Below are 61,162 nucleotides of genomic sequence, written 5' to 3'. Positions count from 1 at the left end.
CCTCGACACCTCAATCGGAGAGAAGCAATGGGGTCAATCATGGGCTCACACCCTCGACACCTCAATCGGAGAGAAGCAATGGAGTCAATCATGGGCTCGTGTCCTCAACACCTCAATCGGAGAGAAGCAATGGGGTCAATCATGGGCTCACACCCTCGACACCTCAATCGGAGAGAAGCAATGGAGTCAATCATGGGCTCGTGTCCTCAACACCTCAATCGGAGAGAAGCAATGGCGTCGATCACGGGCTCACCCCCTCAACACCTCAATTGGAGAGAAGCAATGGAGTCAATCATGGGCTCGTGTCCTCAACACCTCAATTGGAGAGAAGCAATGGAGTCAATCATGGGCTCGTGTCCTCAACATCTCAATCGGAGAGAAGCAATGGCGTCGATCACGGGCTCACCCCCTCAACACCTCACTCAGAGAGAAGCAATGGAGTCGATCACAGACTCACACCCTCGACACCTCAATCGGAGAGAAGCAATGGAGTCGATCATGGGCTCCCACCCTCAACACCTCAATCGGAGAGAAGCAATGGAGTCGATCACAGACTCACCCCCTCGACACCTCAATCGGAGAGAAGCAATGGAGTCGATCACGGGCTCACACCATCAACACCTCAATCGGAGAGAAGCAATGGAGTCGATCATGGGCTCACACCCTCAACACCTCAATCGGAGAGAAGCAATGGAGTCGATCACAGACTCACACCCTCGACACCTCAATCGGAGAGAAGCAATGGAGTCGATCATGGGCTCCCACCCTCAACACCTCAATCGGAGAGAAGCAATGGAGTCGATCACAGACTCACCCCCTCGACACCTCAATCGGAGAGAAGCAATGGAGTCGATCACGGGCTCACACCATCAACACCTCAATCGGAGAGAAGCAATGGAGTCGATCATGGGCTCACACCCTCAACACCTCAATCGGAGAGAAGCAATGGAGTCGATCACAGACTCACACCCTCGACACCTCAATCGGAGAGAAGCAATGGAGTCGATCATGGACTCACACCCTCAAAACCTCAATCAGAGAGAAGCAATGGAGTTGATCGTGGGCTCACCCCCTCGACACCTCAATCGGAGAGAAGAAATGGAGTCGATCATGGGCTCACACCCTCAACACCTCAATCGGAGAGAAGCAATGGAGTCGATCACGGGCTCACACCCTCGACACCTCAATCGGAGAGAAGCAATGGAGTCGATCTCGGGCTCACACCCTCAACACCTCAATCGGAGAGAAGCAATGGAGTCGATCATGGGCTCACACCCTCAACACCTCAATCGGAGAGAAGCAATGGAGTCGATCATGGGCTCACACCCTCAACACCTCAATCGGAGAGAAGCAATGGAGTCGATCATGGGCTCACACCCTCAACACCTCAATCGGAGAGAAGCAATGGAGTCGATCACGGGCTCACACCCTCAACACCTCAATCGGAGAGAAGCAATGGAGTCGATCACAGACTCACACCCTCGACACCTCAATCGGAGAGAAGCAATGGAGTCGATCATGGGCTCCCACCCTCAACACCTCAATCGGAGAGAAGCAATGGAGTCGATCACAGACTCACCCCCTCGACACCTCAATCGGAGAGAAGCAATGGAGTCGATCACGGGCTCACACCATCAACACCTCAATCGGAGAGAAGCAATGGAGTCGATCATGGGCTCACACCCTCAACACCTCAATCGGAGAGAAGCAATGGAGTCGATCACAGACTCACACCCTCGACACCTCAATCGGAGAGAAGCAATGGAGTCGATCATGGGCTCCCACCCTCAACACCTCAATCGGAGAGAAGCAATGGAGTCGATCACAGACTCACCCCCTCGACACCTCAATCGGAGAGAAGCAATGGAGTCGATCACGGGCTCACACCATCAACACCTCAATCGGAGAGAAGCAATGGAGTCGATCATGGGCTCACACCCTCAACACCTCAATCGGAGAGAAGCAATGGAGTCGATCACAGACTCACCCCCTCGACACCTCAATCGGAGAGAAGCAATGGAGTCGATCACGGGCTCACACCATCAACACCTCAATCGGAGAGAAGCAATGGAGTCGATCATGGGCTCACACCCTCAACACCTCAATCGGAGAGAAGCAATGGAGTCGATCACAGACTCACACCCTCGACACCTCAATCGGAGAGAAGCAATGGAGTCGATCATGGGCTCCCACCCTCAACACCTCAATCGGAGAGAAGCAATGGAGTCGATCACAGACTCACCCCCTCGACACCTCAATCGGAGAGAAGCAATGGAGTCGATCACGGGCTCACACCATCAACACCTCAATCGGAGAGAAGCAATGGAGTCGATCATGGGCTCACACCCTCAAAACCTCACTCAGAGAGAAGCAATGGAGTCGATCACAGACTCACCCCCTCGACACCTCAATCGGAGAGAAGCAATGGAGTCGATCACGGGCTCACACCATCAACACCTCAATCGGAGAGAAGCAATGGAGTCGATCATGGGCTCACACCCTCAACACCTCACTCAGAGAGAAGCAATGGAGTCGATCACAGACTCACACCCTCGACACCTCAATCGGAGAGAAGCAATGGAGTCGATCATGGGCTCCCACCCTCAACACCTCAATCGGAGAGAAGCAATGGAGTCGATCACAGACTCACCCCCTCGACACCTCAATCGGAGAGAAGCAATGGAGTCGATCACGGGCTCACACCATCAACACCTCAATCGGAGAGAAGCAATGGAGTCGATCATGGGCTCACACCCTCAACACCTCAATCGGAGAGAAGCAATGGAGTCGATCACAGACTCACACCCTCGACACCTCAATCGGAGAGAAGCAATGGAGTCGATCATGGGCTCCCACCCTCAACACCTCAATCGGAGAGAAGCAATGGAGTCGATCACAGACTCACCCCCTCGACACCTCAATCGGAGAGAAGCAATGGAGTCGATCACGGGCTCACACCATCAACACCTCAATCGGAGAGAAGCAATGGAGTCGATCATGGGCTCACACCCTCAACACCTCAATCGGAGAGAAGCAATGGAGTCGATCACAGACTCACACCCTCGACACCTCAATCGGAGAGAAGCAATGGAGTCGATCATGGACTCACACCCTCAACACCTCAATCAGAGAGAAGCAATGGAGTTGATCGTGGGCTCACCCCCTCGACACCTCAATCGGAGAGAAGAAATGGAGTCGATCATGGGCTCACACCCTCGACACCTCAATCGGAGAGAAGCAATGGAGTCGATCTCGGGCTCACACCCTCGACACCTCAATCGGAGAGAAGCAATGGAGTCGATCTCGGGCTCACACCCTCAACACCTCAATCGGAGAGAAGCAATGGAGTCGATCATGGGCTCACACCCTCAACACCTCAATCGGAGAGAAGCAATGGAGTCGATCATGGGCTCACACCCTCAACACCTCAATCGGAGAGAAGCAATGGAGTCGATCATGGGCTCACACCCTCAACACCTCAATCGGAGAGAAGCAATGGAGTCGATCACGGGCTCACACCCTCAACACCTCAATCGGAGAGAAGCAATGGAGTCGATCACAGACTCACACCCTCGACACCTCAATCGGAGAGAAGCAATGGAGTCGATCATGGGCTCCCACCCTCAACACCTCAATCGGAGAGAAGCAATGGAGTCGATCACAGACTCACCCCCTCGACACCTCAATCGGAGAGAAGCAATGGAGTCGATCACGGGCTCACACCATCAACACCTCAATCGGAGAGAAGCAATGGAGTCGATCATGGGCTCACACCCTCAACACCTCAATCGGAGAGAAGCAATGGAGTCGATCACAGACTCACACCCTCGACACCTCAATCGGAGAGAAGCAATGGAGTCGATCATGGGCTCCCACCCTCAACACCTCAATCGGAGAGAAGCAATGGAGTCGATCACAGACTCACCCCCTCGACACCTCAATCGGAGAGAAGCAATGGAGTCGATCACGGGCTCACACCATCAACACCTCAATCGGAGAGAAGCAATGGAGTCGATCATGGGCTCACACCCTCAACACCTCAATCGGAGAGAAGCAATGGAGTCGATCACAGACTCACACCCTCGACACCTCAATCGGAGAGAAGCAATGGAGTCGATCATGGACTCACACCCTCAACACCTCAATCAGAGAGAAGCAATGGAGTTGATCGTGGGCTCACCCCCTCGACACCTCAATCGGAGAGAAGAAATGGAGTCGATCATGGGCTCACACCCTCAACACCTCAATCGGAGAGAAGCAATGGAGTCGATCACGGGCTCACACCCTCGACACCTCAATCGGAGAGAAGCAATGGAGTCGATCTCGGGCTCACACCCTCAACACCTCAATCGGAGAGAAGCAATGGAGTCGATCATGGGCTCACACCCTCAACACCTCAATCGGAGAGAAGCAATGGAGTCGATCATGGGCTCACACCCTCAACACCTCAATCGGAGAGAAGCAATGGAGTCGATCATGGGCTCACACCCTCAACACCTCAATCGGAGAGAAGCAATGGAGTCGATCACGGGCTCACACCCTCAACACCTCAATCGGAGAGAAGCAATGGAGTCGATCATGGACTCACCCCCTCGACACCTCAATCGGAGAGAAGCAATGGAGTCGATCATGGACTCACCCCCTCGACACCTCAATCGGAGAGAAGCAATGGAGTCGATCACAGACTCACACCCTTGACACCTCAATCGGAGAGAAGCAATGGAGTCGATCATGGGCTCACTCCCTCGACACCTCAATCGGAGAGAAGCAATGGAGTCGATCACAGACTCACACCCTTGACACCTCAATCGGAGAGAAGCAATGGAGTCGATCATGGGCTCACACCCTCAAAACCTCAATCGGAGAGAAGCAATGGAGTCGATCATGGGCTCACACCCTCAACACCTCAATCGGAGAGAAGCAATGGAGTCGATCATGGGCTCACACCCTCAAAACCTCAATCGGAGAGAAGCAATGGAGTCGATCATGGGCTCACACCCTCAACACCTCAATCGAAGAGAAGCAATGGAGTCGATCATGGGCTCACACCCTCAACACCTCAATCGGAGAGAAGCAATGGAGTCGATCATGGGCTCACACCCTCAAAACCTCAATCGGAGAGAAGGAATGGAGTCGATCACGGGCTCATACCCTCAAAACCTCAATCGGAGAGAAGCAATGGAGTCGATCACGGGCTCGTGTCCTCAACACCTCAATCGAAGAGAAGCAATGGAGTCGATCATGGGCTCACACCCTCAACACCTCAATCGGAGAGAAGCAATGGAGTCGATCATGGGCTCACACCCTCAAAACCTCAATCGGAGAGAAGCAATGGAGTCGATCACGGGCTCGTGTCCTCAACACCTCAATCGAAGAGAAGCAATGGAGTCGATCATGGGCTCACACCCTCGACACCTCAATCGGAGAGAAGCAATGGAGTCGATCACGGTCTTGCACCCTCGACACCTCAATTGGAGAGAAGCAATGGAGTCGATCACAGACTCACACCCTCAACACCTCAATCAGAGAGAAGCAATGGAGTCGATCACAGACTCACCCCCTCGACACCTCAATCGGAGAGAAGCAATGGGGTCAATCATGGGCTCACACCCTCGACACCTCAATCGGAGAGAAGCAATGGAGTCAATCATGGGCTCGTGTCCTCAACACCTCAATCGGAGAGAAGCAATGGGGTCAATCATGGGCTCACACCCTCGACACCTCAATCGGAGAGAAGCAATGGAGTCAATCATGGGCTCGTGTCCTCAACACCTCAATCGGAGAGAAGCAATGGCGTCGATCACGGGCTCACCCCCTCAACACCTCAATTGGAGAGAAGCAATGGAGTCAATCATGGGCTCGTGTCCTCAACATCTCAATCGGAGAGAAGCAATGGAGTCAATCATGGGCTCACACCCTCGACACCTCAATTGGAGAGAAGCAATGGAGTCAATCACGGGCTCACCCCCTCAACACCTCAATTGGAGAGAAGCAATGGAGTCAATCATGGGCTCGTGTCCTCAACATCTCAATCGGAGAGAAGCAATGGCGTCGATCACGGGCTCACCCCCTCAACACCTCACTCAGAGAGAAGCAATGGAGTCGATCACAGACTCACACCCTCGACACCTCAATCGGAGAGAAGCAATGGAGTCGATCATGGGCTCCCACCCTCAACACCTCAATCGGAGAGAAGCAATGGAGTCGATCACAGACTCACACCCTCGACACCTCAATCGGAGAGAAGCAATGGAGTCGATCACGGGCTCACACCCTCGACACCTCAATCGGAGAGAAGCAATGGAGTCGATCACAGACTCACCCCCTCGACACCTCAATCGGAGAGAAGCAATGGAGTCGATCACGGGCTCATACCCTCGACACCTCAATCGGAGAGAAGCAATGGAGTCGATCATGGACTCACACCCTCAACACCTCAATCAGAGAGAAGCAATGGAGTTGATCGTGGGCTCACCCCCTCGACACCTCAATCGGAGAGAAGCAATGGAGTCGATCATGGGCTCACACCCTCAACACCTCAATCGGAGAGAAGCAATGGAGTCGATCATGGGCTCACACCCTCAACACCTCAATCGGAGAGAAGCAATGGAGTCGATCACAGACTCACACCCTTGACACCTCAATCGGAGAGAAGCAATGGAGTCGATCATGGGCTCACACCCTCAACACCTCAATCAGAGAGAAGCAATGGAGTCGATCATGGGCTCACACCCTCGACACCTCAATCGGAGAGAAGCAATGGAGTCGATCATGGACTCACACCCTCAACACCTCAATCAGAGAGAAGCAATGGAGTTGATCGTGGGCTCACACCCTCAACACCTCAATCGGAGAGAAGCAATGGAGTCGATCATGGGCTCACACCCTCAAGACCTCAATCGAAGAGAAGCAATGGAGTCGATCACGGGCTCACACCCTCAAAACCTCAATCGGAGTGAAGCAATGGAGTCGATCATGGGCTCACACCCTCAAGACCTCAATCGAAGAGAAGCAATGGAGTCGATCACGGGCTCACACCCTCGACACCTCAATCGGAGAGAAGCAATGGAGTCGATCTCGGGCTCACACCCTCAACACCTCAATCGGAGAGAAGCAATGGAGTCGATCATGGGCTCACACCCTCAACACCTCAATCGGAGAGAAGCAATGGAGTCGATCATGGGCTCACACCCTCAACAGCTCAATCGGAGAGAAGCAATGGAGTCGATCACGGGCTCACACCCTCAACACCTCAATCGGAGAGAAGCAATGGAGTCGATCATGGACTCACCCCCTCGACACCTCAATCGGAGAGAAGCAATGGAGTCGATCATGGACTCACCCCCTCGACACCTCAATCGGAGAGAAGCAATGGAGTCGATCACAGACTCACACCCTTGACACCTCAATCGGAGAGAAGCAATGGAGTCGATCATGGGCTCACTCCCTCGACACCTCAATCGGAGAGAAGCAATGGAGTCGATCACAGACTCACACCCTCAAAACCTCAATCGGAGAGAAGCAATGGAGTCGATCATGGGCTCACACCCTCAACACCTCAATCGGAGAGAAGCAATGGAGTCGATCATGGGCTCACACCCTCAACACCTCAATCGGAGAGAAGCAATGGAGTCGATCATGGGCTCACACCCTCAAAACCTCAATCGGAGAGAAGCAATGGAGTCGATCACGGGCTCACACCCTCAAAACCTCAATCGGAGAGAAGCAATGGAGTCGATCACGGACTCGTGTCCTCAACACCTCAATCGAAGAGAAGCAATGGAGTCGATCATGGGCTCACACCCTCAACACCTCAATCGGAGAGAAGCAATGGAGTCGAATATGGGCTCACACCCTCAAAACCTCAATCGGAGAGAAGCAATGGAGTCGATCTCGGGCTCGTGTCCTCAAAACCTCAATCGAAGAGAAGCAATGGAGTCGATCATGGGCTCACACCCTCAACACCTCAATTGGAGAGAAGCAATGGAGTCCATCACGGTCTTGCACCCTCGACACCTCAATCGGAGAGAAGCAATGGAGTCGATCATGGGCTCACACCCTCAACACCTCAATCGGAGAGAAGCAATGGAGTCGATCACAGACTCACACCCTTGACACCTCAATCGAAGAGAAGCAATGGAGTCGATCATGGGCTCACACCCTCAACACCTCAATCGGAGAGAAGCAATGGAGTCGATCATGGGCTCACACCCTCAAAACCTCAATCGGAGAGAAGCAATGGAGTCGATCATGGGCTCATACCCTCTACACCTCAATCGGAGAGAAGCAATGGAGTCAATCATGGGCTCGTGTCCTCAACACCTCAATCAGAGAGAAGCAATGGCGTCGATCACGGGCTCACCCCCTCAACACCTCAATTGGAGAGAAGCAATGGAGTCAATCATGGGCTCGTGTCCTCAACATCTCAATCGGAGAGAAGCAATGGCGTCGATCACGGGCTCACCCCCTCAACACCTCACTCAGAGAGAAGCAATGGAGTCGATCATGGGCTCACACCCTCAACACCACAATCGGAGAGAAGCAATGGAGTCGATCATGGGCTCACACCCTCAACACCTCAATCGGAGAGAAGCAATGGAGTTCATCACAGACTCACACCCTCGACACCTCAATCGGAGAGAAGCAATGGAGTCGATCATGGGCTCCCACCCTCAACACCTCAATCGGAGAGAAGCAATGGAGTCGATCGTGGGCTCACACCCTCGACACCTCATTCGGAGAGAAGCAATGGAGTCGATCACAGACTCACACCCTCGACACCTCAATCGGAGAGAAGCAATGGAGTCGATCACGGGCTCACACCCTCGACACCTCAATCGGAGAGAAGCAATGGAGTCGATCACAGACTCACCCCCTCGACACCTCAATCGGAGAGAAGCAATGGAGTCGATCACGGGCTCACACCCTCGACACCTCAATCGGAGAGAAGCAATGGAGTCGATCACAGACTCACCCCCTCGACACCTCAATCGGAGAGAAGCAATGGAGTCGATCATGGACTCACACCCTCAACACCTCAATCAGAGAGAAGCAATGGAGTCGATCACGGGCTCACACCATCAACACCTCAATCGGAGAGAAGCAATGGAGTCGATCATGGGCTCACACCCTCGACACCTCAATCGGAGAGAAGCAATGGAGTCGATCATGGACTCACACCCTCAACACCTCAATCAGAGAGAAGCAATGGAGTTGATCGTGGGCTCCCCCCCTCGACACCTCAATCGGAGAGAAGCAATGGAGTCGATCATGGGCTCACACCCTCAACACCTCAATAGGAGAGAAGCAATGGAGTCGATCACAGACTCACACCCTTGACACCTCAATCAGAGAGAAGCAATGGAGTCGATCATGGGCTCACACCCTCAACACCTCAATCGGAGAGAAGCAATGGAGTCGATCACAAACTCACACCCTTGACACCTCAATCGGAGAGAAGCAATGGAGTCGATCATGGGCTCACACCCTCAACACCTCAATCAGAGAGAAGCAATGGAGTCGATCATGGGCTCACACCCTCGACACCTCAATCGGAGAGAAGCAATGGAGTCGATCATGGACTCACACCCTCAACACCTCAATCAGAGAGAAGCAATGGAGTTGATCGTGGGCTCACCCCCTCGACACCTCAATCGGAGAGAAGCAATGGAGTCGATCATGGGCTCACACCCTCAACACCTCAATCGGAGAGAAGCAATGGAGTCGATCATGGGCTCACACCCTCAAGACCTCAATCGAAGAGAAGCAATGGAGTCGATCACGGGCTCACACCCTCAAAACCTCAATCGGAGAGAAGCAATGGAGTCGATCATGGGCTCACACCCTCAAGACCTCAATCGAAGAGAAGCAATGGAGTCGATCACGGGCTCACACCCTCGACACCTCAATCGGAGAGAAGCAATGGAGTCGATCTCGGGCTCACACCCTCAACACCTCAATCGGAGAGAAGCAATGGAGTCGATCATGGGCTCACACCCTCAACACCTCAATCGGAGAGAAGCAATGGAGTCGATCATGGGCTCACACCCTCAACACCTCAATCGGAGAGAAGCAATGGAGTCGATCATGGGCTCACACCCTCAACACCTCAATCGGAGAGAAGCAATGGAGTCGATCACGGGCACACACCCTCAACACCTCAATCGGAGAGAAGCAATGGAGTCGATCATGGACTCACCCCCTCGACACCTCAATCGGAGAGAAGCAATGGAGTCGATCATGGACTCACCCCCTCGACACCTCAATCGGAGAGAAGCAATGGAGTCGATCATGGGCTCACACCCTCAACACCACAATCGGAGAGAAGCAATGGAGTCGATCATGGGCTCACACCCTCAAAACCTCAATCGGAGAGAAGCAATGGAGTCGATCATGGGCTCACACCCTCAACACCTCAATCGGAGAGAAGCAATGGAGTCGATCACAGACTCACACCCTTGACACCTCAATCGGAGAGAAGCAATGGTGTCGATCATGGGCTCACACCCTCAACACCTCAATCGGAGAGAAGCAATGGAGTCGATCACGGGCTCACACCCTCAACACCTCAATCGGAGAGAAGCAATGGAGTCGATCACGGGCTCACACCCTCAACACCTTAATCGCAGAGAAGCAATAGAGTCGATCATGGGCTCACACCCTCAAAACCTCAATCGGAGAGAAGCAATGGAGTCAATCATGGGCTCACACCCTCAAAACCTCAATCGGAGAGAAGCAATGGAGTCAATCATGGGCTCACACCCTCAAAACCTCAATCGGAGAGAAGCAATGGAGTCGATCACGGCCTCACACCCTCAACACCTCAATCGCAGAGAAGCAATAGAGTCGATCATGGGCTCACACCCTCAAAACCTCAATCGGAGAGAAGCAATGGAGTCAATCACGGGCTCACACCCTCAAAACCTCAATCGGAGAGAAGCAATGGAGTCAATCACGGGCTCACACCCTCAACACCTCAATCGGAGAGAAGCAATGGAGTCGATCATGGGCTCACACCCTCAAAACCTCAATCGGAGAGAAGCAATGGAGTCGATCATGGGCTCACACCCTCAACACCTCAATCGAAGAGAAGCAATGGAGTCGATCATGGGCTCACACCCTCAACACCTCAATCGGAGAGAAGCAATGGAGTCGATCATGGGCTCACACCCTCAAAACCTCAATCGGAGAGAAGCAATGGAGTCGATCACGGGCTCACACCCTCAAAACCTCAATCGGAGAGAAGCAATGGAGTCGATCACGGGCTCGTGTCCTCAACACCTCAATCGAAGAGAAGCAATGGAGTCGATCATGGGCTCACACCCTCAACACCTCAATCGGAGAGAAGCAATGGAGTCGATCATGGGCTCACACCCTCAAAACCTCAATCGGAGAGAAGCAATGGAGTCGATCACGGGCTCGTGTCCTCAACACCTCAATCGAAGAGAAGCAATGGAGTCGATCATGGGCTCACACCCTCAACACCTCAATCGGAGAGAAGCAATGGAGTCGATCACAGACTCACACCCTTGACACCTCAATCGAAGAGAAGCAATGGAGTCGATCATGGGCTCACACCCTCAACACCTCAATCGGAGAGAAGCAATGGAGTCGACCATGGGCTCACACCCTCAAAGCCTCAATCGGAGAGAAGCAATGGAGTCGATCATGGGCTCACACCCTCAACACCTCAATCGGAGAGAAGCAATGGAGTCGATCATGGGCTCACACCCTCAAAACCTCAATCGGAGAGAAGCAATGGAGTCGATCATGGGCTCACACCCTCAAAACCTCAATCGGAGAGAAGCAATGGAGTCGATCATGGGCTCACACCCTCAACACCTCAATCGGAGAGAAGCAATGGAGTCGATCACAGACTCACACCCTTGACACCTCAATCGGAGAGAAGCAATGGTGTCGATCATGGGCTCACACACTCAACACCTCAATCGGAGAGAAGCAATGGAGTCGATCACGGGCTCACACCCTCAACACCTCAATCGGAGAGAAGCAATGGAGTCGATCACGGGCTCACACCCTCAACACCTTAATCGCAGAGAAGCAATAGAGTCGATCATGGGCTCACACCCTCAAAACCTCAATCGGAGAGAAGCAATGGAGTCAATCATGGGCTCACACCCTCAAAACCTCAATCGGAGAGAAGCAATGGAGTCAATCACGGGCTCACACCCTCAACACCTCAATCGGAGAGAAGCAATGGAGTCGATCACGGCCTCACACCCTCAACACCTCAATCGCAGAGAAGCAATAGAGTCGATCATGGGCTCACACCCTCAAAACCTCAATCGGAGAGAAGCAATGGAGTCAATCATGGGCTCACACCCTCAAAACCTCAATCGGAGAGAAGCAATGGAGTCAATCACGGGCTCACACCCTCAACACCTCAATCGGAGAGAAGCAATGGAGTCGATCATGGGCTCACACCCTCAAAACCTCAATCGGAGAGAAGCAATGGAGTCGATCATGGGCTCACACCCTCAACACCTCAATCGGAGAGAAGCAATGGAGTTGATCAGACTCACACCCTTGACACCTCAATCGGAGAGAAGCAATGGAGTCGATCACGGGCTCACACCCTCAACACCTCAATCGGAGAGAAGCAATGGAGTCGATCACGGGCTCACACCCTCAACACCTCAATCGGAGAGAAGCAATGGAGTCGATCACGGGCTCACACCCTCAACACCTCAATCGCAGAGAAGCAATAGAGTCAATCATGGGCTCACACCCTCAACACCTCAATCGGAGAGAAGCAATGGAGTCGATCATGGGCTCACACCCTCAAAACCTCAATCGGAGAGAAGCAATGGAGTCAATCACGGGCTCACACCCTCAACACCTCAATCGGAGAGAAGCAATGGAGTCGATCATGGGCTCACACCCTCAAAACCTCAATCGGAGAGAAGCAATGGAGTCGATCATGGGCTCACACCCTCAACACCTCAATCGAAGAGAAGCAATGGCGTCGATCATGGGCTCACACCCTCAACACCTCAATCGGAGAGAAGCAATGGAGTCGATCATGGGCTCACACCCTCAAAACCTCAATCGGAGAGAAGCAATGGAGTCGATCACGGGCTCACACCCTCAAAACCTCAATCGGAGAGAAGCAATGGAGTCGATCACGGGCTCGTGTCCTCAACACCTCAATCGAAGAGAAGCAATGGAGTCGATCATGGGCTCACACCCTCAACACCTCAATCGGAGAGAAGCAATGGAGTCGATCATGGGCTCACACCCTCAAAACCTCAATCGGAGAGAAGCAATGGAGTCGATCACGGGCTCGTGTCCTCAACACCTCAATCGAAGAGAAGCAATGGAGTCGATCATGGGCTCACACCCTCAACACCTCAATCGGAGAGAAGCAATGGAGTCGATCACGGTCTTGCACCCTCGACACCTCAATCGGAGAGAAGCAATGGAGTCGATCATGGGCTCACACCCTCAACACCTCAATCGGAGAGAAGCAATGGAGTCGATCACAGACTCACACCCTTGACACCTCAATCGAAGAGAAGCAATGGAGTCGATCATGGGCTCACACCCTCAACACCTCAATCGGAGAGAAGCAATGGAGTCGATCATGGGCTCACACCCTCAAAGCCTCAATCGGAGAGAAGCAATGGAGTCGATCATGGGCTCACACCCTCAACACCTCAATCGGAGAGAAGCAATGGAGTCGATCACAGACTCACACCCTTGACACCTCAATCGGAGAGAAGCAATGGTGTCGATCATGGGCTCACACCCTCAACACCTCAATCGGAGAGAAGCAATGGAGTCGATTACGGGCTCACACCCTCAACACCTCAATCGGAGAGAAGCAATGGAGTCGATCACGGGCTCACACCCTTGACACCTCAATCGAAGAGAAGCAATGGAGTCGATCATGGGCTCACACCCTCAACACCTCAATCGGAGAGAAGCAATGGAGTCGATCATGGGCTCACACCCTCAAAACCTCAATCGGAGAGAAGCAATGGAGTCGATCATGGGCTCATACCCTCAACACCTCAATCGGAGAGAAGCAATGGAGTCGATCACAGACTCACACCCTTGACACCTCAATCGGAGAGAAGCAATGGTGTCGATCATGGGCTCACACCCTCAACACCTCAATCGGAGAGAAGCAATGGAGTCGATCACGGGCTCACACCCTCAACACCTCAATCGGAGAGAAGCAATGGAGTCGATCACGGGCTCACACCCTCAACACCTTAATCGCAGAGAAGCAATAGAGTCGATCATGGGCTCACACCCTCAAAACCTCAATCGGAGAGAAGCAATGGAGTCAATCATGGGCTCACACCCTCAAAACCTCAATCGGAGAGAAGCAATGGAGTCAATCACGGGCTCACACCCTCAACACCTCAATCGGAGAGAAGCAATGGAGTCGATCACGGCCTCACACCCTCAACACCTCAATCGCAGAGAAGCAATAGAGTCGATCATGGGCTCACACCCTCAAAACCTCAATCGGAGAGAAGCAATGGAGTCAATCATGGGCTCACACCCTCAAAACCTCAATCGGAGAGAAGCAATGGAGTCAATCACGGGCTCACACCCTCAACACCTCAATCGGAGAGAAGCAATGGAGTCGATCATGGGCTCACACCCTCAAAACCTCAATCGGAGAGAAGCAATGGAGTCGATCATGGGCTTACACCCTCAACACCTCAATCGGAGAGAAGCAATGGAGTTGATCAGACTCACACCCTTGACACCTCAATCGGAGAGAAGCAATGGAGTCGATCACGGGCTCACACCCTCAACACCTCAATCGGAGAGAAGCAATGGAGTCGATCACGGGCTCACACCCTCAACACCTCAATCGGAGAGAAGCAATGGAGTCGATCACGGGCTCACACCCTCAACACCTCAATCGCAGAGAAGCAATAGAGTCAATCATGGGCTCACACCCTCAACACCTCAATCGGAGAGAAGCAATGGAGTCGATCATGGGCTCACACCCTCAAAACCTCAATCGGAGAGAAGCAATGGAGTCAATCACGGGCTCACACCCTCAACACCTCAATCGGAGAGAAGCAATGGAGTCGATCATGGGCTCACACCCTCAAAACCTCAATCGGAGAGAAGCAATGGAGTCGATCATGGGCTCACACCCTCAACACCTCAATCGAAGAGAAGCAATGGCGTCGATCATGGGCTCACACCCTCAACACCTCAATCGGAGAGAAGCAATGGAGTCGATCATGGGCTCACACCCTCAAAACCTCAATCGGAGAGAAGCAATGGAGTCGATCACGGGCTCACACCCTCAAAACCTCAATCGGAGAGAAGCAATGGAGTCGATCACGGGCTCGTGTCCTCAACACCTCAATCGAAGAGAAGCAATGGAGTCGATCATGGGCTCACACCCTCAACACCTCAATCGGAGAGAAGCAATGGAGTCGATCATGGGCTCACACCCTCAAAACCTCAATCGGAGAGAAGCAATGGAGTCGATCACGGGCTCGTGTCCTCAACACCTCAATCGAAGAGAAGCAATGGAGTCGATCATGGGCTCACACCCTCAACACCTCAATCGGAGAGAAGCAATGGAGTCGATCACGGTCTTGCACCCTCGACACCTCAATCGGAGAGAAGCAATGGAGTCGATCATGGGCTCACACCCTCAACACCTCAATCGGAGAGAAGCAATGGAGTCGATCACAGACTCACACCCTTGACACCTCAATCGAAGAGAAGCAATGGAGTCGATCATGGGCTCACACCCTCAACACCTCAATCGGAGAGAAGCAATGGAGTCGATCATGGGCTCACACCCTCAAAGCCTCAATCGGAGAGAAGCAATGGAGTCGATCATGGGCTCACACCCTCAACACCTCAATCGGAGAGAAGCAATGGAGTCGATCACAGACTCACACCCTTGACACCTCAATCGGAGAGAAGCAATGGTGTCGATCATGGGCTCACACCCTCAACACCTCAATCGGAGAGAAGCAATGGAGTCGATTACGGGCTCACACCCTCAACACCTCAATCGGAGAGAAGCAATGGAGTCGATCACGGGCTCACACCCTTGACACCTCAATCGAAGAGAAGCAATGGAGTCGATCATGGGCTCACACCCTCAACACCTCAATCGGAGAGAAGCAATGGAGTCGATCATGGGCTCACACCCTCAAAACCTCAATCGGAGAGAAGCAATGGAGTCGATCATGGGCTCACACCCTCAACACCTCAATCGGAGAGAAGCAATGGAGTCGATCACAGACTCACACCCTTGACACCTCAATCGGAGAGAAGCAATGGTGTCGATCATGGGCTCACACCCTCAACACCTCAATCGGAGAGAAGCAATGGAGTCGATCACGGGCTCACACCCTCAACACCTCAATCAGAGAGAAGCAATGGAGTCGATCACGGGCTCACACCCTCAACACCTTAATCGCAGAGAAGCAATAGAGTCGATCATGGGCTCACACCCTCAAAACCTCAATCGGAGAGAAGCAATGGAGTCAATCATGGGCTCACACCCTCAAAACCTCAATCGGAGAGAAGCAATGGAGTCAATCACGGGCTCACACCCTCAACACCTCAATCGGAGAGAAGCAATGGAGTCGATCACGGCCTCACACCCTCAACACCTCAATCGCAGAGAAGCAATAGAGTCGATCATGGGCTCACACCCTCAAAACCTCAATCGGAGAGAAGCAATGGAGTCAATCATGGGCTCACACCCTCAAAACCTCAATCGGAGAGAAGCAATGGAGTCAATCACGGGCTCACACCCTCAACACCTCAATCGGAGAGAAGCAATGGAGTCGATCATGGGCTCACACCCTCAAAACCTCAATCGGAGAGAAGCAATGGAGTCGATCATGGGCTCACACCCTCAACACCTCAATCGGAGAGAAGCAATGGAGTTGATCAGACTCACACCCTTGACACCTCAATCGGAGAGAAGCAATGGAGTCGATCACGGGCTCACACCCTCAACACCTCAATCGGAGAGAAGCAATGGAGTCGATCACGGGCTCACACCCTCAACACCTCAATCGGAGAGAAGCAATGGAGTCGATCACGGGCTCACACCCTCAACACCTCAATCGCAGAGAAGCAATAGAGTCAATCATGGGCTCACACCCTCAACACCTCAATCGGAGAGAAGCAATGGAGTCGATCATGGGCTCACACCCTCAAAACCTCAATCGGAGAGAAGCAATGGAGTCAATCACGGGCTCACACCCTCAACACCTCAATCGGAGAGAAGCAATGGAGTTGCTCAGGAGCTTGTACCAAGTCTCCAGGTCTCTGGGCTGTACCAAAGCAACAGATCATTCAATATGCCACACCATTAAAGTGTAAATCACAGGTTCCAATCGCACGCAGCTTAGTAGCAGAATCACATTTGACAGAAGAAGAAGTGACAATAAGTGTTTCATAAACTGTCCGATGGTCGTCACTGTTGGTCACATCATTTGCTGGCACCATCTTCCCCGGACTAGTGATTTTACTGTTAAACAAGTGTTGGATTCGTCAGGACAGTAAATCTCTGATAATCTGGCAGTTTTGAAGTTTGGTGTCAGACAGACAGCGTTGGATCTTAGTCTGTTAATACTCTTAACACAATCAAAGCCCCACCCACCCAGACATGCTCTCTTCTCAGAAGTTCAAAGTAAATTTATTATCAAAGTACATACACGTTACCACAGACTAGCTTGAGATCTTGCAGGCATTCACAGTAAAGATAGAATTTTATGAAAAACTGTACAAAAATAAGGCTGGCAAGTGGCAGTGTGCAAACAATAACAAATTGTGAAAATACAAAAAGTAAAACAAAATAATTATAGATAAATCGTGTTGGATCTTTGTTATTTTTCTGATTCTTAGCTTTGTGCTGGGAGTCAAGAAATGCAAGGAGTATTAATTCTTAACAATCGTTTAATTTAAAGTTTAAGCAAAGGTGCAGGGTTTTGAAACTAATTGAAGAGCCGAGAAGCAGATTCAATGAAAAACAAAGATGGAGAAGGTGAACAGGAAAAAAAGAAAGCACCTCCGATAAATCCATTGCCTTCATAATCAAGTAAAGAGAAATTCTTCAGGGAAGATAAACCAATCACTGGTTGCACAATTACATCATATGGGAAATGTGTGAATACTTAGCCAGTGAAAACTAAGAAAGGTGATAAACTGTTAGTTTAACTGCCATACCGCCTTCTGCCAGTTAGTGTGGATCAACCGCCATAGACTGGGAGAAATACATGAGTTTGTTTTTAAAAAAGTAGAAATTATAATTATACTATGGCTTAGATCCTGCATTAATTCATCTAATATAAAAAGTATCTTTTTAAAAAAGCAATTCCAACAATAAGTAAGAAATAATAATGAAAAATGAGCTGTAGACTCCATGAAAGTGAGTCTGTCGGTTGTGGAACCAGTTCAGAGTTAAGGTGAGTGAAGTTATCCACACCGGTTCAGGAACCTGATGGATGAGGGGTAATAACTGTTCCTGAACCTGGTGGTGTGGGACCCTAGGCTCAGTTCAGGGTTGAGGTGAGTGAAGTTATCCACACTGGTTCAGGAGTCTGATGGTTGTAGGGTGATAACTGTTCCTGAACCTGATGGTGTGGGACCCTAGGCTCAGTTCAGAGTTGTGGTGAGTGAAGTTATCCACACTGGTTCAGGAGCCTGATGGTTGAGGGGTAATAACTGTCCCTGAACCTGGTGGTGTGGGACCCTAGGCTCAGTTCAGAGTTGAGGTGAGTGAAGTTATCCACACTGGTTCAGGAGCCTGATGGTTGAGGGGTAATAACTGTTCCTGAACCTGGTGGTGTGGGACCCTAGGCTCAGTTCAGAGTTGCGGTGAGTGAAATTATCCACACTGGTTCAGGAGCCTGATGGTTGAGGGGTAATAACTGTTCCTGAACCTGGTGGTGTGGGACCCTAGGCTCAGTTCAGAGTTGAGGTGAGTGAAGTTATCCACACCGGTTCAGGAGCCTGATGGTTGAGGGGTAATAACTGTTCCTGAACCTGGTGGTGTGGGACCCTAGGCTCAGTTCAGAGTTGAGGTGAGTGAAGTTATCCACACCGGTTCAGGAGCCTGATGGTTGAGGGGTAATAACTGTTCCTGAGCCTGGTGGTGTAGGATACTAGGCTCAGTTCAGGGTTGAGGTGAGTGAAGTTATCCACACTGGTTCAGGAGCCTGATGGTTGAGGGATAATAACTGTTCCTGAACCTGGTGGTGTGGGACGCTAGGCTCAGTTCAGAGTTGCGGTGAGTGAAATTATCCACACTGGTTCAGGAGCCTGATGGTTGAGGGGTAATAACTGTTCCTGAGCCTGGTGGTGTGGGACCCTAGGCTCAGTTCAGAGTTGAGGTGAGTGAAATTATCCACACCGGTTCAGGAGCCTGATGGTTGTAGGGTAATAACTGTTCCTGAACCTGGTGTTGTGGGACCCTAGGCTCAGTTCAAAGTTGAGGTGAGTGAAGTTATCCACACCGGTTCAGGAGCCTGATGATTGAGGGGTAATAACTGTTCCTGAGCCTGGTGGTGTGGGACCCTAGGCTCAGTTCAGAGTTGAGGTGAGTGAAGATATCCACACTGGTTCAGGAGTCTGATGGTTGAGGGGTAATAACTGTTCCTGAACCTGGTGGTGTGGGGATGACACATCACTTTGACCTTACTGAAATGAACATTCTTTATTAAGTTCAATATGAAATATAGCACCACATTAACATAGCGATTAGCACAATGAAATCATGGCTCGGAGCAAGGGAGTTCGGGGTTCAATTCCGGTGTCCACCGTAAGGAGTCTCTGTACAACTGCCCTATGGAATGTGTGGGTTTCCTCCGGGTGCTCCGGTTCGCTCCCACAGGCTAAAGACATACCGGTTAATTGGTCATTGTGAATTGTCCTGTGATTAATTAGGGTTTACCGGGCTATTTAGGGGTTGCTGGAGTGACACACCTCAAACGGCCAGAAGGGCCTATTCTGAGCTGAATCCCTAAATGAATAAATAAACAAGCAAACAGGTAAGTAGATAGATAGATGAATAAATAGGTTTAATACAGAAACATGGAAAACATACAGTACAATACTGGCCCTTTAGCCCACAAAGCTGTGCTGACCATGTCCCTACCTTACAGCTACCTAGGCTTACCCATAACCCTCTATGTTTCTGAGCTCCACATAGCCATCCAGGAGTCTCTTAAAAGACCCCATCATTTCGGCCTCCATCACCGTCGCTGGCAGCCCAGTCCACTCACTCACCACTCTCTGCGTAAAAAACTTACCCCGACATCTCCTCTGTACATGTGTACGCCGCTTAACGTCCATTCGGACAGCGTCCGATCGCGTAAACGTCCGTAGTCCCGATCGGAGAACATGACATAGCGGACATAACCAATCTCGTGTATCGCACGTCTCTTGAGTGTAGTAGCGTTATCTCTCTGATTAATTTTCTTTCAAAAATAGCAGAGATATTTTAAGGAAAATTATATCCTCATTTCTTGTCCAAGCATCGTTACTTTCTCAGATTGTTAATGAAGTCTCTACTGACATAGTCTTTGAGTAGATTGAGATCAGTCCTCCGTATTAACTTTTCCGTCCTTTCCAAAATTCTCTAAGTTCCTCTCCTAGTTTTTCCGTCTCCTTTGTGAATTTTCTTTGCAGTTGTTTTATAAGCTGCCCACCCTGCAACGGGAATTACATCTGTGCAGTGGCGTAGAAGGTTAGAGTGGGGCTAGTACTGGGGTTATTAAGAGTTCAGAGTTCAATTCTGACATCGCATGTAAGGAGTATCTGTATGGAATGTGTGGGTTTCCTCTGGTGCTCCAGATTCCTCCCACAGTCCAAAGGATCAGAATCAGATTTCATATCACCGGCAGATAATGTGAAATTATTAAACTTTGTGGCAGCAGTACAATGCAATACATGATAATAGGGAGAAAAAAACCAATGAATTACAGTAAATATATATAATAGTCAAATTAAATAAGCAGTGCAAAAAATTGGGGGAAAATACTAGTGTCCATTGAGAAATCGGATGGCAGAGGGGAAGAAACTGTTCCTGAATCGCTGAGTGTGTGTCTTCAGGCTCCTGTACCTCCTCCCTGATGGCAGAGGGGAAGAAGCTGTTCCTGAATCATTGAGTGTGTGTCTTCAGGCTCCTGTACCTCCTCCCTGATGGCAGAGGGGAAGAAGCTGTTCCTGAATCACTGAGTGTGTGTCTTCAGGCTCCTGTACCTCCTCCCTGATGGCAGAGGGGAAGAAGCTGTTCCTGAATCACTGAGTGTGTGTCTTCAGGCTCCTGTACCTCCTCCCTGATGGCAGAGGGGAAGAAGCTGTCACTGAGTGTGTGCCTTCAGGCTCCTGTACCTCCTCCCTGATGGCAGCAATGGGAAGAGGGCATGTCCTGGGTGATGGGGTCTTTAACGATGGACGCTGCCTTTCTGAGGCATTGCTCCTTGATACTCCAGGATACTGTGGAGGCTGGTGCTCATGATGGAGCTGACTGAGTTTGCAACTCTCTGTAGTTTATTTCAATCCTGTGCAGTAGCCCCCGCCCCCCCAGACAGTGATGCAGACAGGTGGAATGCACTCCATGGTGCATCTGTAAAAACTTCCAAGTGCTTTTGGTGACAAACCAAACCTCCTTAAACTCCTAATGAAATATAGCCACTGTCGTGCCTTCTTTGTAGTTGCATCGATATGCTGGGGTCCAGGATAGATCCTCAGAGATATGGACTCCCAGGAACTTGAAATTTCTCAACTCTCTCCACTTTTGATCCCTCGATGAGGACTGGTGAAGATGTACTGGTTTTTAGGTTAACTGGGCATTGTAAATTGTTCTGTGATTAGGCTAGGGATATATTGAGGTTTGCTGGGTGGTCTGGCTCAAAGGGCTGGAACAGTCTGTTCTGTGCTCTATTTTAATGCATAAGTAATTAATGTTTATTAGTTTGACATTGGTAAACAAGGTTTTGCAAGAAATACAAATCATGTAATCACATCAATGCATTGAGGCGGTACAAGGGAAAACAATAATATAATGCAGAATAAATTCTAAACAAGAGTTTCTGCAGATGCTGGAAATCCAAGTAACACACACAAAATGCTGGAGGAACTCAGCAGGTCAGACAGTATCCTGAGGAAGGGTCTCGGCCTGAAACACTGACAGTTTATTCATCTCCACAGATGCTGCCTGACCTGCTGAGTTCCTCCAGCATTCTGTGTGTGTGTATTGCTCTAGATTTCCAGCATCTGTAGACTTTCATGTTTTGATTATTTTATTGTTATGTACAGCAGGATGCAATGAAATTTCTCCTTTGCTTCAAAGTGAAAAGCCCTGGCCTGTCTCTTTGAAGCAAAGGAGGATGAGAGATGACTTGATAGAGGCATTTGGCAGATAGCGGGCTCAGCCAGACCTTTTTCCAGGGTGGGGATGACTAACACGAGTGGGCATAATTTTAAGATGAAAAAATCAAAAAGTAACAAACTGTTACATAACTGCTATACCAGTTTTCCACCAATAGGTGAAGACAAACACACCATATGGTGAAAAATAGAGATTTAAAAACTGCAATTTTAGTCTTGTGTATTTCAACTTTAATTATTAAAAGCATGAATAGAATTGATTCCACCAGCCATGAAGAGGTAGATTGTGAGGGCAAATGTCCATCTTACTGTACTAGAGAGCCATTCAATAGTCTAACGGCAAAATAGAGATTGTCTTTCAAGCTGCTGTTTGCACTTTCAGGCTTCTGCCCAGAGGGAGGGGATGGAGGGAGAATGTTTGGGGAGGGTGGAGTCTTTAATTATGTAGATTGTTTTTCTGAGGCAGTGAGAAGCATAGACAGAGTCTTTGGAGGGGAGACTGCTTTCCCCCGTTACGGGCAGAGCAGTTACCATTCCAGGCCGTGAAGCACCCAGATAGGTCGCTTTCTATCCTGCACTTGCGGGCTGCCCCCAGCGCACCCTTGCTGACTTTGATTTTACGCAAACGACGCACGTCGCTGTTTGTTTCGATACACGTGTGCCAAATAAAGCTGATCTTCCAGCTCCTTTCAGAGGGCAGTGGTAGCGTTTTGTCCACCTGTCCCAGTCCTTGTACTAGCCCCGATTCACGGCACCCTGGTCCTGCCACACATCTGTGCAATCTGCGAGTAGATGGGTTCCTAGTCCCGCTCAGGAATCTACACTCACTGGCCAGGCAGAAGTAGATGAAGCAAATTGTCTACATGTTTTCGGAGGAAATGTTGTATGCAGGTAAGAAAAAGACCGACTGTCAGTGTAGAGTACATTGCAAAGCTGAGATAAGGTAAAGGGAAGAGACTTGTGGAAGCACACTCGCACTGGCCACTTTATTGGGTACACCTGCTCATTAATGCAAATATCTAATCAGCCAATCATGTGGCAGCAATTCAAGGCATAAAAGCATGCAGACATGGACAAGAGGTTCATACGTCGTTCAGACCAAACATCAGAGTGGGGAAAAATGTAATCTCAATGATTATGCCTGTGGAATGATTGTTGGTGCCAGATGGGGTGGTTTGAGTATCTCAGAAACTACTTATCTGGGATTTTCACACACAGCAGTCTCTAGAGTTTACAGAAAATGGTGCAAAAAACAAAAAACATCCAGTGAGCGGCAGTTCTGTGGGTGAAAACGTCTTGTTATTGACAGAGGTCAGAGGAGAATGGGCAGACTGGTTCAAACTGACAGGAATGTGCCTGTAATTCAACTAACCAGGTGTTACAACAGAGGCGTGCAGAGGAGCATCTCTGAACGCACAACATGTCGAAGCTTGAAGTGGATGGGCTACAGCAGCAGAAGACCACGATCGTACACTCACTGGCCTCTTTATTAGATACAGGGGGATCTAATGAAGTGAACACTGGGTGTATGTGAACACTTTGGAAGCCACAAGCATTGTTCTTAAGCAACATTGAATAAAAATGCAAATTCAGCAGGGCACTGCATTTTGTAAATGGTTCAATGATTCAATTTAATACCAGAGAATGTATAGTACACAACCTGAAATTGTTTCTCTTCACAGACATCCATGAAACAAGAAGCCCCACAGAATGAATGGTAGAAACAGTAGAATGCCAAAGCCCCCTCTCCCTCCCACATACAAGCAACTGCAGAAACATCGACCCTCCCCCCTACTTGCACCAGCAGAAGCACTAAACCTTTACCCCCCCACACCATGCCAGTAATAGCAAAACCCCCCCCCCAAAGAGACTTTGATCTAGAGTCCATCAAAAACTACAGTCCATAATCCAGCACTTCAGTTGGCGCGTGGCCAAGTGGTTAAGGCATCGGTCTAGTGATCTGAAGGTTGCTAGTTCGAGCCTTGGCTGAGGCTGCGTGTTGTGTCCTTGAGCAAGGCACTTAACCACACATTGCTCTGCGACAACACCGGTGCCAAGCTGTATGGGTCCTAATGCCCTTCCCTTGGACAACATCGATGGCGCGGAGAGGGGAGACTTGCAGCTTGGGCCACTGCCAGTCTCCCGTAACAAAAACCTTGCCCAGGTGTAAATCCATGGTCTATCGAGACTAACGGAGGCCTGCACACACACTTCAGTATCTCAGACTGACTCTCCCTCACCAGCGAGGGGGAGAGAGAGAGATTGCTCTTTCAACAACGAGGGCCGAGACTAGCGTCTCACTGTTCAGTGTTGCTCCTCCAAGCCCCACATCTCAGACACCGAGAGGCTCTCCCCCTCCATCGAGAGGGAGAGAGGGAGGGAAGGGAGGGAGGGAGACAGACCTTCTTCCAACACCAGCACACTCTGCCTGCTGTCTCAATGTTTCAGTCTCCTGCGACACTTCAAGCGGCAAGGACTATGGGGCCACACCCCGAAGGCACACAACTTCCAGTCCACACATGGAAATATCAAAACAGCAGGCTGCTTGGCTGGTGTGAAAACCCTCCGCTCGCGCAGAACCGGAGTTTGAGTTGCGGCTGTAGATCACGGACTCTGACAGAGCCCCAGCCACCTTTAGAAGAAAAGCGAGACTTGAGAAAAGAAGAATAACCTCTTTTGCCGACTAATTGGAAGAAGTCACCTGGGTCTACAAAAATAAAGTATTATTTCCCAGTCTGGCCTTGGGGACTTTTTTTCAGTTTATAAGATGATGAGAGGCATTGATCGTGTGGATAGACAGAGGCTTTTTCCCAGGGCTGGAATGGCTAACATGAGAGGGCACAGTTTTAAGGTGCTTGGAAGGAGGTACAGAGGAGATGTCAGGGGTAAGTTTTTTACTCAGGGAGTGGTGAGTGCGTGGAATGGGCTGTCGGCGACGGTGGTGGGGACGGATACAATAGGGTCTTTTGAGAGACTCCTGGACAGGTACATGGAGCTCAGAAAAATAGAGGTCAATGGGTAACCCTGGGTAATTTCTCAGGTAAGGACATGCTCGGCACAGCGTTTTGGGCCAATGGGGCTGTATTGTGCTGTAAGTTTTCTATGTTTCTATGTTTTACTGGTTGAAGTTGAAGATTTCCGACACAATTATCCATGCAGATAAACAAGAAACCTAAAACTCCAATCAGTGTAAGTTGAAAGTTATTTGCAGATAATTGCTATCGGATTATGCTGGCTCATATCCTTGCTTTTGGAATATTTGTCTAGTCTTTCGGCTGCACAGATCTTTTATGTCTTTTACATTTTCTTTTGTGTCTACTTTTCATCTTAAATGTGCTTCAGGAACAGGTAGAGCCTGTGATTTACAGTTTGGACATCAACTGAGTGACCCAGTGCTTTGCCTCCAGGCCAATGACCAACTCCATTTTGGTGATTAAAGTGTCGAGGAAGATTGAAACGTTGAGGTGAATGGGGAAGGCGGGCGAGGGTTCGGCTCCGACTGCCCACCTTTTGATCGCTATTGAGACGGATCTCGCTGCTGGGGGGAGCAGGAGTCTGTGTGGCGGGCTCGCTGTGGCTAGAGGGTTGAAGTTCTTGTTGCCGCTGGGCATGCTTTGTTAATTTGGGGTCGGGGAGGCTGATGATCGTGTTGCCATTCTTTTTTGTGTGGGGGGTGGACTTGAAGATTTTGTTTGAATGACTGCATCGTTTTCTTCGTTTCGTGACTCTCTGGTGAGGACGAATCTCAGGGTTGTATACTCTGATAATAAATGAACCTCTGAGATCTGTCTCAAACAGACCTATTCTGCCTGGGTCACTGGGGGTTACTCTGTGTTACTGCCTGGATTTCAGAGCAGCAAACAACACAGTGAATGATGGGAAACGTTAGTCCTTGAAGATTGCATCCAGAAGTTCAGGGACCTCCCGCCTCTGGTATTGTTGATCAGGGACATAGACATGAATCCCACTAGTAGAGAGAACATGATTAAAGACCTCTGCTCGCTCATTGTGGAAATGGGAGAGAATAAAGAGAGTCTTGTATCTCCACCTATCAGCTGAGGCCTGATTCTGATCAGTCAATCCACGCTCATGATAAAGATTAACTTCATTTGTCACACGTAGAGTGAAATACATCAAATTGCACCGGGCATTTTTATTTAGAGAATCAGCACCAAACAGGCCCTTTCTGTCCAATTTCATGCACCACTGATTTAACCCCAGCCTAACCACGACACAATTTACAATGACCTTTTGACCGTGGGAGGGAACTGTAAAACCCGGAGGAAACCTACGCACTCAGAGGGAGGAACGTACAAGCTCGGTACAGAGAGTGCCGAAATTGAACTCAGAACTCCGACACCCTGATCTGTAATAGCGTCACACTACCATGGTGCCCTGGGGCAGCCCTCTGATGTTGGGGCGCTTCCAGCGCCAACAAAGCAAGTACGTAACGCTGAGGCTTTATGAGGCACTGGTGAGGCCTCGTGGAGTATTGCAAACAGTTGTGGGCTCCTCATCTATGAAAGCATATGCTGGCATTGGAGAGGGTTCAGAGGAGGGTCACAATGAATCAGGGATTGGAAGGCTTATCTTGCGAGGCTCTGGGCCTGAACTCACCGGATTTCAGAGGGCAATTTCATTAGCAACTATCGAATGTTGGAAGGCTTCGATCAAGTGGATGTGGACTGGATGTTTCCTATATTGGGTGAGTCTAAGACCAGACAACTCAGAATAGAGGGACGCCCATTTAGAACGGAGATGAGGAGGAATTTCTTTAGCCAGAGAGTGGTGAATCTGTGGAATTCATTGCCACAGGCAGCTGTGGAGGCCGAGTTACTGGTGTATTTAAGGCAGAGGGTGATAGATTTTTGATCAGTCAGGGCATGAAGGGATGCAGGGAGAAGGCAGGAGATTGGGGCTGAGATCAGCCATGATGAAATGGCGGAGCAGCCTCGATGGGCCAAATGGCCTACTTGTGTTGCTTTGCCTTTATCTTATAGCATGCCTACAACTTACTAACCTGAACCTTTGGAATGTGGGAGGGAACCAGAGCACCCGGAGGAAACCCACAAGACATGGGAGGAAGATACGAACTCCTTCCAGGCAGCAGTGGGAATCGAACACTTTGCGGAGTAGGCCCTCGTGGCCCTCAAGCCACACTGCCTTGGTAACGCCCCCCCCCCCCTCCCACCGACAAACCCGATTAACCCTGACCTAATCGCGGGTAACTTACAACAACTCGTTAACCTACCTACCTACCTGGTGAGCCAGAATGGGGAATGGAAAAAGAGAGAAGTGGGAGGGGGGAGAAGTTCCTGGAAGTCAGAGAAATTGGTGTTTGTGCTGTCAGGTAGGAAGCTGCATGAATGGAATATGAAACGCTGTAACTCCAAAGTGAGATTCTAACTCACCTTCCCCCTCACCTGGTCTCACCTATCCGCTGAGAACTTCTACAGCTTTCCCTCTCCCCCCCCCCGCCCCCATCCTTCCCAGTTCTGATGGAGGATCTCAGCCTGAAATGGTGTCCGTTTAGTCCTCCGAAGATGCTGCCTGACCTGCTGAGTCAAATCTCCTCCCCTCAGCTGCAGTTACCGTGATCGGTGGGGCCACATGCTCTCTCCTTCCCGCTCTTACCCTGATCTTGATCTCTGTGATCTCCATGGTCAGAAGGAGCAATACCGAGCATCCACAACTAACCTTTTAAACACAAGAGATTCTGCAGATGCTGGAAACACGCTGGAGGAGCTCAGCAGGTCAGGCAGCATCTATGGAAGTGAAAAACATTCGATATTTTATGACCAGTCCTTCATCAGGCCTTTCCCTTCTCCCCACCTTCTTATTCCGCCTTCTGCCCCCTTCCCTTCCAGTCCTGAAGAAGGGTCTTGGCCTGAGACGTCGACTATTTATTCACGTGGAGCTCCTCCAGCATTTTATGCGTGTTGCAACTAATCTTTTATCTCCTTACAGCAGAGTTCAATTGGCCATGGAGAAGGCACAGAGTGTGCAAATTAGGCCCTGGGTAACAGTGAGTAGCACGTAGAACACCGGGTCAGTAGCAGCTGTGACCTTTCTTATTACATAGCATGGATGGCAGAGAAGGTTGTTAACAAGATCACCTCATTATTTTTAAAGGGTAAAAGATGTAAATGGCTATAATTCTGATAAATTCTTTGTCTCGTTAGAGTGCCGTGCGTGTGATTCACTGGGCTAATTTCTGTGGGTAAGAAACTCGGAGAGTTGTGATGCTACGTTCATTCCCCACTAACACGTGGAGACTAATGTTGGAGGATATCAAAGCACAATGAGGGAAGACTGGCAGCTGGAGAAATGTGGTTTTTGAGAAGAATGATGAAAATATGGTGGAAGGGAGGAGTAACAAATGAGGAAGTGTTGTGAGAAGCTGGTCTAAGAGGCGAGCTGATATCATTGATCAGGAAACGGCTGCTGGAATTTCGGGGGCAGGTACTGAGGAAACGGAAGCTCAGACATCTTGCAGTGACGGGAAAAACCAACGGAAGAAAACGTCTCGGTCGACAGCGCTTGGCATTCGTGAGTTGCAAGGGATGGACAGGAAAAAGTTTTGAAGAGCTAATTCTGGCTTCCACCCCCTTCCTCTCCAGTCTCAGATTAAAGACAATGGAAGATCACAATCGCCCACGTCGTACGACACAGCACAGAACGATGGCGATGAATTACTGTGCCCTGCTCTCAAATCAAACCAAATTCACTTTAATTGTCCTTCAAACCATACATGGATACAGTTGAACGAGACAGTGTTCCTCTGGGGCCAAGGTGCTTAACCTACATTCTAAATAACAAGACACACACGTGTGCAGTTACACATGAACAGTCCAAGGACCTGAGACCTCCCAGCCTGTCATTCCATTGGACTGACGAGAGAGCTCAGCCTCCGACCGAGCATGGACACCACGCTACACCGCCTCCGGCGTCTCCTCACGTGGACTGCAGCAGCGGCAAGCCCTCTGCTTGAGTGCCAGTCCTCACTACAACCGAGGCCACGCAGCTGCCTCGTCGCCTGTCTCCCCATCAAACAAGGGAAACGGGCCTGTAGCAGCTTACACTATCGGTGTCCAACAGGGTCTTGTGATTGCAAAGGAAGTGTCACTCGTGGTTACACTGCATGCTGGTTTTGCTCACCAACTTCGATTAGCAGGCACTAGCATCGTCTGCACCCAGAAAACACCTCCGAACTTTCTACTGGGCAAGCGCCGGATTCTCCTTCTCAGACCCATCGGCTAGCTTGTCCCTCTCCCGGCTGAAGACCAGCTTCTCCTTCACCCGGCCAACCGCCCAGCTTCCCCTTCTCTTTCTCTGGCCGTCTGCCATCTTCCCCTTTTCCTTCTCTGGCCATCTGCCAACTTCTCCTCCTTCTCTGGCCATCTGCCATCTTCTCCTCCTTCTCTGGCCATCTGCCATCTTCTCCTTCTCCTTCTCTGGCCATCTGCCATCTTCTCCTTCTCCTTCTCTGGCCATCTGCCATCTTCCCCTTCTCCTTCTCTGGCCATCTGCCATCTTCTCCTTCTCTGGCCATCTGCCATCTTCTCCTCCTTCTCTGGCCGTCTGCCATCTTCCCCTTCTTCTCTGGCCATCTGCCATTTTCTCCTCCTTCTCTGGCCATCTGCCATCTTCTCCTTCTTCTCTGGCCATCTGCCATTTTCTCCTCCTTCTCTGTCCATCTGCCATCTTCTCCTTCTCCTTCTCTGGCCATCTGCCATTTTCTCCTCCTTCTCTGGCCATCTGCCATCTTCCCCTTCTTCTTCTCTGGCCATCTGCCATCTTCTCCTCCTTCTCTGTCCATCTGCCATCTTCTCCTTCTCCTTCTCTGGCCATCTGCCATCTTCCCCTTCTCCTTCTCTGTCCATCTGCCATCTTCCCCTTCTCCTTCTCTGGCCGTCTGCCATCTTCCCCTTCTTCTTCTCTGGCCATCTGCCATCTTCTCCTCCTTCTCTGGCCATCTGCCATCTTCCCCTTCTCCTTCTCTGGCCATCTGCCATCTTCTCCTCCTACTCTGTCCATCTGCCATCTTCTCCTACTCCTTCTCTGGCCATCTGCCATCTTCCCCTTCTCCTTCTCTGTCCATCTGCCATCTTCCCCTTCTCCTTCTCTGGCCATCTGCCATCTTCCCCTTCTCCTTCTCTGGCCGTCTGCCATCTTCCCCTTCTCCTTCTCTGGCCATCTGCCATCATCTCCTCCTTCTCTGGCAATCTGCCATCTTCTCCTCCTTCTCTGGCAATCTGCCATCTTCTCCTTCTCCTTCTCTGGCCATCTGCCATCTTCTCCTCCTTCTCTGGCCGTCTGCCATCTTCTCCTTCTCCTTCTCTGGCCATCTGCCATCTTCTCCTCCTTCTCTGGCCATCTGCCATCTTCCCCTTCTCCTTCTCTGGCCATCTGCCATCTTCTCCTCCTTCTCTGGCCATCTGCCATCTTCCCCTTCTCCTTCTCTGGCCATCTGCCATCTTCTCCTCCTTCTCTGGCCATCTGCCATCTTCCCCTTCTCCTTCTCTGGCCATCTGCCATCTTCCCCTTCTCCTTCTCTGGCCATCTGCCATCTTCTCCTCCTTCTCTGGCCATCTGCCATCTTCCCCTTCTCCTTCTCTGGCCATCTGCCATCTTCCCCTTCTCCTTCTCTGGCCATCTGCCATCATCTCCTCCTTCTCTGGCAATCTGCCATCTTCTCCTTCTCCTTCTCTGGCCATCTGCCATCTTCCCCTTCTCCTTCTCTGGCCATCTGCCATCTTCTCCTCCTTCTCTGGCCGTCTGCCATCTTCCCCTTCTCCTTCTCTGGCCATCTGCCATCTTCCCCTTCTCCTTCTCTGGCCATCTGCCATCTTCCCCTTCTCCTTCTCTGGCCATCTGCCATCTTCTCCTCCTTCTCTGTCCATCTGCCATCTTCCCCTTCTCCTTCTCTGGCCGTCTGCCATCTTCCCCTTCTCCTTCTCTGTCCATCTGCCATCTTCCCCTTCTCCTTCTCTGGCCATCTGCCATCTTCCCCTTCTCCTTCTCTGGCCGTCTGCCATCTTCCCCTTCTTCTCTGGCCATCTGCCATCTTCCTCTTCTCCTTCCCTTGCTATCCGCTGGCTTCATCTTTTCCGACCCGAGCGCCTGCTCCTTCTTCTCCCGGCCGACCACCGACTTCTCCCCCTCCTGGCCGAGCCCGACTTCTCCCCCTCCCGGCCGACCACCGACTTCTCCCCCACCCGGCTGAGCCCAGGTTCTCCCCCTCCCGGCCGACCACCGACTTCTCCCCCTCCCGGCCGAGCCCAGGTTCTCCCCCTCCCGGCCGACCACCGACTTCTCCCCCTCCCGGCCGACCACCGACTTCTCCCCCTCCTGGCCGAGCCCGACTTCTCCCCCTCCCGGCCAACCACCGACTTCTCCCCCTCCCGGCCGACCACCGACTTCTGCCTCTCCCGGCCGACCACCGACTTCTCCCCCTCCCGGCCGAGCCCAGGTTCTCCCCCTCCCGGCCGACCACCGACTTCTCCCCCTCCCGGCCGACCACCGACTTCTCCCCCTCCCAGCCGACCACCGACTTGTCCCCCTCCCGGCCGAGCCCAGGTTCTCCCCCTCCCGGCCGACCACCGACTTCTCCCCCTCCCGGCCGAGCCCGGGTTCTCCCCCTCCCGGCCGACCACCGACTGCTCCCCCTCCCGGCCGACCACAGACTTCTCCCCCTCCCGGCCGAGCCCGGGTTCTCCCCCTCCCGGCCGAGCCCAGGTTCTCCCCCTCCCGGCCGACCACCGACTTCTCCCCCTCCCGGCCGACCACCGACTTCTCCCCCTCCCGGCCGACCACCGACTTCTCCCCCTCCCGGCCGACCACCGACTTCTCCCCCTCCCGGCCGACCACCGACTTCTCCCCCTCCCGGCCGAGCCCGGGTTCTCCCCCTCCCGGCCGACCACCGACTTCTCCCCCTCCCGGCCGACCACCGACTTCTCCCCCTCCCGGCCGACCACCGACTGCTCCCCCTCCCGGCCGACCACCGACTTCTCCCCCTCCCGGCCGAGCCCGGGTTCTCCCCCTCCCGGCCGAGCACCGACTTCTCCCCCTCCCGGCCGAGCACCGACTTCTCCCCCTCCCGGCCGACCACCGACTTCTCCCCCTCCCGGCCGACCACCGACTTCTCCCCCTCCCGGCCGAGCCCGGGTTCCCCCCCTCCCGGCCGACCACCGACTTCTCCCCCTCCCGGCCGACCACCGACTTCTCCCCCTCCCGGCCGAGCCCGGGTTCTCCCCCTCCCGGCCCACCACCGACTTCTCCCCCTCCCGGCCGACCACCGACTTCTCCCCCTCCCGGCCGAGCCCGGGTTCTCCCCCTCCCGGCTGACCACCGGGTTCTCCCCCTCCCGGCCGAGCCCGGGTTCTCCCCCTCCCGGTCGACCACCGACTTGTCCCCCTCCCGGCCGACCACCGACTTCTCCCCCTCCCGGCCGACCACCGACTTCTCCCCCTCCCAGCCGAGCCCGGGTTCTCCCCCTCCCAGCCGAGCCCGGGTTCTCCCCCTCCCGGCCGACCACCGACTTTTCCCCCTCCCGGCCGACCACCGACTTCTCCCCCTCCCAGCCGAGCCCGGGTTCTCCCCCTCCCAGCCGAGCCCGGGTTCTCCCCCTCCCGGCCGAGCCCAGGTTCTCCCCCTCCCGGCCGACCACCGACTTCTCCCCCTCCTGGCCGAGCCCAGGTTCTCCCCCTCCCGGCCGACCACCGACTTCTCCCCCTCCCGGCCGAGCCCGGGTTCTCCCCCTCCCGGCCGACCACCGACTTCTCCCCCTCCCGGCCGACCACCGACTTCTCCCCCTCCCGGCCGAGCCCGGGTTCTCCCCCTCCCGGCCGACCACCGACTTCTCCCCCTCCCGGCCGACCACCGACTTCTCCCCCTCCCGGCCGAGCCCGGGTTCTCCCCCTCCCGGCCGACCACCGACTTCTCCCCCTCCCGGCCGAGCCCGGGTTCTCCCCCTCCCGGTCGACCACCGACTTGTCCCCCTCCCGGCCGACCACCGACTTCTCCCCCTCCCGGCCGACCACCGACTTCTCCCCCTCCCGGCCGAGCCCGGTTTCTCCCCCTCCCGGCCGACCACCGACTTCTCCCCCTCCCGGCCGACCACCGACTTCTCCCCCTCCCGGCCGACCACCGACTTCTCCCCCTCCCGGCCGAGCCCGGGTTCTCCCCCTCCCGGCCGACCACCGACTTCTCCCCCTCCCGGCCGACCACCGACTTCTCCCCCTCCTGGCCGAGCCCGGGTTCTCCCCCTCCTGGCCGACCACCGACTTCTCCCCCTCCCGGCCGACCACCGACTTGTCCCCCTCCCGGCCGAGCACCGACTTCTCCCCCTCCCGGCCGACCACCGACTTCTCCCCCTCCCGGCCGAGCCCGGGTTCTCCCCCTCCCGGCCGAGCACCGACTTCTCCCCCTCCCGGCTGAGCCCGGGTTCTCCCCCTCCCGGCCGAGCCCGTGTTCTCCCCCTCCCGGCCGAGCCCGGGTTCTCCCCCTCCCGGCCGACCACCGACTTCTCCCCCTCCCGGCCGACCACCAACTTCTCCCCCTCCCAGCCGAGCCCGGGTTCTCCCCCTCCCGGCCGACCACCGACTTCTGCCCCTCCCGGCCGACCACCGACTTCTCCCCCTCCCGGCCGAGCCCAGGTTCTCCCCCTCCCGGCCGACCACCGACTTCTCCCCCTCCCGGCCGAGCCCGGGTTCTCCCCCTCCCGGCCGACCACCAACTTCTCCCCCTCCCGGCCGACCACCGACTTCTCCCCCTCCCGGCCGACCACCGACTTCTCCCCCTCCCGGCCGAGCCCGGGTTCTCCCCCTCCCGGCCGACCACCAACTTCTCCCCCTCCCGGCCGAGCCCAGTTTCTCCCCCTCCCGGCCGACCACCGACTTCTCCCCCTCCCGGCCGAGCCTGGGTTCTCCCCCTTCCGGCCGACCACCGACTTCTCCCCCTCCCGGCTGACCACCGACTTCTCCCCCTCCCGGCCGAGCCCAGGTTCTCCCCCTCCCGGCCGAGCCCGTGTTCTCCCCCTCCCGGCCGAGCCCAGTTTCTCCCCCTCCCGGCCGACCACCGACTTCTCCCCCTCCCGGCCGAGCCCGGGTTCTCCCCCTCCCGGCCGACCACCGACTTCTCCCCCTCCCGGCCGACCACCGACTTCTCCCCCTCCCGGCCGAGCCCGGGTTCTCCCCCTCCCGGCCGAGCACCGACTTCTCCCCCTCCCGACCGAGCACCGACTTCTCCCCCTCCCGGCCGACCACCGACTTCTCCCCCTCCCGGCCGAGCCCAGGTTCTCCCCCTCCCGGCCGAGCCCAGGTTCTCCCCCTCCCGGCCGAGCCCGTGTTCTCCCCCTCCCGGCCGAGCCCAGTTTCTCCCCCTCCCGGCCGACCACCGACTTCTCCCCCTCCCGGCCGACCACCGACTTCTCCCCCTCCCGGCCGACCACCGACTTCTCCCCCTCCTGGCCGAGCCCAGGTTCTCCCCCTCCCGGCCGACCACCGACTTCTCCCCCTCCCAGCCGAGCCTGGGTTCTCCCCCTCCCGGCCGAGCCCGTGTTCTCCCCCTCCCGGCCGACCACCGACTTCTCCCCCTCCCGGCCGACCACCGACTTCTCCCCCTCCCGGCCGAGCCCGTGTTCTCCCCCTCCCGGCCGAGCCCAGTTTCTCCTTCTCTGATCTATCCGCCGACTCTTTTGACGCCCCAGTTGGCTGCTCCGAACAAAGAATGGGTCGCTGATGCTGCAGACCTGCTGTATTCAGAGTCCAGTATAATCTGGATCATCAAAGTCACATCGTAAAGAGAAAAGTGCACCTTTGGTTGGCCCCGAGAGGCTGCAGAGTTCAAACACGTCGACGTCTTCACAGCCTCCATTGGTAGATCAGCTGGTTGACTACCTTGCACTCAGAGTCAGTTAGATCAAGGAACTGATTGTGGACTTCAGGAAGGGGAAATTGAGGGGCCACACCAGTCCTCATCGAGGGATCAGCAGGGGAAAGGGTGAGCAGTTTCAAACTCCTGGGCGCCAGCATGTCTGAAGATCTACCCTCTCAACCTATCGATGCAATTACAAAGAAGGCATGACAGCGGCTGGATTTCATTTGGAGTTCGAGGATTCTTGGGATGACACCAAAGACTCTCACAAATTTCTGCAGAGGAGCTGTGGAGAGCACTTTATCTGGCAGCATCACCGTCTGGTCTGGCGAGGTCACTGCATACGATTGGAAAGAAGCTGCAGAAAATTGCAAACTCAGCCAGCTCCATCGGGGGCAATCACCTCCCCAGCGCCCAGGACATCTTCAAAAGGTGATGCCTCAAAAAGGGGCATCCATCATTAAGGACCCCCATCACACAGGACATGCCCTCTTCACATTGCTACCGTCAGGGAGGAGATACTAGAGCCTGAATGTACTGCTTGAATGCATTTTGAATTATATTTTATTAACATATTTATGGTTATAAGTTGTTTTATATGCTGTGTATGATATATATTGTGCGGGTGCATCGTGGTTTCATTGGTTGTATACAAATGCAGTCACACAATGATAAAGTTGAACTTGAACTTGAAGACACACACTCAACGATTCAGGAACAGCTTCTTCCCCTCTGCCATCAGGGAGGAGGTACAGTAACCTGAAGACACACACTCAGCGATTCAGGAACAGCTTCTTCCCCTCTGCCATCAGGGAGGAGGTACAGGAGCCTGGAGACACACACTCAGTGATTCAGGAACAGCTTCTTCCCCTCTGTCATCAGGGAGGAGGTACAGGAGCCTGGAGACACACACTCAGTGATTCAGGAACAGCTTCTTCCCCTCTGCCATCAGGGAGGAGGTACAGGAGTCTGAAGACACACACTCAGTGATTCAGGAACAGCTTCTTCCCCTCTACCATCAGGGAGGAGGTACAGGAGCCTGAAGACACACACTCAGTGATTCAGGAACAGCTTCTTCCCCTCTACCATCAGGGAGGAGGTACAGGAGCCTGAAGACACACACTCAGCGATTCAGGAACAGCTTCTTCCCCTCTGCCATCAAGGAGGAGGTACAGGAGCCTGAAGACACACACTCAGCGATTCAGGAACAGCTTCTTCCCCTCTGCCATCAGGGAGGAGGTACAGGAGCCTGAAGACACACACTCAGTGATTCAGGAACAGCTTCTTCCCCTCTGCCATCAGGGAGGAGGCACAGGAGCCTGAAGACACACACTCAGCGATTCAGGAACAGCTTCTTCCCCTCTGCCATCAGGGAGGAGGTATAGGAGCCTGAAGACACACACTCAGCAATTCAGGAACAGCTTCTTCCCCTCTGCCATCAGGGAGGAGGTACAGGAGCCTGAAGACACACACTCAGCGATTCAGGAACAGCTTCTTCCCCTCTGCCATCAGGGAGGAGGTACAGGAGCCTGAAGACACACACTCAACGATTCAGGAACAGCTTCTTCCCCTCTGCCATCAGGGAGGAGGTACAGGAGCCTGAAGACACACACTCAGTGATTCACGAACAGCTTCTTCCCCTCTGCCATCAGGGAGGAGGTACAGGAGCCTGAAGACACACACTCAATGATTCAGGAACAGCTTCTTCCCCTCTGCCATCAGGGAGGTGGTACAGGAGCCTGAAGACACACACTCAGCAATTCAGGAACAGCTTCTTCCCCTCTGCCATCTGATTTCTGAATGGACATTGAGCACATGGACACTGCCTCACTACTTTTTTCCACTTTTTTTGCACTATTTGTAGAACAGAGTTTTAAATATATTTCTTACTGTAGTTTATAGTATTTTTTCATTATGTACTTGTGGTGAACTACATATACCTGTCTGGACATGCCCCCTGCTGACTGCTCCTGTGGCTCCTCCCACAGACCCCGGTATAAAGGCGATCGAGGCCTGAGCCCGGCCCTCAGTCTCCAGGATGTAGTATGGTTGTCACTCACTGCTTGTTCCTTCTTCCAGTCAATAAAAGCCAATATCTCGCCTTACGTCTCAGAGTGAGTTATTGATGGTGCATCAGTACTGCATTGCACAGCTGCCATAAAACAACGTATCTCACGTGTTATTAAACCTGATTCTGATTCTCGACGTCTCAGGTTCCTAGTGTTCCCGTATTTCTGAGATCCCGGAGTAGCCTGCAGCCAAGGCTGTCCTCTCTGACCTGCGGATGCTGGAAATCCAGAGCAACACACACAAAATGCTGGAGGAACATTTTGGGCCGAGACCCTTCACCGGGACTGGAAAGGAAGGGGGAAGATGTCAGAATAAGGAGTTGGGGGAGGGAAAGGAAGACAAGCTGGCAGGTGATAGGAGAGAGCAGGTGAGATGGAAGGTGGGGGGGGGGGAATAAAGTGAGAATCTGGGAGGTGATAGGTTTCATCCCTTTACTTTTTCCCACCTATCTCCTCTTACTTTCTCACTTCTCACATACCTTCCCCCTCACCTGGTCTCACCTGTCACCTGCCCAGCTTGTCCTCCTTCCCTTCCCTCCACTTTATTCCAGCTTCTTCCCCTCTCCTTTCCACTCCTGATGAAGGGTCTCAACCCAAAATGTCAACTGTTTATTCCTCTCCATAGTTCATTCTCAAGTTCGAGTTTATTGTCATTCAACCGTACACATGTACACGACCAAACGAAACATTGTTCCTCTGGACTAAGGTGCACAACACAGTACACATAACACACTCACACAACACATAAAGTAATATTACTACTCTTCTTCAGGACCAAGACTTTCGCACAGTACTGTAGTAATTTTATGTATTGCTCGGTAATGCTGCCACAAAAAAAACAAATTTCATGTCAGGTGTGAGTGATGATAAACCTGATTCTGATCTGGGTCTCTGTTGTGGACTGAGAGTGGAAAGGGGGCAGGGAGAGGGGAATCTTGGTTGGGAAAAGAGGAAGGGAGAGAGGAGGGAGTGGGAAGCACCAGAGAGACATTCTGTAATGATCAATAAACCAATGACCTTGCCTGGTGTCTCAGGGCTGGTTGGGTCTGCACCCATGTCACCCCCTTCCTTACCCCTGGCACTCCTTCTCTGCCCCCTGTCCTACCCCTCTCATGAAACACAACACAGTACATATAACACACTCACACAACACATAAAGTAATATTACTACTCTTCTTCAGGACCAAGACTTTTGCTCAATACTGTAGTAATTTTATGTGTTGCACTGTGATGTTTACAGTCGTTCCAAACTCACCATTCCCAACATCCTTTGCTCCCACCAGATTTACAAACTTGCTCTCTCCTCCATGTTGAAAAAAAGTCTTAGGCACCCTAATTGTGTGCTTAGAACTTTTGCACAGTACAGTATATATGTGATGGCATCCGTTAGTGATGGACAATCTCATCCTCTCCAGGGCGCAGGCCTGGGCAGGGTTGTATGGGAGACCGGCAGATGCCCATGCTGCAAGTCTCCCCACTCCACGCCACCGATATTGTTCAAGGGAAGGGCAAGGGCTGATACAGCTTGGCACCAGTGTTGTCGCAGGAGTTTCCAGAGCGGGGTTGAAGATGACGTCGGACTGCCTTAGGGACTCCAGCTCCGGATTTGTCCTCAGGGTTTACTCCCGAAGCCTTTCCCGTGAGTGGGTATGGCTGCAAGGCAGAGGAGGTTTGAAATCAGTTTTCCTTCTCTTAGATGGACTGCCTTCCCAGGCTGACGAGCTCCATCTACCCGAAGCACTCGTTTTAAGGCACCAGGACCTGCCTTCGCCCCTTCTCCTGTCAGTAGAAACAGTTCCACCGGGCTTGGAGGCTAAGCCACACGAGAAGGCCAGGAGTTGGACTTGGTTGTCAGAGGCTGTTTGAGGTGCACACCGTGAGGAGCACTTTTAGGTGGTGGGAGCTTGTCCCCACTACCACCCCTTGGCTTGACAGCCTTGGAACTATATATATAAATCCAATAAGTTGTGCCAATAGAGGGCAAAAAATAAAAAAAGTAGTGAGGTGGTGTTCACGGGTTCAATATCCATTCAGAAATTGGATGGCAGAGGGGAAGAAGCTGTTCCTGAATCACTGAGTGTGTGTCTTCAGGCTCCTGTACCTCCTCCCTGATGGCAGAGGGGAAGAAGCTGTTCCTGAATCACTGAGTGTGTGTCTTCAGGCTCCTGTACCTCCTCCCTGATGGCGGAGGGGAAGAAGCTGTTCCTGAATCATTGAGTGTGTGTCTTCAGGCTCCTGTACCTCCTCCCTGATGGCAGAGGGGAAGAAGCTGTTCCTGAATCGCTGAGTGTGTGTCTTCAGGCTCCTGGACCTCCTCCCTGATGGCAGAGGGGAAGAAGCTGTTCCTGAATCATTGAGTGTGTGTCTTCAGGCTCCCGACCCTCCTTCCTGTCAGATATAGCAGCAGGATTAGGCCACTTGGCCCACTGAGTAGTGTTTGCGTCTTTTCATAATGCCTGATCCATTTCCCTTTCAGCTCGAATCTCCTACCTTCTGCGCTATCCCTTCAGGCCTGACAACATCCTTGTAAATTCTCTCTGTATTCTTTCAACCTTCTTTGCATCTTTCCTGTATGTTGGTGAGCAAAACTGCACACAATACTCCAAATTAGGCCTCACCAATTACTTACACAGCTTCAACATAACCTCCCATCTCCTGTGCTCAGTACTTTGATTTATGAAGGCTAATGTGCCAAAGCCTTTCTTTATGACCCTATCTACTTGTGACATCACCTTCAATGAATTATGTACCTGTATTCCCAGATCCCTTTGTGCTACCACACCCACACTCCTCAGTGCCCTATCGTTCTCTGTATAAGACCTACTCTGATTGATTCTACTGAAGTGCAACATTTCACACTTGTCTGCATTAAATTCCACCTGCCGTTTTTCAGCCCGTTGTTCCGGCTGGTCCAGATCCCTCTGCGAGCTCTAATAGTCTTCCTTGCCGTCCACTACACCCCCAGTCTTGGTGTCATCTGCAAACGTGCTGATCCAGCTTACTACACCATCATCTAGATCATTGAAACAGATGACAAACAACAAAAACAGAGCAATACAGACCCTTTGGCCCATCAAGTCTATACCGACCACAGTGGCCACCCAACTATTCCCAATTTCCTGCATTTGGCTCATATACCTTCAAGTTCCCCGCCACCCCAGCTCCATATATCAATCCAAGTGTTTCTTAAATGCAACTACTGTATTCTCCTCACCCACTTCCTCTGGCAGCTCATTCCACATATTCAGAATCGGGTTTAACATCACCGGCACACGTTGTGAAGTTTGTCGTCTTTGTGGCAGCAGTACAATGTAAAACATAAGATTAGAAAGAAACCATGAATCACAGTAAGTGTACATATGATGATGATGACCGGTTCTTCACTTGCGAAGATCAAGAGAGAAGAGTTCTCAGGAGGGATCGTTGATGACTAGAAGAGCCCCCTCTCCATCACTCTAGCACTTTTCTTCCCGCCCGTATGCAGGGACCGATTCCACTCTTTAGCCCAGAGGACATTCCACGATGGCACAACCAGCTGTGACGACTGTGGTGACCGCAAGACTGTAGGTTGAGTATCGGAGATTTCCCTCTCCTAGACAGACTGCCTGGCAAGGCTAACACGTCCCATCTACCTGGGTTTGGAATTGGAATTGTCCTTCACCAAGGCCGGCTGGACACTCGGTCGCTCCACGACACAGCAAACAGGGACACCACGTGAAAGTGTTGCTATGGGCCAGTAGTTCAGGAGAGGTCACATGCGAGAGACAAGCAAACAGTGGTCCTGTGGCAATGGAAGTGAGAGGCTAAGGAAGACATTTCACCTTCGTTAAGTGAGCGAGACGTCACCCATCCCCAAGTATATTTATATTCAGTAGTTAAAAAAGTAGTGCAAAAATAGAAATAAAAAAGCAATGAGGTCTTGTTCATGGGTTTAATGTCCATTCAGAAATCGGATGGTGGAGGGAAGAAGCTGGTCCTGAATCGTTGAGTGTGTGTCTTCAGGCTTCTGTACCTCCTTCTTGATGGTAGCAATGAGAAGAGGGCATGTCCTGGGTGATGGGGGTCCTTAATGATGTACACCACCTTTCTGAGGTATTGAAGATGTGCTGGATACTACGGAGGCTGATGCCCGTGATGGAACTGACTAAGTTTATAACTCTCTGCAGCTTATTTCGATCCTGTACAGTAGCACCTCCCCCCCCCCACCCCACCCCAGACGGTGATTTAGCCAGTTAGAATGCTCTGCACTGGTGAGTGTGTTTGGTGACATATCAAATCCCCTTAAACTCTAAATGAAATATAGCCGCTGTCATGCCACTTGTAATTGGATCAGTGTGTTAGGCTCGGGATAGATCCTCAGAAATGTTGACATGCAGGATTTTGAAATTGCTCGCTCTCTCCGCTCCTGCTGCCTCTAGGAGGACTGGTGTGTATTCCCTTGTCTTACCTTTTCACTACCCTCTGTTTGAAAATGTCGCCGCTCAGATCCCTTTTAAATCTCTCCCCTCTCATCCTAAGTGCTCCCTTAAATTTTGGACTCCCTACCCTAGGGAAGACGGCTGTGGAGTCCAAGTCATTAGGTATACTTAAAGTGGAGGTTGATAGGCTCATGATTAGTCAGGGTGTCAAAGGGTACAGAGAGAAGGCAGGAGAATGAGGTTGAGAGGGATGATAAGTTTATTTATTAGTCATTTATTGAGATGGATGAGGCCACTGTCAGTCAGGGTCGACCATAGATGTTGAGTCCTAGCTGTCCAGATACGTAAGCCAGGGCAGGACGACATGGAGAGCAAGCTGTTGCCCATGTAACAGGCTCCCCCTCTCCATGCAGCTGATGAATCCAAAGGAACGACAGAGACCGATCCAGTTCAGCACCAACGGCATCATCGGAGTTGCCAGTCAGCATTAAACTCAGCATAAATTGCGTTAGGGACTCCAGCTCTGGATTTTTCCTCAGGGTTCACTCCAGAAGCCTTCCCCACTGCGCTCTTACAAAAGACCTGCATTAGTAACCTGTTTTCACATTACAAAGAGGATTTTTGCTTTTAAGAAAAATTTTCCCATATAAATTAATGGTTCTTCGCTTTACACCATTTTGGCTTAAGAAAGGTTTCATAGGAACATTTTACCTTTGTAAAGGCGGTGGGGGGGGGGGGACCTGTATTTCCTGAGAGTGACCAGAACAGTACAGAATACTGTCAATGCAGCCTCACCAATGACATATTGCATTTAAAAATGTATTTAAAGATTACAGCCTGGTGATAGGCCCTTCCAGCCCAACGAGTTTCTGTTGTTCAATTACACCCATGGACCAATTAACCTACTAACCCTTATGCCTTTGGGACCAGTGCACTTGGAGAGTCTATGTGGTCACGGGAAAATGTACAAACTCCTCGCAGACAGCGATTTGCTGTTTTTTCTCTGTATATTGCATGTTTGACTGGCTTCTTTCATTTTTAATGGGTTCTGTTGGGCTTCTTTGTATTGTGGCTGCCGGTAAGAAGCCAAATCTCAAGGTTTTGTATGGTATACATACCGTGTTAATAGACGTAGTTTGAACTTCGATAAGAAATTTAATTTTGAAGTTGTGCATCACACACACACACACACACACTCACACACACACACTCACACACACACACACACACACACACTCACACACACTCACACACACACACACACTCACACACACACACACACACATTCACACACACTCACACACACACACACTCACACACACACACACACACTCACACACACTCACACACACACACTCACACACACACACACACATTCACACACACTCACACACACACACACACACACACTCACACACACACACACACATTCACACACACACACACACACACACACACACATTCACACACACTCACACACACACACACACACACACTCTTATTCCAGGATTGAACAGCCTGTCACATGAAGGGGACATTTTCTAAGGTGGGAGAGTCTAAAACCAGAGGGCACGGCCTCAGATAGAGGATTGTCCCTTTAGAATGGAGATGAGGAGGAATTTCTTCAGCTGGTGTGTGGTGAATCCGTGGAATTTGTTACCACAGGCAGCTGTGGAGGACAAGTCATTGGGTATATTTAAAGCAGAGGATAAATTTGTGATTGGTCAGGGCATGAAGGAATGCAGGAGTCTGGGAAATGGTGTAGCAGACTTGATGGGCCAAATGGCCTAATTCTGCTCCTAAGTCTTATGGTCTTATTATTTAATATTGGAGTCAATCACCCAGTTTTAATTTCCCACAGGGAATTGGATATAAGATCTCAGAGCTCTGGTAGGTTTTCTGCCTCATTAACTGTCTGGCTGGATTTATCTTTGGAAGTAATATCATATTTCACCTTCTCCAGCACGGAAAGACAGATTAATTCTTTGCTTCCCACATAACAAGCGTAAGTGGTTGTAACACTCGCTCTGTTTCTCTCTGCTGCTTGATCTCCAGAGGGAATAACGACTCAGTTCTGAAATTTTAAAAGACATCCATGGTTTCTGTGGCGACACTGAAGCTTGTTAACAGATTTCAGACTTAGATTTGCACAGAGTCTCTCAAAGTCTGTCAGATATGGCCACCCAACAGGGCTCTGCTGCAGCTGTATAGGCCGTGGATACAATGGACTACAGAAACATTGATGAACTTCAACCAGACCATTGACTTTGGACAATGGAGATGGGAGGTCATCGATGGCCAATGCTCTACTGGGAGCTCAGGGCTCAAGAAGCAGAAGATGTAGAGACATTCTGTGAAACGTGTTGCGGGACAGTCTGCAAGTGTCACCAAACTCCCAGCACCGACACAGCTCACTAATCCTTACCCTTATGTTTTTGGATTGTGGGAGGAAACTGGAGCACCTGGAGGAAACCCATGCAGTCAAGGGGAGAATTACTTACAGACAGAATATAGATATTACAACACAATACAGGCCCTTCAGCCCATGATGTTGTGCTATGCCCTTATCTTACTCTAAGGCTACATCCACACTAGACCGGATAATTTTGAAAACACCGGCTTCACATAAAAACAATAGACATCTACACCAAGTGTTTTTGAAAATACCTCTGTTCACATTAAAATGGGTATTTGGGTGAATCTCCTCCTACTGGGCATGTGCAGTGCACACCTACAGAAAACAAGCGATATGTTTGGTGTTGAATCTCGCTGTGAAAGTGTGCATTTGTGTAATTACAGACTAGAAAAACTTAAAAAGAAATTGCCAAATGATGGACAGCTGTTGGCTATTGCGCAGGAGGACTTAAAACTATAAAAATCAAATGCTGGAGCATATGGAGGCAGCCGACAGGGAGTTTACGGACAGTATGACCTGGCTGACGACGAACATTGAAAAACTGACTAACTCTGTTGCATTAATAAAGCACCTTGTTAAATGTATAAAACATGTCTGCATCAGTGTTATCTTGTATTTCCATACAATGTTACATTAGGCTGTTACACATCTATTGTCAGAGAAGTACTTGCATAAATAGTTAAACCACCTCGTACAAGCAAGGACAGAAAACAGGGCAAAGTGACTATACTTATTTGTTCAGTAAGTTGGTATTTGGTGAGTACATTTCTAACTCTTCTGGCTTCAGTCTCATTGCCGTCAGTTCTGAAACTGTGTGGGGGGTTGCGTTCAGGAAAATGATATGCCAAATTGCCACCACCATCCTTACTTCGAAAAATTTTAGATCTTCAATGTATTTATATTGTCAGTGTTTTAAGTTATAGCACAGTGACAAAAAACACAGAACGGAAGTTGGTAGCTCATTGTTAATATACTGCTGACCCTCTGAATGACAGCGCCATCTGGTCAGAACATTCTCCTTTTACCAGTTGTTTTGAGTGTTTGACATTGTTTACTTGTGTTGTGGTTTGTGCATTTTACAAAACGAACATATAAAGCGCTGCGCAGGTTTCAGGCTGTGTACAAACCTCCTGCTGTGAGCAATGGCTTGCCTGTGCCGTTGTAAAATGAACTGGGGGAAATTTGGCTCCACATGAAACTGATGGCCATGAGAGATAATGCCATTGTGCTTTCTGTTAATACCATAATGCAGGATGGTTAGGGGTAAGATAATGTTTCATTTAAAACTCAGCTCGTTCAACAGAGAGGTACTCCCTCAGCGTGACACAGACAGTGTGGACATGGCTATCTTCTGAAGCCAAGTGCCACCTTACCCTAGGCTACGTGTTAATCATTGCCCTACTGGTTGAGAAACCCTCTCATTGGACAAAGTCAATTGCCAGAAAGCTGAAGAAAAAACTTTGCCAGGTGAAGAAATTACTCCTCGGGAGAGAAGTTTGCGAACATTTGGCAAGTCATCTAAAACTTCGACAGACTATTATAACTGTGTGGTGGAGAGTGAAATGACTGGAAAACACCAATGGAAGATACTACACAATGTACTGGATACAGCCCGGCCCATCACTGGCAAAGCCCACCCTACCATTGAGCACATCCACATGGATCGCTGTGGCAGGAAAGCAGCAACCATTATCAGAGACTCCACCACCCAGGACATGCTCTCTTCTCACTGCTGCCATCAGGAAGGAGGTACTGGAGCCCCAGGACCCACACCACCAGGTTCTGACACAGTTATTACCCCTCACCATCAGGCTCTTGAACCAAAGGGGATAACTTCACTCACTCTAACACTGAACTGTTCCCACAATCTTTCAAGCATTCTTCACCTCATGTTTAAAGATAAAGGCGAATCTCAGTAGTGCATTTTGCGTACGTACTTTGAGAATAAATATACTTTGAATCTTTAATCATGCTCTCGATACTTATTACTTATTTATTATTATTTTTTCATTTCTTTTTTATTACTGTGAATGCCCACAAGAAAATGAATCTCACGGTGGTATGTGGTGACATATACACTACTGTGCAAAAGTCTTAGGCACATAGGTACAGCTAGGGTGCATAAAACTTTTGCACAGTGCTGTATTTGTCAACATGGAGCAAAGAATGAGTTTGTAAATCCGGCGGGATCAAAGGATGGTGGGGGGAGTGGGGGGGGGCTAGGGTGCAGACTCACCCAACCCTGAGACACAAGGCAAGGTAATTTGATCCCAAACAATTGGTTTATTGATCATTGCAGAATGTCTCTCTGGTGCTTCCCGCTCCCTCCCCTCTCCCAACTATGATTCCCCTCTTCATGCCCCTTTCCCACTCTCAGTTAACAATATAGAGACCCATATCAGAATCATTTATCATCACTCACATATGTCATGATTTTTTTGTGTGGCAGCGGTACAGTGCAATACATAAAATTACTACAGTACTGTGCAAAAGTCTTAGGCACCCTAGCTATATATACGTATCTGAGACTTTTGCACAATACTGTATATGTACTTTAATAACAAATTTGCTTTGACCTTTGAATCAGTCCAATAAAATAAAATGGCAAGGTCATCCTCTGAAAGTTTTGTGATGTGATAGAATTTGCCACACTTTACTGTTCTTGTGTAAATTAATCCCATTGAGTTGTGCACTTAAGTATATTATCTCTTCGTTTTGCAAAGGAGTCATACATTAATCAACACCGAGTGTGTTTCGTTAAGTGTTTGTTTTACATTTTTAATGAACCTGTCTCCCTCAGGGCAACATAACCAGGCTGGAGTCATTAAAATCCCTGATGCTTGTCCTGATTTCTCTCCAAATAGCTATGGCACTCAATATCTCCCCTTTATTTTCTGATTAATAATTGTGTTTGAGTTTAATGTGCACACAATACCATAAAAACTAGAAGAGCTGCTGACTAGTCACTCTGATTCCGAGAAGAGTTAACTCTTTCCTCTCAGGGTAACTGGGAAGTGATATTGATAAACATTTCAATTTCTATCCCTCAGCGATTCCACTGACCACTCAGTTCATGGTAAGGCTCCATGACAAAAAAAATGTTTGGAAAGCCCTGCCCATTCAGACATGTCAGTCCACGGCCTCCTCTTCTGTCAAAATGAGACCATCTTCAGGGTGGAGGAGCAACACCCCATATTCCGTCTGGGTAGCCTCCAACTTCTGCGTGTGCTGCTATGAACCAGTATAATTCTTCTCTCTTTCACTCACCTCAACACTGAACTGTTCCCACAACCTATGGACTCACTTTTAAGGACTCTTCACCTCGGGCTCTTGATATTTATGAATTAAACCCACCTCCTGACCCACCGAATTGTGCCCTCACTTGGCTTCATCTATCATCTTCGGCCCATCTAGTTCATGTCATATTATTAATATGCCTAGTCCTGTCAATCTGCATCTGGACCATAACCCTCCCATCTATGTACCTATTCAAACTTCTCCTAACGATGACCAACCACACATCTACTACTTGTGCAGGCAGCTCATTCCACACACTCACCCACCATATGAGTGAAGTTTCCCCTCAATTTCCTTTGCAACATTTGACTTTTCACCCTTAACCAATGACCTCTGGTTGTAGTTTCACCCAGCCGCAGTGAAGAAGCCTGCTTACATCCGATGGAGAAACTGTCTCCAACCTGATAAACTCCAATAACTCCTACCAGTAATTTTTGTCACTCCCCCTCCCCTCTTTTTCTATTCCCCATTCTGGCCTCTTACCTGTTCCTCTCACGTGCCTGCCACTTTTCTTTCTACCATGGTCCACTCTCCTCTCCTATTGGATTCCTTCCTCTCCAGCCTTTAACCTTTTCCACCCACCTGGTTTCACCCATCACTTTCCAGCTGGCCTCTTTCCCCTCCCCTCCAACTTTCTCATTCTGGCATCTTTCCCCTTCCTTGTTAGTACTGATGAAGGGGCTCAGCCCGAAACATTGACTGTTTATTCATTTCTATAGATGCTGTCTGACCCGCTGAGTTCCTCCAGCATTTTGTGTGTTTTACTCTGTATTTTCACCATCTGCGGAATTTTGAGTTTGTATAAAATTCATGTATGATTTATGTTTTTTTCATGTGAATGTTGCTTAAATGATGCTGTATGCCTGCAAGTAGGTTCTTCGTTGCTCCCACCTGCATGTGCTCTTGTGTGTGTGACAATAAACTCACCTTTGACTGACAGAGTTGTACATAAAACAGTAATCTGATAATTCAAATCAACATGGAGCAACACTGTCACCTGCTGGTGAAAGGCAATGGCTGCAGTAACAATGTTGCTCAGACCCTCAGTTTGGTGAGGAGCTTCAAAGTACATTTATTATCAAAGTACATATACGTCACCATGTACAACCCTGAGATTTGTTTTCTTGTGGGCATTCACAGTAAATGCTAAGAAATACCCACACCACCAGGTTCAGGAATAGTTATTACCCCTCAACCATTAGGTCTTGAATCACAGGAATGCTTCACTCGCCCCATCACTGAACTATTCCCACAACCTACGGACTCACTTTGAAGGACACTTCATCGCATGTTCTTGATAATTGTTTATTTATTTTTGCATTTGCACAGTTTGTTGTCTTTTGCACACTGCTTGACCACCCTGTTGCTGCAGTCTTTCACTGATTCTGTTATGGTTATTGGATTTATTTAGTATGCCTTGAAGAAAATGAATCTCAGGGTTGTATACGGTGACATATATCTACTTTGATAATAAACTTACTTTGAACTTTGAACAATGACTTAGTCTCCACAGCCATCTATGGCAATGAATTTTCAGTTTTACTACTCTCTGGCTGAAGAAATTCTTCCTCATCTCTGTTCTAAAAATCAACATCATCAAAAGCTGGAGTTTCGTGGAGATCATCAAATTTAAAATTGAAGAAAAAGTCTCTACTGTAAAGACAGACAACCAGTGCGGAAAAGACAACAAACTGTGCAAATGCAAAAAGAAACAATAATAATAGGTTTTAATGTTTCAACAGTGCATTTAATGTCAGAGAAATGCATACAATATACATCCTGAAATTCTTTTCCTGCACATCCACAAAAACAGAGGAGTGCCCCGAAGAATGAATGACAGTTAAATGTTAGAACCCCAAAGGCCCCCACTCACACACACACAGCAGCAAAGCAACCAACCCCCTCCCCACCAGCAAAAACCATTGGTGCCCAAGCATGCCCCAAAGACTTCTCGTTCACCCAGTATTCAACATGCCCCAGGATCTCTCTCTCCCTAATAAGGAAAAAGAGGTGTCCCTCATACACAGAGAGCCGGGTGACATAACAAACAACTGGCTGATTTATGGTGTTAAAAGTCTGCTGCGTTGCTTTTTCCGAGCTCTGTGCCTTTGGGCACACAGCCAACATCAAGCCCACTGCTTCCGATCTTCCTTGTTCTCCTGTGGCGCATCAGTCGGTGGCACCAGCTTTGAATCAGCCCGCCTCCAGCGCCTCGGAAATCCAGCACCCTGAAGGTGCACTGGCCTTCCAGACCACGTCTTTGGAATATCAAAAAGCAGCCGGTCATGAGGCCCTGAGAGCAAGTCCCATAATAATAATAGTAAATAAGCAAAAAATGTCAAGACCATGAGATGAGGAGTCATTGAAAATGAGTTCATAGATTGTGGGAACAGTTCAGTGTTGGGGTGAGTGAAGTTGGGTGTCACAACCAGATGTCATTTTTAAAAAAAAGATCTTTTACAGTTAGTCTGTGGTTATGCACGGTTCCTTGGATTGTTTACCTTTTATGTCTAATTGTTTGTCTTTGGACTATCTTTGTGTTGCAGGTGTCTCATTTGGGATCATGGGGATTGTTAAGATCTCTTTGTATTTATCACTTTTATTGAATTAGCATGGGATTTTCATCGTAGTTGTTTTTGGGGATCATGCTTCGTCTGGACATCTGGGGTGTCTGATTGGTCCTGAGTTCCTACCTGCTCCAGGTATATTTCAGGGTGGGCGGGGGGAGCATGCCAATCCCTCTTTGTTTGGTTGTTGTGGTTCCTTGTCTGGCGAAACTCAGACCAAGTTCTTCTGTGTATCGTCAGTGATTCTGTACTTTTGCCTGAGTTCTTGTTAGTTTTTCTAGTTAATAGAACATACAACATAGAGCATGGAAATCTACAGCACATTACAGGCCCTTCGGCCCACAATGTTGAGCTGACCATGTAACCTACTCTAGAAACTGCCTTGAATTTCCCTACCGCTCCACCTTCTATTTTTCTAAGCTCCGTGTACCTATCGAAGAATCTCTTAAAAGACCCTATTGTATCTGCCTCTACTACCTAAAAACAGCAGTGCATTTCACACATCCTCCACTCAGTGTGGAAAACTTACCTCTGACGTCCCCCTTGTACCTACTTCTAAGCACCTTAAAACTATGATCCCTCATGCTCGCCATTTCAGCCCTGGGAAAAGCCTCTGGCTATCCACACAATCAATGCCTCTCATCATCTTATACACCTAGTAATTTTTGTAATAAACATTTAGTTTAGATGGAACTGCCATAGTCTTTGTGATTCCTGCACATGAGTTCACTAGAAGGTACAGGAGCCTTAGATTCTGCACCCCCATGTTCAGGAACAGGACTAGAATATAAAAGCAAGGATGTAATGTAACGTTGAGGCTTTATAAAGCACTGGTGAAGGAGTACCGTGAGCAGTTTTGGGTCCCTTATCTAAGAAAGGATGTGCTAAAGGAGCTTCACAAGAATGATTCTGGGATTGAAAGGCTTCATATGAGAAATGTTTGATGGCTTTGGGCCTGTACTCACTGTAATTCAGAAGAATGAGGGGTGACCTCATTGAAATCAATCGATTGTTGAAATGCCTTGATAGAGTGGATGTGGAGAGGATGTTTCCTATAGTGGGGGAGTCTAGGACCAGAGGACACAGATAGAGTGGATGTGGAGAGAATTTCCTATGGTGGGGGAGTCTAGGACCAGAGGACACAGATAGAGTGGATGTGGAGAGAATTTCCTATAGTGGGGGAGTCTAGGACCAGAGGGCACAGATAGAGTGGATGTGGAGAGGATGTTTCCTATAGTGGGGGAGTCTAGGACCAGAGGACACAGATAGAGTGGATGTGGACAGGATGTTTCCTATAGTGGGGGAGTCTAGGACCAGAGGGCACAGATAGAGTGGATGTGGAGAGGATGTTTCCTATAGTGGGAGAGTCTAGGACCAGAGGACACAGATAGAGTGGATGTGGACAGGATGTTTCCTATAGTGGGGGAGTCTAGGACCAGAGGACACAGATAGAGTGGATGTGGACAGGATGTTTCCTATAGTGGGGGAGTCTAGGACCAGAGGACACAGATAGACTGGATGTGGAGAGGATGTTTCCTATAGTGGGAGTGTCTAAGACCAGAAGGCACAGCCTCAAAATAGAGGGACATCCCTTTAGAACAGAGATGAGGGGGAATTGCTTTAGCCAGAGAGTGGTGAATCCGTGGAATTTGTTACCACAGGCAGCTATGGAGGCCAAAGCATCGGGGATATTTAAGACAGAGTTTGATAGGTTCTTGATCGGTCAGGGCATGAAGACAGGAGATTGGTGCTGAGAGGGAAATGAATCAGCTATGATGAAAGGGCAGAGCAGACTCGATGGGCTAAAAGGCCTAATTCTGCTCCAATATTTTAAAGTTAGTCTACAAACACATTTTCAGGGATTCTTTACAAGTCATGTTGCAGTATCGTTTTTATTTGCACTGTCTGCTTTTGCACATTGGTTGCTCGTCAGTCTTTGTTTATGTATAGTTTTTCATAAAATCTGTTGTATCTTTTCCTGTAAATGTCTGCAAGAAAATTAATCTTAAGGTAGAGTTGTGGTTAGCACAAATCTTTACAATACTGGCAACGCAGCTTCAATTCCCGCCGCTGTCTGTAAGGAGTCTGTACGTTCTCCCCATGACCGTGTGTGTTTCCTCCGGGTGCTCTGGTTCCCCCCACAGTCGAAAGACCTATCAGTTAGTAGGTTAATTGGTCATTATAAATTGTCCTGTGATTAGGCTGGGGTTGAATTGGGGATTCCTGGGCAGTTTGGCTCACCAGGCCAGAAGGGCTGACTCCATGCGGTATCTCAATCAAGAAATAAATAAAAGGTTAACTCATATACTCTGATAATGCAGATGTGGAGATTGTGTGGTTGATGGCTGGGCTGAGTTGCTCTCTGATCTTGGCAAGCTACTTGCAAACATTTCATCCCTATGCGAGGAGACGTCCTCTCCACATCACAACTGAGTTTCAAAAATGACATCTGGTCAACTGATTGAACCTCCGAGAGGACCACAACCTTGTTGTGGTTTGGAGGCTTGCGTGCCTCAATGACCCAGAGTGCTGTGTTTTGGCTCTTTGTAGGGTCACCCATGCTAAACAGGTCAAAGGGTAGAAGCTAGATTAAGAGTGATCCGCCGGTTCTCCAGGTTCAGGGGTTCAGCTCAGGGCTAACAACCCCGACTGGTCAAAACAAAACTGTTACGGAAATAGTAATGAAGAATAGTAATGCCTTTAGATGAAGGCATTGAGAATAACATCAGCAAGTTTGCTGATGATACTAAGCTGGGTGGCAGTGTGACGTGTGATGAGGATGTCAGGAGAATTCAGGGTGACTTGGATAGGCTGGGTGAGTGGGCAGATACTTGGCAGATGACATTTAATGTGAATAAGTGTGAGGTTATCCACTTTGGGAGTAAGAACAGGAAGGCAGATTATTATCTGAACAGTGTAGAGTTAGATAAGGGAGAAATACAAAGAGATCTAGGAGTCCTTGTTCATCAGTCACTGAAGGTGAATGAGCAAGTGCAGCAGGCAGTGAAGAAGGCTAATGGAATGTTGGCCTTTATTACAAAGGAAATTGAGTACAAGAGCAAGGAAATCCGCTTGCATTTGTACAGGGCCCTGGTGAGACCACACCTGGAGTATTGTGTACAGTTTTGGTCTCCAGGGTTAAGGAAGGACATCCTGGCTATAGAGGAAGTGCAGCGTAGATTCACGAGGTTAATTCCTGGGATGTCAGGACTGTCTTACGCAGAGAGGTTAGAGAGACTGGGCTTGTACACGCTGGAATTAAGGAGATTGAGAGGAGATCTGATTGCAACATATAAGATTATTAAGGGATTGGACAAGATAGAGGCAGGAAATATGTTCCAGATGCTGGGAGAGTCCAGTACCAGAGGGCATGGTTTGAGAATAAGGGGTAGGTCATTTAGGACAGAGTTAAGGAAAAACTTCTTCTCCCAGAGAGTTGTGGGGGTCTGGAATGCACTGCCTCGGAAGGCAGTGGAGGCCAATTCTCTGAATGCTTTCAAGAGGGAGCTAGATAGGTATCTTATGGATGGGGGAATCAAGGGATATGGGGACAAGGCAGGAACCAGATATTGATAGTAATTGATCAGCCATGATCTCAAAATGGCGGTGCAGGCTTGAAGGGCCGAATGGTCTACTTCTGCACCTATTGTCTATTGAATCCTCTATATCTGAGTGCAACAGTATCTCTGAGTCTCCACCCGGGACTTGCATGATAGACAGTAGCGAAAACTGAGAGGAAACTAAAAGACATGATGAAGGAGGCTCTGAACAGCATCAGAGATGAAGAACCTTCATTGCTGCCCTCAACGCCAGTGGCGTAATGGGCAGTAAGTATGTATCTGATTGATAAGTATATAAAGACCAAACATTTGGAGGTCACACTATAGCCAACAGCACATTGATGATGTCTCCTCATATGGGGTCAAAACATTTACAAATGAATTGCCAAAATCGGAGACCAACTCTGATAATAAATTTACTTTGAACATGTCTGATGGTCTTTGTCTACTTGTATATATTTTTGTAAATTTCTATAATTTTTATATTTTTTCTGCAATTGTTCCCAGCAAGAAATTAAATCTCAGGGTATTATGTATATGGTTCCTTATACTCACTTCGATAATAAATTACTTTGAACTTTAGAATCATTCAGCAGGGAAGCAGGCCCTATGGCCTAATAGATCCATTTTGGCCAAGGTTCCCATCCGAGCTGTTGAGCTGGGATAGGCACAATGGGCCGAATGGCATCATATACTGTGATATTGTGTGGACTCGCTCAGTCCTGCCACTTCATTCCATCCTTCTTTTTCTTGGGCCCTTAGCTCCCAGTGGAGCAGAGGCCATCGGTGACCTCCCCCTCCATCGTCCTCTGTTCTGGGCCAGTTTCTCGAGGATCGTCCAGGAATGTCCCCCATCGTCTAATTTTGTCCTCGATGCCTCTCCTCCCTTTTTATCCCCTTCTTTCCTTGGAGATTCCATTGTAATGCCTTCCTGGTAATGTTGGTGGTTAACTTCCTCAACGTGTGGCCAATCCACCTACATTTCTGTTTCTATTTGTGTATTTACCTCAATTCTTTAGCCAGTTACAACATCAGGCATGCTTGTTGGTTTCTGCACCTTGCCCAACAAAATGCATTACGTGCCCCAGTAAGTGGGCAGGCAGGAAGGCACAGTGGATCGAGCCACTTCCTCAGGGCTTCAGCGATTCCAGGATCGATCCTGACCTCTGGCGCTGTCCGTGTGGAGTCTGCACGTTCTAACTGTGAACATGTGGGTTTTTCCCCAGCTGCTCCAGTTTTTTTAAGACTAGGAGCAGAGTTAGGTCATTTGGCCATCCAGTCTGCTCCAATTTTCCTCTCAGCCCCAATCTCCTGCCTTCTCCCCATATTCCTTCAAGCACCGACCAATCAAGAATCTATCAACCTCAGTCTTAAATATACATAAACACTTGATCTCCACAGCCACCTGTGGCAAAGAGTTCCACAGATTTGCCACTCTTTGGCTAAAGAAATTCCTCATCATCTCCATTCTAAATGGGCACCCCTCTACTCTGAGGCTGCATCCTCTATTTCTTGACTCTCCCACCATAGGAAACATCCTCTCCACATCCCTTCTATAAAGGCCTTTTAATAATTTGATAGGTTTTAATGAGGCTCTTCTGAATTCCAGTGAATACAGGCCCAGAGCCATCAAATACTCTTCATATGAGAAGCCTTTCAATCCTGGAGGCATTCTCATGAACTTCCTTTGAACCCTCTCCAGTTTCAGCACATCCTCTCTAACAGAAGGGCCCCAAAACAGCTCACAATACTGCAAGGGAGGCCTCACCAGCACTTTATAAAGATTCAACATTACATCCTTACTTTTATATTCTAGTTCTCTTGAAATGAATGTTACGATCACATTTTCATTTGCGTTTCCCTTCCACACCACAGAGACACGGGAGTGGTGGATTCATTCACTGCTATAAGTGATAGCACACGCCCTCTAAACCAGGCAGCATCCTGGTAAACCTTTTCTGCATCCTCTCTAAAGGCTGAAAGTAAATTTTATTGTCAAAGTACATGTATGTCACCATATACAACCCTGAGATTCATTTTCTAGTGTGCATACTGAATATATCTATAGAATAATAACCATAACAGAACCAATGAAGGATCACCCAACTAGGGCAGAAGACAGTAAACTTTGCAAGTACAAAAATAAATAAATAATAACAATGAATAAATAAGCTCTGTAGACAACCCGGTTCCTCACCGGTGTTGTCAACTGCCATGTCGCGGGAGACTGAAACATTAGGACGGCAGGTGATGCGTGCTGTTGCTGGAGGAAGGTCCCTGCACTCAAACAATTCTCTCTCTCTGATGGTGAGTGAGATCCTCGAGCCAGAGGGCACAGAGAAGTGACATTGGAACCGTGAGCTGCTGGTCTCCTGCTCTCTTGCTGCAGGAGAAACTTCTCTCTCCCTCGCTAGTAAGAGAGCCTAAGATAGCAAAGAGGTGGGTCATGGACTGTAGCTTATGATGGGCTCTGGAGGGGCTTTGCTATTGCTTGCATGGTGGGGAGGGGTTTTGTGCTTTTTCTGGAACAAGTGGGGGAAGGTTGATGCTTTTGCTGCTGCTGTTTGTGTGTGGGGGAGGGAACTTTGAGGCTCTGATGCTTCTGCCATTCATTCTTTGGGTTTTTTTTCTGTTTGGTGGATGTCTGTGAAGAGTAAGAATTTCAGGTTGTATACTGTATACATTCTCTGATATTAAGTTAAACCAGTGAGCAATAAATATTGCAGGCACCCTTCCTGTAATATACCAACCAGGTTACTTAGTTTATTGCATCTTTTCTGAGTAGACTGTGCGTACATGGGGTCTCAGAGGGGATAAAGTACCTCGGATGTTCTTGTTCAATAGTGTTTGCCTTTTCTGAAAGGAATCTAGTTATTGCTCAGGTGAGCGCCTTGGCTCCTGGTCATGTTGAAGTTGTTGCTCAATGCCAGATTTTCCATTAGAGAGGAGAGCAGAGACACCAACACCTCCAAAGGCAACAGCGATTCCTCTGACTCGACACTTCCACAAGATCTGCCAACAGAGGAAAGGTTCAGCGAGCTTGGGCTTTTTGGAGTAAAGGAGGACAAGAGGCATCATGCACAAAATGCGGGAGGAACTCAGCAGATTAGGCTACATCTATGGAAATTAGTAAACAGTCAATGTTTTGGGCTGTGACCCTTCTTCAGGACTGAGAAGGAAGGAGGAGGATGGCAGAATAAAAAGATTGGGGGAGGGGAAGTAGGGATAGCTAGAAGATGATAGATGAAGCCAGGTGGGAGGGAAAGGTAAAGGGCTGGAGAGGAAGGAATCCGATAGGAGAGAAGAGTGGACTATAGGAGAAAGAGAATGAGGAGGGGACCCAGGGAGAGGTGTGAGGCAGGTGAGAAGAAGTAAGGGGGACAGAGTGGGGAATAGAAGAAGAAGGGAAGGGAAGGCGACTCAATGGATAAGATAAAAAGAGCCATAGAGCAGACACCCAGCATGGAAATGGCCAATATGAGAGGGCAATATTTTAAGTTGAGTGGGGGAGGGGGTGAGATATTAGAGGTATGTTTTCTACAGAGACAGTTGTGTGTATGTGCAATCCACTTCTAGGTATGGTGATAGAGTCAGATACAGTAGCATCATGGTAGTGGAGCGGTTAGCACAACACTTTACAGTACCAATCACCCAGGTTCAATTCCTGCCACCATCTGTAAGGAGTTTGTACGTTCTCCCCATGACTGCGTGGCTTTCCTCCAGGAGCTCCAGTTTCCTTTTAAATTCTAAAGACGTACCAGTTGGTAGGTTATTTGGTCATTGTAAATTGTCCTGTAATTAGGCTAGGGTTAAATCGCGGGGGAGGGGAGGTTACTGGGCGGTGTGGCTCAAAGGACAGAAGGGCCTATTCCACACTGTATTCAATCAATCATTCAATAAATCAATCAGGGACATTTAAGAGACTCTTATATAAGTAAAATGCGAGGTTATGTGGGTGGGAAGGGTTAGTCTGATGAAAGTCAAAGGTCATACTAAATTTACTATTGAAGTATGAATACAGTATTTCACCATATACTACCTTGAGATTCATTTTCTTGCAAACATTTACAGAAGAAATACATATCACAGAATTTATAGAGAACTATATAGTTCTGCCAAAGGGTCTTGGCCTGAAACATCGACTGTACTTTTTGTCCCCATAGGTGCTGCCTGACGTGCTGTGTTCCTCCAGCATTTTGTGCATGTTGCTTGGATTTCCAGCATCTTCAGATTTTCTCTTGTTTATGATATACATTATGGGTGTTGAAGTGGAGATACATCTCTCCCAAAGGAAGTGTAATGCACCCCTTGCCTCCGCTAGCCTGCAGGTCACCCTCAGGCAAGGTGTAGCATCTTTTTAGCCACACCCTCCTCCCCACCACCAACTCCATCAGGGTCACATGAACACATGGGAGCAGGTGCTGGATGGTCGTATGAGCAGCCGGTGCAGATCACAAGTCCTGGTTATGTGACCACCGACACCAGGCAGACAATCTCTGAAGAGTATTGATAATGGCTGGGGTCACCTGTCTTGTAAAGACACTGCCCAGAAGAAGGCAATGGTGAACCACTTCTGGAGAAAAATTCTGCCAAGATCAATCATGTCCATGTCATATGACACAGAACAAAATGATGATGATGCTACATAAACAAAGACTGACAAAAAGCCAAATGCAGAAGTGTCAAGAACATGAGTTGTTGAGAAAGGGAGTCTGTCGGTGGTAGAATCAGTTCAGAGTTGTAGTGAGTGAAGCTAACTTAACTGTTGGCTAAAAGGTCAACACAACATCGTGGGCTGAAGGTCCTGTATCGTGCTGTAACATTCTACATTCAGACATAATCAAGTAGCTGACTACTTTGACTCCAGAATGGAAGGAGGGGCAGTGAGTGGTGCTTGTTTCTGAGTCAGAGAGTGACGGGTACAAATTCTGCTCCAGAGTCTCTGGCACTCTAATCCAGATAATGCTATACTGTTCTGCATAAACATAAACAGTTCATAAACTGCTCATAAACAGTGGCCCACCACTCTCTTTGGGATTAGATGGCCAGCATTGGGCATGATGGGCCAAATGGCTTATCTATGCTGTACGAGTATGACTTAACTCACCTCAACACCGAACTGATTCCACAACCTACAGACTCTTTACAACGCAGGCTCTCAGCATTATTATTATTTCTATATTTTCTCAGCTCAAGCTGGTAAAATCTGAGGTACGGGCAGAGCCAAGCATGCTCATTTCCTAATTACTAGAGACTTTCAGACTATTCTAGTGGTGTTTAGTGTTGTGGCTTTCTGGAGATTTACATAAATATTGCTGAGTAGTCCTAATTGTTTAACGCTATTGTGTAGTGCCTTTGGAATGATATCAGTTGTAGATATTACTATTGGGAAAATGTATACCCTGTTCATATTCCATAGTCTTTCAATTTCCTCTTCTGTGTTTAGGAACCTTTGAATTTCCTTCTGAGATATACACAGTGGGATGGGATCCACCACCTTCTGTGGAAAGAAGTCCAAGGGTTACCAACCTCTGGGTGAAGACGCATCTCCTCATTTCAGTCCTGAATCTCTTGCCCATAACCTGAGACAGTCATGCCTCAGTTCAAGACAACCACAGCCAAGGGTTGCAGCCTCCCTGCATCCACACCCCAGTAATGACAGCAGCCCAAGGTTCAATAAACAGAGGATGGGGTGTTTGCTACAGGAGGTGGGACTGGCAGGGAAACGGGAGGCCATTGATGTTGAAAGGCCGAGATAGAGAGGATGTGTTTTCAATAGTGGGAGAGTCAAAGACCAGAGGGCACAGTCTCAGAATGGAAGGATATCCATTCAGAAAAGAGATGAGGAACAACTACTTTAGCCAGAGGGTGGTGAATCTGTGGAATTCATTGCCACGGACGGCTGTGGAAGCCAAGTCATTGAGCTTACTTAAAGCAGAGGTTGAGAAGTTCTTGATTAGGCAGGGTGTCAAAAAGGTTATGGGGAGAGGAAAAGAGGATGGGGTTGAGGTGAATAATAAATCAGCAGAGCAGAGCAGACTTGATCTGCCAAGTGGCCTAATTCTGCTCCTTTCCTATCATCTGTGAATAATTTAGTTTAAACAGTGTGCTTAGTTACCTAGAAGTGAAAAGTCTGAAGGATTAATTGAGGTCTATTAATCTATTGTGGAGCTTCACAGAGTAGTGGTGGTGATGTTTCTTTGGGGATGAGATTCCAAAGCCACAGTTCATAAAATTCACCACAGAAGCTGGGAATAAGTCCCTTCATGATTTCAAAGAGGTGGAGCGAGGATGCTTGTTACACCACTGACATTTAGTGCTGTAATGAAGGTCTTCTATCTCTGTCTATCCTTGGCCATCAATACCAAATTCAGTTTTGGTGGTGTTCAGGGTTTCCTTCAACATGCCAGTAGTTTTCTCTCAACTTTCACTCCTGACAGTCATGCAAGTCCCAGGTGGAGACTCAGGAATACTGTCGCATTCAGATGTAGAAGGTTCTTCACTGCTGTGCTTCAATAGTAATTTTGTTTTGCCAAAATTGTTAGCCCAGAGCTGAACAGCTGAACCTGGAGGACCAGTAGACCAGTCTTAGTCTGGCCTCTGCCCTATGACCTGTCTGGCATGGGTGACCCAAACAAGAGAAGAAGCGTAAGGCCATGTTTCCAGCCAACATAGCTCTCTGGGTCATTGAAGCATGCAAGCCCCCAAATCCTAAAATGGGGTTGTGGCCCTCTTGAAGGCATGAATTCAAAGCGAAGTTGAAAATGTGGGGAGTGTTTGAAGTGAAGAAAAGATAAGATGTTCAAGGAGAGAGCAAGGGAGGATGAAGTGCTGGCATAGTCAGCACTTATCAAAAAGCACTTACCAGATGGCTTATCAAATATTGAACGCCTCGGCAGTGTGGATGTGGGAAGGATATTTCCTGTGATGCCTCAGAATAAAGTCCAGTTACAACAGAGACAAGGAGGAATTACTTTTGCCAGTGGATGGAATCTGTGGAATTTGTTGCCACAGGTGGCTGTGGAGGTCAAGTCATTGGGTGTATTTAAGTCAGAGGATGATAGGTTCTTGATTAGTCAAGGTGTGAAAGGTCATGGGGAGAATAATAGAATTCAGAGGGTAATAGATCAACCATGATGAAATGGTGGTATAGACATGATGGGCCAAATGGCCTAATTTGGCTCCCATATCTTATAGTCGATGGTCTTATGGCCTGTATCCATGCCAAGGTTCTACATATTTCAATCAACAATATCTGACCAGGCAGCCAATAGGAACCTGCATACTTCTTTTTCTGCAGTGTGTTACTACCAGCTGCATTATTCTTTCATTCACCTTGAGCTTCAGCTTGTTCTGCTAACTTCTTCCTCGCGAAATCCAAATCATCCAAAATCATCTAGAGAGAAGGAATCAGACAGCCCGCTTATAAAGTTACAGATGGGTTTTACGACGACAGACCTGTCCCCAGCTGTACTGTACCCGTGTTATAGAGACTGACCTGTCCCCACCTGTATTGTATCCCAGGATTATACAGTGACAGACCCATCCCCAATAGTACTGTACCCCAGGGTTATGCAGAGACAGATTGGTCCCC

At 49.6% G+C, this 61,162-nt stretch overlaps 1 protein-coding gene across 1 annotated transcript; it reads left to right on the top strand.

Moving 5' to 3' along the window:
* The first annotated feature begins 23,210 nt into the window (after positions 1-23,210).
* LOC132407263 (nascent polypeptide-associated complex subunit alpha, muscle-specific form-like) lies at positions 23,211-40,327 on the top strand. The gene is made up of 4 exons (XM_059993524.1): positions 23,211-23,256; positions 31,486-34,998; positions 35,523-35,673; positions 40,204-40,327. Exons 1-4 carry the CDS (start codon positions 23,211-23,213, stop codon positions 40,325-40,327), a joined length of 3,834 nt encoding a protein of 1,277 aa, XP_059849507.1.
* Positions 40,328-61,162: the final 20,835 nt, after the last annotated feature.

Source organism: Hypanus sabinus, chromosome 18, assembly GCF_030144855.1.
Source record: "Hypanus sabinus isolate sHypSab1 chromosome 18, sHypSab1.hap1, whole genome shotgun sequence".
Lineage (NCBI taxonomy): Eukaryota > Metazoa > Chordata > Chondrichthyes > Myliobatiformes > Dasyatidae > Hypanus > Hypanus sabinus.
This window is presented reverse-complemented; position numbering and strand designations above follow the sequence as displayed.

What these genes read in the sequence shown, in the direction of transcription:
- LOC132407263 (XM_059993524.1), top strand. Translation starts at nt 23,211, where the DNA reads ATGAAGCAAATTGTCTACATGTTTTCGGAGGAAATGTTGTATGCAG. An exon ending in GGAGGAAATGTTGTATGCAG is followed by an intron (nt 23,257 to 31,485) that starts GTAAGAAAAAGA and finishes TTCCGACCCGAG; the next exon opens with CGCCTGCTCCTTCTTCTCCC. An exon ending in GCCCAGGACATCTTCAAAAG is followed by an intron (nt 35,674 to 40,203) that starts GTGATGCCTCAA and finishes GCCGTTTTTCAG; the next exon opens with CCCGTTGTTCCGGCTGGTCC.